Below are 72,089 nucleotides of genomic sequence, written 5' to 3' on the forward strand. Positions count from 1 at the left end.
AGGATACAAAGAAACAGGTCCCAAATGAAAGAACAGAACAAAACCCCAATAAAAGAACTAAGCGAAAGGGAGATAAGCAACCTAACAGATACTGAGTTCAAAATACTGCTTATAAGGATGCTCAATGAACTTAGTGAGAACCTCAGTGAACTTAGGGAGGGCATCAAGAGCATAAAAAAGTACCAGTTAGAAATCATGGATACACAGTTAGAATTAAAGGAGGCATTAACTGAAATAAAGAATAATTTACACAGCTTCAATAATAGAGTTTGTAGATCCAAGGAGCAAACCATCGATTTGGAATATAAGGAAGCAAAAAATCCCCAATCAGAAGAGCAAAAAGAAAAAAGAATCCAAACAAATGAGGATAGAGTAAGGTGCCTCTGGGATAACTTCAAGCGTGCCAACATTCGCATCTTGGGGGTGCCTGAAGGAGAAGAGAGAGAACAAGAAATCGAAAACCTGTTTGAAACAATAATGGCAGAAAACTTTCCTAACTTGGTGAAGGAAACAGACATACAAGTCCAGGAAGCACAGAGAGTCCCAAACAAGATGAACCCCAAAAGGCCCACACCAAGACACATCATCATCAAAATGCAAAAGGTTCAAGACAAAGAGAGAATATTAAAAGCAGCAAGAGAAAGGCAGCTAGTTACCTACAAGGGAGTACCCATTAGGCTGTCAGCTGATTTCTCAAAAGAAACTTTGCAGGCCAGAAGGGAGTGGCAAGAAATATTCAGAGTGATGAAAACCAAGAACCTACAACCAAAATTACTCTATCCTGCAAAGCTGTCATTTAGAATCGATGGACATACAAAAACTTTCCCAGACAAGAAAAAGTTAAAGGAGTTCATCACCACCAAACCGTTATTATATGAAATGATGAAGGGTCTTTTTGAAGAAAAAGATAAAATGTATGAACAAACAAAATGGCAATGAATACATATCTATCAACAATGGAATCTACAAACAAAATGAACAGGAAGAACAGAAACATTCTCATAGATACAGAGAACATTTTGTTGGTTGCCAGTTGGGAAGGGGGTTGGGGGAATGGGTGAAAAAGGTGAAGGGATTAAGAAGCACAAATTCATTGCTAGACTGACAAACCTCAAAGGGAAAGGGGTTGGGGGGGGGTGGGAAGAAATAAACCAAAGAACTTATATGCATAACCAATGGACACAGACAATAGTGTGGGAAAAGGTGGGAGGGGGGCGGGAGTGGGGAGGAGGGGGTCAATGGGGGAAAAATGTGGAACATCTGTAATACATTTTACATCCAACAGTAAAGATTTGGGAAAAATAAAAAATAAATAAATAAATAAATAAAAAAAATAAAAAATGACCAATCTGAAGTCAAGAATAACATAGCAGAAATAAAGAACATATTGGAAGGAATAACTAGCAGATTAGAGGAAGCTAAGAATCAGATGACCAAATAGAAGACATGGTAGAAAAAAAATCACCCGATCAGAGAACCAAAAAGAAAAAAACAAACAAAAAACAAGAGAACAGTTTCAGAGAGCTGTGAGACAATGTGAAACATGACAATACCTGCATCATAGGAGTACCATAAGAAGAAAGTGAGCAAGGGTTAGAGAATTTATTTGAGGAAATAGGGGCAGAAACTTCCATAACTTGTTGAAGGAAAAAGGCACAGAAGTTCAAAAAGCACAGAGAGTTCCAAGCAAGAAGAACCCAAAGAGGCCCACACCAAGACACATCATAATTAAAATGCCAAGAATTAAGACAAAGAGAGAATATTAAAGGCAGCAAGAGAAAAGCAATAGGTTACCTACAAAGGAGCTTCCATAAGGCTGTCAGCTGATTTCTCAACAGAAACACTATAGGCCAAAAGGGAATGGCATGAAGTACTCAAGGTAATGAAAAATGAGGATCTGAATCCAAGACTACTCTATACAGCAAGGATACTATTAAAAATAAAAGGAGAAATAAAAAGCTTCCCAGAGAAAAGGAATATATTACCACCAAACTAGCATAACAAGAAATGTTGAAGGGACTGCTGTAATAAGCAAAAAAATATATATATATCGAGAGAAACATAGGTGTAATAAATAAAATGGCAATAAATAAGTACATATTTATGGCTGTCCACAAGAGACCCACCTCAGAACAAAATGAAAGTGAAGGGATGGAAAAAAGATTTCCAATCAAATGGAATCAACAACAAAAAAAACTGGGATAGCAATAGTCATATCTGATAAAATAGACTTCAAAATCAAGGTCATAAAAAGAGAAAATGAAGGCCACTGCATAATATTAAAAGAATCAATTCAAGAAGAAGAAATAATCTTGGTAAACATATATGCAACCAATATAGGAGCACCAAAATATATTTTAAAACATCTGGAGCACTTCAAGGGAGAAATCAACAACAATATAATCACAGTAGGTGATTTCAATACCCCACTAACATCACTAGATAGATCCTTTAGAGAAAAAATTAACAAGGAAACAGAGACACTAAATGGCACACTAGATCATATGAATATAATGCATATTTGCAGAAAATTACAGCCTAAAACTATAAAATAAACATTCTTCTCAACTGCACATGGAACATTCTCAAAAGTAGACCACATGTTAGAACATGAACTAAGTCTCTACAAGTTTACAAAGACTGAAATCATATCAAGCATCTTCTCAGATCACAATGGCATGAAACTACAATTTAGTTATAATAAAAACACTCGAAAACACTCAAAGACATGGAGGCTAAATAGCATGTTATTAAACAATGAATGGGTTACCAAAGAGATCAAGGAAGAAATAAAAAAATTCCTGGAAATCAATGAAAATAAACACACAACAACACAAAATCTATGGGACACAGCTAAAGCAGTCCTGAGTGGGAAGCTCATAGCATTACAGGTTTACCTCAATAAACAAGAAAAATGTATAATAGACTATTTAACCCTACAACTTAAATAACTAGACACTGAACAAAAAGGAAAGCTGAGAGTAAGTAGAGGAAAGAAATAATAAAGATCAGAGTGGATATAAATGACATAAAGGCTAAAAAAAAAAAAAAAAAAATCAGAAGATCAATGAAACCAAGAGCTGGACTTTGAAAAGATAAACAAGATTGATCAGACCTTAGTCAGACTCACCAAGAAACAAAGAGAGAGAACCCTAATTAATAAAATCAAAAGTGAAAAAGGTGAAGTAAAAACTGACCCCACAGAAATACAAAGAATTGTAAGAAAATACTATGAACAACCATATGCCAACAAATTGGACAACCTAGGTGAATGGTCAGATTCCTAGAATTTGCCTAGAGTCTTCCTAAACTCAAAGAGAAAGAGTCAGAAAACCTGAATAGACCCATAACGACAAAGGAAATTGAAGCAGTAATCAATAAAATGCCAGCAAACAAAGGCCTGCATCCAGCCTGCTGGTGGGGAGTTTACCAAGTATTCAAAGAAGAACTAATATCCATTCTCCTCAAACTATTCAAAAAAAAATTCAAGAGAATGGAAGACCTCCAAGCTCTTTTTATGAGGCCAGCATAATCCTAATTCCAAAACCAGATACAGACACTACAAAGAAAGAAAATTATAGGCCAGTATGCCTGACGAACATAGATGCCAAAATTCTCCACAAATTATTAGCAAATTGAATCTAGCAGTATATTAAAAAACATTATTTACTGTGACCAAGTGTTATTTATCCAAGGATGCGAGGCTGGTACAATATTTGGAAATCAATAAATGTGATACACCACATAAACAAAATAAAAGATAAAAATGATCATATGATCATATCAATAAATGCTGAAAAAGCATTTGACAAAATCCAGGACCATTTATGATAAAAAGCACATAACAAACTGGGAATAGATGGATTATATCTCAACATAATAAAGGCCATATAAAAAAAACCTACAGCTAACATCATACACAATGGGCAAAAACTGAAAACATTTTTTTTAAGAACAGAAACAAATAGAGATGTCAACTTTCATCATTCTTATTCAACATAGTACTGGAAGTCTTAGCTCCAGTTATCAGACAAGAAGAAAAAATACAGGCATTAAAATTGGAAAGAAGGAAGGGAAAGTATCATTATTCACAGATTACATGATATCGTACACAGAAAACCCTATGATTCCACCAAAAAACTATGAGATTTAATAAATGAATTTGGCAAAGTAGCAGGATACAAAATTAACATCCAGAAATCGATGGCACACTTGTACACCAGTAATGAACACTCAGAAAGGGAAACTAAAAATATAATCCCATTTACCTTTGCAGCAAAAAAAAAAAAAAAAAAAAAAAAATTAAGATACCTAGCAATAAACGTAACAAAAAGGTAAAAGACCTGTTCTAAGAAAACTACAGGACATTGAAAAAAGAACTAGAGGATGATATTAAAAAAGTGGAAGCGCATACCATGTTCATGGATTGAAAGAATTAACATCATTAAAATGTCCATACTACCCAAAGCAATCTAAGAGTAAATGCAATCCCTATTAAACTACCAATGGCATATTTCACAGATTGAGAAAAAATACTCTAAAAGTTTGTATGGGACCAAAAAAGACCCTGAGTGGCCACAGCAATCTTGAAAAAGAAGAACAAAGTTGGAAGGATCATAATACCGGATATCAGGTTATACTACAAAGCCAACATAATTGAAACAGCCTGGTACTACTAGCACAAGAGCAGGCATATAGATCAATGAAATAGAACAGAGAACCCAGAAATTGACTCAAGCCATTATGCTCAATTAATATTCAACAAAGGAGACAAGACCAAACAATGGAGAAAAGACAGTATCTTTAATAAATGGTGTTGGGAAAATTGGACATCTATATGCAACAAATAAAGCTAGACCACAACTTACAGCATAAACAAGAATAAACTCAAAATGGATAAAAGACTGAAGTGTAAGTCATGAAACCATATTAATCCTAGAAGAAAATATAGGCAGCAAATCTTAGACATCACGCGTAGCAGAATTTTTACCGATACATTGCTTAGGGCAAGATAAATAAAGGAAAAATTTTATAAATGGAACTACCTCAAACCAAAAAGCTTCTGCATGGCAAAAGAAACCAGCATCAAAATGTATGGCAGAACATATTGGCCAATGGCATATTGCATAAGTGGTTAATATTCAAAATATATAAAGTGATATAAGAAAAAGATGGTGACACAGAAATTGCCGGCGGAGTTAATGGAAGCTCCCAGGACCAAACGGCATTTACAACTAAAACACAGACAAATTGACGGGAAAAAGCAAAAGGAAAGCAGCTTGTGAGGACCATATAACCAGGGACACTGAATTGATCCTGGTAGGATTGCAAAGGCGCGAGGTGGGGGCTGGGAGCCCACGGTCAGCAGCTCGGCAGTGGCCTTAGCTGTGAGCAGCATGCCCACAGGTTAAATACCAAGAGGCTCCACAGCGCAGAGCCTGGACAGAGGTTAAAATAGCCACAGCCACTCACCTTGGGCTCCAGCCGAAGGAGGGCAGACTGGACTGGAACTGTGTGGGGACACTCGGGATTTGGAGGATACTCAGAGCTTTTGCTGAGTTGCAGCCACACAGGATGGTGGCCATATTGCTCCTTCCCAGGGCTCTGGGGAGAGGCAGAAGCCCCTCCGTCAGAGATTCAACCCCACCCTGTGGGCCATTGAAATGCAAATTGAGGCTCACTAACAACCAGCATCTGCCCCACCCTCGAGAAATCTTAAGCTGAGCACCTGAGGGAGTTTTTCAATCAACTAACAACCCAAAACTCTTCAAGTAATCTGGACTGCTAGCCTCCAGGCAAAAAGCTAGAGGATAACAGTACCATTCCTGGGCTAGCAACCCTAACCAGGAATGTAAGTCTTGACAGTGGTGTTTAATGTGGGTCCTCCGTTGCTTACCTAAACCCAGGAGAGGGAGCCACAAACAGCAGAACACCAATACCCACAGGCAAAACATGGCAGGCTCCAAAGCTGACTGTGATAGCCAAAATGGTGAAACACAAACAAAAGCCAAATAAAAGAACAAGAGACTTTCCCTGAAGATGATATCGATGCGGAGCAGTTAGGCAAGTTAACAGAGCTAGAATTCAGAGCCATGATCTTGAGGAAGCTCAACAGCATGAGTGAGGACATAGAGATGCTGAAAATAAACCAATTGGAGATTAAAAACCACCAAGAAGAGATCAAGAGTGACATATCAGAAATAAAGAACACATTGGAAGGTCTAAACAACAGAGTACAGGAAGCTGGGGACCGGATCAGTGAATTAGAAGAAAGGGTAGAAAAAAATCAACCAATCAGAAAACCAAAAGGAAAAAAACAATTAAAAAACAGAAAGACAGCTTAAGAGAACCGTGGGACAACTGGAAATGTAATGATATTCACATCATAGGAGTCCCCATAGAAGAAGAAAATGAGCAAGGGTTAGAGAACATATTCAAAGAATGAAGGAAGAAGGCATTCAAGTCCAAGAAGCACAGAGAGCCCCAAGTAAGAAAAACCCAAACAGGCCCACACTAAGACACATAGTAATTAAAATGCCAAAAATTAAAGACAAAGAGAGAATCCTAAAAGCAGCAAGAGATAAGCAACAGGTTACCTACAAAGGAAACCCCATAAGGCTCTCAGCTGACTTCTCACAAGAAACTCTACAGGCCAGAAGGGAGTGGCATGAAGTAACCAAGGTCATGAAAAACAAGAATCTGAATCCAAGACTACTCTACCCAGCAAGGCTGTCATTCAAAATAGAAGGTCAAATAAAGAGCTTCCTAGACAAAAAAAAAAAAGGTGGTGGTGGGGGGGGCTAAGGAAATACATTAGCACCAAACCATCACAGCAAGAAATGTTAAAAGGTCTGCTGTAATTAGTAGAAAAAATAGGAAGAAAAACAGAACCAAACTAAACTAAAATGGCAATACGTAAGTACATATCAATAATCACCTTAAATGTAAATGGACTGAATGCTCTGATAAAAAGACACAGAGTAGCTGATTGGATAAGAAAGCATGACTCATCTATATGTTGTTTACAAGAGGCCCACCTCACAACAAAAGACTCACATAGGTTGAAAATCGAGGGATGGAAAAAAATTTTGCCAAGCAAATGGAAAGCAAAAAAAAAAAAAAAGCTGGGGTAGCAATATTCATATCTGATAAAATAGATTTCAAAATGAAGACCATACTAGAGAAAAAAAAGGCCACTACATAATACTAAAAGGATCTATCGAAGAGGAAGATATAACCTTGGTAAACATATATGCACCCAATATAGGAGCACCAAACTATATTAAAAATCTGGAGGACTTCAAAGGAAAAATTGACAGCAATACAATAATAGCAGGGGACTTCAATACCCCATTGACACCACTGAATAGATCCTCTAGACAAAAAAATTGGCAAGGAAACAGAGACTCTAAATGAAGCACTAGGCCAAATGGATTTAATAGATATCTACAGAGAATTACACCACAAAATTACAGAATTCACATTCTTCTCAAGTGAATATGGGACATTCTCAAAGATAGACCACATGATAGGACACAAACTAAATCTCTACAAGTTCAAGAACATTGAAATCATCTCAAGCATCTTCTCAGATCACAATGGCATGAAACTAGAAATCAACTGCAACAAAAACATGCAAAGACATTTGAACACATGGAGGCTAAATAGCATGCTATTAAACAATGAATGGGTTACCGAGGAGATCAAGGAAGAAATTAAAAACTTCCTAGAAACCGAGGACAATGAACACACAACAATACAAAATCTATGGGATGCAGCAAAAGCAGTTCTGAGAGGGAAGTTCATAGCACTACAGGCCTACCTCAAGAAACAAGAAAAATTTCTAGTTGACTGTCTAACCTCACAACTTAAAGAATTAGAAAACAAACAAAAAGAAAACCCCAGAGCAAGTACAAGGAAGGAAATAGTAAAGATCAGAGCAGAAATAAATGATATAGAGACCAAACAGACAATTCAAAGGATCAATGAAACAAAGAGCTGGTTTTTCGAAAAGATAAACAAGATTGACGGACTGTTAGCTAGACTCAAAAAGAAAGAAAGAGAGAGAACCCATATGCACAAAATCAGAAATGAAAGAGGAGAAGTAACAACTGACACCACAGAAATACAAAAGATCATTAAAAGCTACCATGAAAAATTATATGGCAACAAATTAGACAATCTAAGCAAAATGGACAAATTTCTAGAAACACACAGTCTCCCAAAACTGGACCAGGAAGAAATAGAAAACGTGAACAGACCAATAGCAACTAAGGAAATTGAAGAGGTAATCAAGACTCTCCCAGCAAACAAAAGCACAGGCCCAGATGGCTTCACGAGGGAGTTTTACTGAACATTCAAAAAAGAATTAATACTCATTCTCCTCAAACTATTTCAAAAAATTCAGGAACAAGGAAGACTTCCAAACTCATCTTATGAAGTCAGCATAATTCTAATTCCAAAACGAGAAAAAGACACTACAAAGAAAAAAAAACTACAGGCCAATATCCCTGATGAACATAGACGCCGAAATCCTGAACAAAATACTAGCAAATCGGATCCAGCAATACATCAAAAAAATTATTCACCATGACCAAGTGGGATCATCCCAGGGATGCAAGGCTGGTACAATATTCGTAAATCAATAAATGTGATACACCACATAAACAAAATGAAGAATAAAAACCACATGATCATATCAATAGATGCTGAAAAAGCATTCGACAAAATTTAGCATCCATTTCTGATAAAAATGCTTAGCAATGTGGGAATACAGGGATCATATCTCGACATAATAAAGGCCATATACGAAAGACCTACAGCCAACATCATACTCAATGGGCAGAAACTAAAAGCATTTTCCTTAAGAACAGGAACAAGACAGGGATGTTCACTTTTGCCACTCTTATTTAACATTGTACTGGAAGTCTTAGCCACAGCAATCAGACATGAAAAAAAAATAAAAGGGTTCCAAATTGGAAAGGCGGAAGTAAAACTGTCATTATTTGCAGATGACATGATATTATACATAAAAAATCCTAACGACTCCATCAAAAATCTACTAAACTTAATAAGTGAATTTGGCATAGTAGCAGGATACAAACTTTATGTCAAGAAATCGACTGCATTCTTATACACAAATGATGAACTCACAGAAAGAGAAACTGAAAAAAACAAACCCATTTACCATCATGGCAAAAAAATGAAGATACCTAGGAATAATCTTAACCAAAGAAGTAAAGGATCCATTTGCAGAAAACTACAGGACATTGAAAAAAGAAATAGAGGAATATATAAGAAAGTGGAAGCACATATCTTGTTCATGGATTGGAAGAGTTAACATCATTAAAATGTCCATATTACCCAAACCAATGTATAGATTCAATGCTATCCCCATCAAAATACCAACGACATATTTCACAGAACTAGAACAAATACTTCAAAAGTTCATATGGAACCAAAAAAGACCCCAAATAGCCACAGTAATCTTGAAAAGGAAGGACAAAGTAGGAGGGATCACAATACCAAATATCAGGTTATACTACAAAGCGACTGAAATCAAAACAGCCTGGTACTGGCACAAGAACAGCCATATAGACCAGTGGAACTGAAGAGAAAACCCAAAAATGGACCGAAGGCCATATGCTCAATTAATATTTGACAAAGGAGACAAGAGCATACAGTGGAGTCAAGACAGCCTCTTTAATAAATGGTGTTGGGAAAATTGGACAGCTACATGCGAAAAAATGAAACTAGACCATCAACTTACACCATACACAAAAATAAACTCAAAATGCATAAAAGACTTAAATGTGACCCGTGAACCCATAAAAATTCTAGAAGAAAATATAGGCAACAAAATTTTGGACATCATATGCAGCAGAATTTTCACTGATACAACACCTAAAGCAACAGAAAGAAAGGAAAAAATGAACACATGGGACTACATCAAACTCAAAAGCTTCTGCACAGCAAAAGAAACAACCATCAAAATGAAGAGGCAACCCACTGTATGGGAGAACATCATTGCCAATGATACATCAGATAAGGGGTTAATTTCCAAAATATATAGAGTACTCATACAACTTAACACAAAGAAGACAAAGAACCCAATTGAAAAATGGGCAGAGGAGCTGAATAGACACCTCTCCAAACAAAACATACAAATGGCCAAGAGACATATGAAGAAATACTCAACATCACTAATCATCAGAGAGATGCACATTAAAACAATAATGAGTATCACCTCACACCTGTCAGAATGGCTGCCATCAACAAATCATCAAACTACAAGTGTTGGCGAGGTGTGGAGAAAAGGGGACTCTAGTATATTGCTGGTGGGAATGCAGACTGATGCAGCCACTATGAAAAACAATATGGTGTTACCTCAAAAAATTAAAAACTGAACTTCCATTTGACCCAGTGATCCCACTTCTAGGAATATACCCTTCGAAGCCTGAAACATCAATAAGAAAGAATATATGGACCCCCATGCTCATAGCAGCACTATTTACAATAGCTAAGATCTGGAAACAGCCCCAGTGTCCATCAGTAGACGAATGGATAAAAAAGCAGTGGTACAGCCCTGGCCAGTTTGGCTCAGCGGTTAGAGCGTTGGCCTGCGGTCCGGAGAGACCCGGGTTCGGTTCCCGCTAAGGGCACGTACTTCGGTTGCAGTTTGTCCCCGGCCCTGGTTGGTCGTGCGGGTGGCAGCCACTCGATGTGTCCCTTCACATCGATGTTTCTCTCTCTCTCTCCCTTCCTCTCTCTCCCTCCCACTCTATCTGAACAAAAAATGGAAAAATATCCTCAAGTGAGGATAAAAAACAAATGCTGTGGTACATATACACAATGGAGTACTATGCAGCTGTAAGAAAGAAAGATCTCTTATCTTTTGAGACAACATGGAGGACCCGGAAAGTATTATCCTAAGTGAAACAAGCCAAGCAGAAAAAGACCCTGGAAGACACACAACTAGACACATCATAATAAAAATGGAAAATGTTAAAGACAAAGAATCTTAAAAGAAGCAAGAGACAGAGCCTTACCTACAAGGGTGCTCCCATTAGATGGTCAGCTGATTTCTCAGTAGACACACTGCAGGCCAGAAGGAAGTGGCATGAAGTGTACAAAGTAATGCAAGGCAAGGGTCTGAATCCAAGAGTACTCTATCCAGCAAGGCTATCATTCATAATTGAAGGAGAAATAAAGAGCTTCACAGATAAGAAAAAAGCTAAAGGAATTTACCACCACCAAACCAGCACTGAAAGGACTGTTGTACAAAAAAGAAAAAAACAGAAAGAGAGAGAGAGAGAGAGAGAGAGAGAGAGAGAGAGAGAGAGAGACAGGCATAAAATTAAAATGGCAACTAATAACTATCTATCAATAATTACCTTAAATGTAAATAGTTTGAATGCTCCAATCAAAAAACATAGGGTAATTGATTGGATAAAAAAAACAGGACCCATATATATGCTGTATACAAGAGACCCACCTCACAACAAAAGACTCACACAGGATGAAAGTGAAGGGATGGAAAAAAATTTTTCAAGCAAATGGAAAAAAAGCTGGTATAGCAATACTTATATCTGACAAAGTAGACTTTGAAACAAGGGCCATAATAAGAGACAGAGAAGATCACTACATAATATTAAAAGGATCAATTCAACAAGAGAATATAACCCTGGTAAACATATACACACAAAACATGAGAGCACCAAAATATATTTAAAAACATCTGGAGGACTTCAATAAAATAAAATTAACCAAAGAAGTAATAGACTTCTTCATAGAAAACTACAAGTCATTGAAAAAAGAAATAGAGGAAGATATTAAAAAGTGGAAGCACATACCTTGTTCATGGATTGGAAGAATTAACATCATTAAAATGTCCATATTACCCAAAGCAATCTATAGATTTAAGGCAATCCCCATCAAAATACCAACGATGTATTTCACAGAACTAGAACAAACACTCCAAACATTTATATGGAACCAAAAAAGACCTCAAATAGCCACAGCAATCCTGAAAAAGAAGAACAAAGTTGGAGAGGTCACATTACCAGATTTCAGGTTATACTACAAAGCCACTGTAATGAAAACAGCCTGGTACTGGCACAAGAACAGGCAGATAGATCAATGGAACAGAACAGAGAACCCAGAAATTGACCCAAGACAATATGCTCAATTAATATTTGACAAAGGTGGCAAGAGCATACAGTGGAGTCAAGACAGCCTCTTTAATAAATGGTGTTGGGAAAATTGGACAGCTACATGCAAAAAAATCAAGCTAGACCGCCAACTTACACTGTACATGTGAATAAACTCAAAATGGGTAAAAGACTTAAATGTAACTTGTGAATCTATAAAAATTCTAGAAGAAAATGCAGGCAACGAAATTTCAGACATCATACACAGCAGAATTTTCACTGATACAACACCTAAAGCAACAGAAACAAAGGAAAAAATGAACAAATGGGACTGCATCAAACTAAAAAGCTTCTGCACAGCAAAAGAAACAACCATCAAAATGGAAAGGGAACCCACTATATGGAAGACCATAGTTGCCAATGATGCATCAGGTAAGGGGTCAATTTCCAAAATATATAGAGTGCTCATACAACTCAATGAAAGGAAGACAAAGAACCGAATTAAAAAATGAGCAGTGGACCTAAATAGACCTCTCCAAAGAGGACATGCAAATGGCCAAGAGACATATGAAAAAATGTTTAATGTCACTAATCATCAGAGAGATGCAAATTAAAACAACTATGAGGTATCACCTCACACCTGTCAGAATGGCCGCCATCAAGGAGTCATCAAACAACAAGTGTCAGCGAGGGTGTGGAGAAAAGGGGACTCCAGTACACTGCTGATGGGAATGCAGAATGATGCAGCCACTATGGAAAACACTATGGTGTTACCTCAAAAAGTTAAAAATTGGACTGCCATTTGACCCAGTGGTCCCACTACTAGGAATATACCCTAAGAAACCTGAAACACCAATTAGAAAGAATATATATACCCCTATGTTCATAGCAGCACTATTTACAATAGCTAATATCTGGAAACAACCCAAGTGTCCATCAGTAGAAGAGTGGATTAAAAAGCTGTGGTACATGTACATAATGGAATACTATGCAGCTGTAAGAAAGAAAGATCTCTTATCCTTTGAGATGACATGAAGGGACTTGGAGAATATTATCCTAAGCAAAACAAGCCAAGCAGAGAAAGACAAATATCACATGATCTCATTCATTTGTGGAATATGATGAACAAAATATGCTGACAATCAAAATAGATCCAGAGGCTTGGAAGTAGGGAACAGACTGACAAACCTTAGAGGAAAGGGGTGAGGGGAGGGGAGTGGGAAGAAATAAACCAAAGACCTTATATGCATATATGCATAACCAATGGACACAGTCAACAGTGTGGGGAAGGCAGTAGAAAGTTGTGAGCAGTGAGGAGGGAGTTAATGGGGGAAAAAAGAGGGAACATCTGTAATACTTTCAACAATAAAGATAAAAAAAAAGATAACCAATATCCTTATTTGGAAAATAAAGCAGAAAACTTATTAGTAATCAATGTGTGAACCAAAACACAAGTGAATTTTTTAAATTAAATGATAGTGTAAATTTTTACACATCAAGCCTATGAGAAAGTTAAAAGAAAAAAGAAGGTATTTAGTTGGCAAATAAACACGTGAAAAGGTCTTCAGCATCAGGAAAGATCTTCAGTGTTAGAGAAATGCAAACTAAAAGCACAGTAAGTCCTCACCACACACCTCTATTCTGGCTAAAATTAAGTGTTGGTTAAGGTTGGTCAGAGCTGGAACTCACTGCTAGAGGGAATATCAGTGCTATGAACCATTTGAAAATAGTTGGCCAGTTTCTTTAAAAGTTAAATACACAATTCCCACTTCATCCAACCACTCTATTCCTAGGTATTTACCCAAGAGAATTGGAAACATATGTCCATACACATGTCCATAAACTCATACACACACGTTCATAGCAGCTTTGTGTGTAGTTATCAAAACAGGACTCAGCCTGAATGTCTATCAATAAGTGAAACGATAAGCGAAATGGATACCGTGGAATACTGCACAGCAATAAACTAGAACGAGCTATTGATACATGCTACAACATGAATCATTTCCAAAATAATTATATCAAATTCAGGAAGCAAGACAAAAAAAAGTACTTTTTGTATGATTCCATTAATACTAAATTTCAAGAAATGTAAACTAACATGGAATGACAGAAAGTAAGTAGATCAGTGATTGCCAGGAGCTAAAGTAGATAGGTGCAGAGGGGTAGGAAGAAAGGATTACCAAAAGGCACAAGGAAACTTTGGGGTAATGGATATGTTCATGATCTTGACTGAGGTGTTGGTTTTATAGATGTATACATATGTCAAAATGTATCATCTTGTATCCTTTCATTATATGTGGCTTGTTGTAAGTCAATTATACCTCAATAAAGCTCTTTAAAATTGACTATAGATCTATTTCTGGAGTCTCTATGCTGTTCCACTTATTTATATGTTTGTTTTTTAGTTCATATCATCCTGTTTCAATCACTGCAATTTTAGTTTTATTTGTTTATGTATTTAGTTAGTTTTTATTTATGGATTCTAGAGATGGGGGGTGGGGAGAGAGAGAGATTTGTTGTTCCAGTAATTTATGTGTTCATTGGTTGATTGACTGGAGATGGAACCCCAAGCTTGGCGTATCAGGATGGTACTCTAACCAACTAACTACTGGCCGGGGTTTGTAGTTTTATTTCATAGTATATATTAAAATCAGGTAGTGTGAGTCTTACAACTTCAAAATTGTTTTGACTATTCTAGTTCCTTGACTTTTTCATGTAAATTTGATAACCAGACTCAGAGAGGGATTTGCTTGGAATTGCCTTCAATGTACAGATCAATTGGGTAAGTTTGACATTTTAACTATAATGATAATCTTCTACTACATGAACAGAATATCTCTCCTCTTTTAAGTCTTCTTGGATTTCTTTTATCAGTGTTTTGTGGTTTTCACCATTTACTTCCTGCACATATTTTGTTAAAGTTATAGCTAAGTATATCGTATTCTCTTTAAGCTATTATAAATAGTAATGTTTTTTGAGTTTTAGTTTCCAATTAATTGATCATTTGTAGGTATAGAAAAATTATTGAATTTTGTATGTTGACCTATTCCATGACCTTGCTATACACTTGGTTCTAGAAGCTTTTCAAAATAGCTTTCTTGGGATTTTCTACATGTCATCCATATTAGGGACATTTTATTTCTTCCTTTCCACTTTGAAGCCGTTTATATCTTGTCTAATTACACTTGCCAGGATTTCTAGTACAATATGGGACAGATGTGGTCAGGGCTGACATCCTCCACTTACTCCTCTTAACATAAGAAAAAAGAGAGACAGCCAAGCCAGGCCCTGTCAGTGTGCTGCAGGAGGAACACGCAGTCAGCCATGAAGTAGTCTTCTTGACAAAAATTAAACTAGAGGCTGACCAAGCCTCTAAAGATGAGACCAGGGCATGCCAAAAAACAAAACAAAACAAAACAAAAGACCCCAAAAACTCAATGATCAAGAAAAATAATATTTTAATGCAAATTTTAAAAAATCAAAATGAATGCAAATAAATGCATGATAAACAAAATGCCAACATTTTAAATAATGGCAGGATCAGTATTGCTGTTTTATCCTTTGCCTCAGATTCCATATGGCACTATTATTGATCTTGACCCTGGTATAGAGTCTAGATCAAATGACCATTTTACCAAAAACATAGGGACAGAAGAAATGTCGAATGAATCTAGTATATGGGAAACTATAGCATGACGATGAGTTTCTTTAGTAAATAAATCTCAAGAAAAAAACCCTGGAGTGCCAGAGTGGTAGCCAGTTGCACAGATGTGCTTACTGTGCGATGCACTGGCAAGCCATACTTCATAATATGGGCACTTTTCAACTGTTCTATTGTAGTGAAAGTGTTTTCAAAAAGATGGAAGAAAAAGCACCTAAATTAAAACAGTTGCTAAGTTCAGGTGGTTAGATTGTGGCTGTTTATATAATTTTATTTTTAACGTTGTTTTATAATGTTTAGTAATTCTTTTATAATTTGTAATTGTATAACTGTATATAATTTATATAAGTATGATTACTATGAAATATTATGTCATACTGTTGTATAATTTATAATTTTATAACTTGTACAATATAATTTTATGAATTATAAATGTAAGCCAAAGTTTTAGAAATACTTCTCAGGCCCGTAATTCTTAGAGACGCGCATTAAGTGTAGGTAGGGTGAACTGAATGAAGTATAGGATCTGTTCTTAAATATTTAGTCATTAAATCCAGAAACTTTGCCTTAAGAAATTTTTTTAGCAAAAAATAAGAAGGAAGAGGCACATGAGAGGGAGGAAGAGGAGGGGGAGGAGAGAATGACACGGGGGAGGAGGATGAGAAGGGGGAGAAAGAAAGGAAGGAAGAAAGGAAGGAAGGAAGGAGGGAGGGAAGGAGGCAGGGAAGGAAAAATTCTAAATAAAGTAAGTATGAGAAAAATTGATAATTGTTGAATCAGGAGAACATATTAGAGCTTCTACTTTTGTGTTTGAAAAATTTTTATCATAAAATTAAAAATATAACAACCTGTCACCCCACCTGTTGTCTGGTATCACCTTGTTCATGAGTGCGTTGCAGGCCTCCTCCAACACGAGCGTCAGCACCAGAACAGGGTGCATCTGTCTTGTTCACTCCTTTATTCCCAGCAACAAAAAGAGTTAAAACAATAAACTTGGTCAGTATCTTACATCTACTATGATTTCTCAAGCAGGTGATGTGTTGTAGTTGATGGATAGTTTATATTTTATATTATTTACAGAGTAAGATCTCAGTACAGCCTGACTTTTTGTCTCAAATGGATCCCAGGTCTTCAGCTCCTTTTTCCTTGGACTTTGATGAATGCAGAGATAAATCCCTCTCCAGGAGTTCTTCACAATCATGTCATAGCCTTGGAATCTGGTTGTTTGCCAATCTGTCAAAATTACAAACTCATCACTTTCATTGGACTTACTCTTAAGTTCCTCTGTGAAACTATTAATTTCAAGTAATCTGGGCTTTATAGACCCATCTTCCTTAAACTGTTGTGAGGCGATGCTCAACAAAGAGCAGATGTTGCCTCTGTAAAGCTGCAGTCACAGCTTCTCATCAATTTTCAGTGTCAAGTCAGCTTCTCCATCTTTGAAGAGGCCGTGCAACTCGGCACAAACACGTTCCTGTTCGAAAATGTAGCTCCTTTAAAGTAAAAACACATTTGAAATTTCTTACATTATTTCTTGTGTTTCAAAACATAACAGATCTACTTGTCCTTTTCATTTATTTTCTGTACTATGATGTGGGTTTATGGACTTGCGAAATTAGAAGAATCATTTTTGGATAAAGAAATATTTATTCATGTTCATATTTTTTCTTTCTGTGACATCTGCCTTATGTCCACTTGAGACAACATATTAGCGCCACAGGTACATTGCATGATTGAATTTGTCTGGACACTTCTTAACTGGGCTGGCCCTTCGGAGTGTAGTCCAGGTGCTTCAGAATCACCCTTATTTTACACAGATGAGAGGCAGCCTCAGTGGTTTCTTGGTCCTGACTTGGCCTCCATCCCTAAGCTCCTCCCATCTCTCCTAGGTACTCATGCTCCTTTTCAGACTCCTCCAGGGTTCAGAGTTCAGGAGTCCCCACCCCAGGCTTAGTCATTCAGAATATGCTCTTCTATAGGTTATGATGGGACATTACAGGCATGCCAAGGTCCCTTCCAGGGCCAGAGTGTTTCAGGACAAGAAGTTGTCAGTGAGCCCTGGGCATCTATGTGGCCTATTAGAGGGTCTGCTTGGATGTTTGGAAACTTTAAATTTACAGTACATTGTACCATATTTTTAAGGCTTAGGAAAACATGTTTTTATTCAGGATCCATTCGACAAATACTTCCTGAACTCCAGTCATGGACCAGACTTAATTAGATGTGTTGAAATTAGATGTGTCTTTACCTCATGGTTCATAGTCCAGCAAAGAAATTGTTCATTAACAATTGACTAATGCCAAGTGATCAGTGCCCTAGATAAGTCTTCCCCATACTTCTTAGGGTGAGTTTATGGCTGAGAGTTTAAGTGATGACCTGTTTTTTGGAGCAATTTCTTTAAGCTAGTATTGTGTGAAGTACTTTCCATATATTATCCCCTTTGATCCTTACAAAAATACTGAAATAGGTATTACCATCATTCTACAGATGAGGAAACTGAACCTGAGAGAGGTCTGGCAAGTAGGAAGGCTGGAATTTAAACTAGGGTCTTTCTTATTCCCCAACAGTGAAAGTATAAACTGGACTCAATGCAGGTCCTGGATTATAATCCATTTGGATAGGGCTATGTCACAGGTCGGACACCAGAGGGCGCTGAGAGAGAGCAAACCAATGCGTGGAATTTGCCTCCAGGGGCCCTCATTTTGAAAAGCCATTAACAAATCGACCTCAAATTCATCTTTGAAGGTGGGTCAATAATAAGCTCAGTGTTGAGAAAGCAGGTCTGAACCTACTGCATATCCCAGTTACAGACAAGGGCAAGGATCACTCAGACTTCATCTTTCATTCAAGCCACGTCAGCCACGGTTTCTTTCACCCACAGTATAGAGTGCTGTGGGATTTAATCAGATGTCTGGGTACAGTCACAAGGCATATCTTGCTTGCTTCTGCTCATCCCATAGCCATCCACATCTGGAGTGTGTGTAAACAGCTGCTCAACTAGAATCTGGTTCAAGTGCAAGTAGCTCAGTTTACCCGCTGGACGGCACACACACTCCAAACATGACCCCCACCACAGTTACTCCAGCTCCCAGAGCAGTGAGTGACCAGCGTGCCTCTCGCTCCACTGGCAGCGTCACAGAGGACTGGCCCATCAACATGCCCATCATCGTGAGAGGTGTTTCATGTGATGAAGTGCTCAGGCTGTCGCCTGCAGGATTACATTCCCATTAGGGAATGGCACTCACCAGGATCGAAAGTGGTGTTGGGAACCAGAAGTCAACATTCTCTATCATCTTAAGCCTTTCCTCCTAGGGCATTACTGTTAGCTTCTAGGTGCTTTTCCGTCGGGTTAACCACTCACAAGAAAAGAATATGTAGCTGAATACTATTGGAAAAAGCGAGTGCACATTTTAGGGAAAATAGTTACAAATAATCAGTGACCAATGTGTCTTCAAAGAGTCCTTTCTCGTGTGTTTCAGTCCCGTGTGGCAGAAAACAAACAGCCCTTTTCAACCCAACCACACCCGGGAGTGACGCAATGGTCGATGAGACGCAGGCATGGACTTGCTTCTGGATCAACACAGCTCAAGTTCACGGGGCCTTCCCCCAAGACACATGGCTTGGCAGGGCATTGGGGCGGTTTGCCCCTTAGTCTGTGTTTAGGGAAGGGACAGCCAGCAACATGTTTTTTGTTTAATGTGTTGAAGTAAAGAAGCCATGTGAACTAGTAAGGTGAGTTTGAAGGCACCAGGAGGGAGGTTGAAGAGGAGGACCAGAAACTGAAGGCCTTGGGGGAAGGTAGAAAGAAGGACTTGAGGAGGAGGGAGCCAGTAAGAAATATTTCAGGGCTAGACCCAACAGCTCTGAGTTGCTGACCTCACATTCTCTGAGTGTTTACCATGTGTAAGTCACTAGCATTTTATAGGTATTAACTCATTTAATTCTCACAAAGCATATGAGGTGGGAATATAATCATCCACCTTTTATGGGAGAGGAAACTCAGGCACAGAGTCTAAGTTATTGTCAAAGGCCACTAGGATTTGAACCCAGGTGTCAAAGGCCAGAACCTGCCACAGTCTCTCTCCCAGTTGGGGGACATGGAGGATGTGACGTCCCTGGCTGGGACGGGGAGCCAAGAGGGGCAGGTGTGCGTGCGCATGTGGAAGGTGCGTCGGCGGAGGGCATTTTGGGCGTGTGTAGAATTTGAATGTTCTGCCAGCACCTCAGATAGAGATGTCCAGCAAGCTTTGGATCTCAATATGGAGAGAGAACTGGTTTTCATTAAAAATAATGAAACATCTGTAAAAATACTGTTGGCTGCGTTTCCCAACCAAGCTATTCAAGAATAGCCTGCTATGCTAACAAACAGGCTCCTGCTGAAGGACTGACCAGAGCTTTAGAAAGAGCAGATTCATCAGCAAGGTGCTCAGGACTCTGGGCACATAAAGGTCTGCAAGAGAGACATAGCCCAAGCCTTAGAAAAGGAGGAGGGGATGGATGTGTCTAAGGCCCCCTCAGTTATTTCGAGTGCCCTCCTCATTCTAACGGGTCAGTGCTTCTGCCCACTGGAATCTCCTAGGGAGTTATAAAACCACCGATTCCACCTGGCTGGTGTGGCTCAGTGCATTGAGTGTCATGCCGTGGCCTGAGAGGTCCTGGTTCAATTCCGGGTCAGGGCACATGCGCGGGTTGTGGGCTTGATCCCTGGTGGATGGTGTGCAGGAGGCAGCCAATAGATGTATCTTTCTTATATAGATGTTTCTATCTCTCTCTCCCTTCTTCTGTCTCTAAAAACTAAATGTTAAAAAAAAAAAAAAAAAATTAAACCACCGATTCCCAGGCCTGGTCCACAACCTATTAAATCGGACTATCACGGGGTAGACACAGGCAGTTTTGAAAAGCTCTCTAGGTGATTCTAATGTGAGGCTGGGGTAAGCCAGAACATGAGAAGGAGGGTTCATCTTTATTTTATTTTATTTTTTATTTATTAATTTGTTTTTGTTACAGATGTTTCTCATTTTTCCCCCATTAACACCCTCCCCCCACCCCACCCCATCCCCGGCTTTGTTATCTATGTTCATTGGTCATGCATACCTTGTTGCTCAAGGTCAAATAGTTACTTATTGGAAAATTAGAACCCAGATCTGCTAACCCCATATTGGGGTTTCTTCCTAAGGCGACACAGGGCGATACTACAAACAGAAGGCCAAGTTCACTTGTATTCACATAGTAAGGGGAGTGTAAAGGAATTTTTTCAAAGAAATTATGATCCCTACGATTGAATCTAAAAATAGAGCTGCAGCTTGTATGCCAGAGCATAAAGGAGTGGAAGAGTCTGAACATAGCCAAGCCAAGAGTTGGTGAAGCCCAGAGGGCCCCACAGCCAGGGGCAGGCATGGTGGCTGTGGGCAAGGATTGGGTGGGGCCAGGGGAGGCAGAGCCAGGGAGTGACGTGCAGAGAGTGGCCACCTGGAGCGGCCAGGGCATTGCTCAGGGTGAGGAGGCCTTTGGGCCACCTACAGCTGCTGAGGGTGGAAATGGCAGATCTGAGTAATTCCTGGAGGCACTTACCAGTTAATAGAGGGACACATTATCTTACTAACCAGATAATAATCACTTGCTAATTTGTATAGAGCTGTGTAATTTAAAACACATTGTCTCCTTCCTTTTTTACAGTGGCTTTCGGTATTACCCTACCTCAACAGCTTCATGAGTAGAACGGGCATAATAAACCTTACAGGGGCATTGAGAAAATAACTGAAAGAATGTTTCCAGCAAAATACCCAGCACATAGGAGGTGCTGAAGCAAATTCGCACCTTTTGTGGTCCTTTGATTTTTAATGTGGATGGTGAAGTTCAGAGCCGCCGAGTACCACCCGGTGGTTAAGAGTGTAGGCTCCAGCACCAGCTCCACCAATCTGACCATTAAACCTTGGATGGGTTAGTCATTTACCCACAAAATGTCTGTTTCTTGCAGTGTAAAGTAGAGATAATCTCTGAACTTTCTCATGTGGTTCTTGGGAAAATTAAATGCATGGAAAACTCTTAGCATAGTCTCTGGCAACTAATCACTATTCAATAATTATTAACAAATTCCTTTAAATGTGGCTTGCCCCAAATCCCCCCAACTAGCAAGCGGATGAGCCAACACTGAAACCTTGGCCAGTGCTCATTCTGCGACACCCAGGCAGCTCCCACATGGTAGTGGACATTAATCCAAGGAACAGGAGCTGCTGTTGATGGAGGGCCCCTGCATTTCAGGCACTCACATCCAGACAAAGCACTCTCAGGGGTATAATACGGCTGAGGGGGGCTAGTAAGTGCCCTGAGGTCACAGAACTGGGAAGTGGGAGGTGGCATGTGGGAGTCACACTGTGTGACCTCCAGTCCCACACCTTTGTTCTCAGAATCACCAGACAGGCTTAAAATCCATATTCCGGGCCCCTCTCCCAGACTTTCTGAGTCAGCAGGCCTGAGAATCTGCATTTCTAACAAGTTCCCAGGTGATGTCAATGCTGCCAGTCCAGGGACCACGTCTGGAGACTTTGGTCTACACTGAGTTGTCTTCTGCTCTGAGTCGCTGTGATGAGAGGTGTGGTGCTCTAACATCTGCACAGACGCTCTGGCCTCCCAGGCTACCGGGAGCCCCAGGGGGAGCCCAAGGCTGCCCTGGGGCACATTCAAATAATGTGTCTCTGTTAAACACTCAGGGCCTCGTGACACACTAAGCAGCCTTGTCAGATGGCAGGCTTGTGTCAGCCATGATCTATGACTTCAGAGCCAGCACTCACAATTGAGGGTTTTATTTTTTATTCACTTGACAGGAAACATACATTAGGTCCTAGAAGACATCATGCTACAGGCTTAACCAGTTGCCACTGCACAACAGAACTCTGGGCTCTCAGGAAGCCCCTGCACGCCGCTGAGGACACCCGAGTCACCAGAGAGAAGAACCCTGCCCTGAAGAGGATCCTGGCTGCCACACCTCGCCTGCCCCACGGCCATACAGAGCCGCGACATCCACACAAGGCTGCAGCGCCGAGACGCGGTCACGCCAGCAGGAAGGGATGTTCTGAACTAGAAGATGGTCTTAAAACCAGAGCGTACCAGACAAGTTATATCATTACAAATATATAAATTAAGAGGTTTACACATATCCAAAATCTTTGCAAGAGGGCTTAATTTCATTCTATGTCATGCCAGGTGTTTGTCAGAACCTTGAAAACAGGTGGTTTCCAACGGAGCCGGTATAAAAATAGGAGGCATTTATTTATACTTGGGCCCTGCCCCTCTCGTGCCCACCATGGAATCCTCTGGTGTTGTCGGGGCCTCTGGGCAACCTCAGCACCCCCACAGGTAACCCGTCCGCAGTCTGCATCTTCCGGGAGAGCAGCGGGCTGGCTCGGGGGCTCTTCTCCTGTGTCCCCATCTCGGCCTGGCGGCGCCTCCGAACCCAGGGGCTGCCGGAGGGAGTGACGCTGCTGTCGGAGGAGTAATCGGTGCACTTGCGCGCGGCCTCGGGGCTGGTGCTGGGGTTCGGCCTGCCTTCCTCGGCCAGAGGGGATTTTCTGGAAACGCCTTTGCGTTGAGCCAAGGGACTGCTCCAGGGACTTGAGCACGGGGAGGCGTTGGGGCTCAGAAAGAGATTCTGGTGGCCCGAAGGGCTGAGTTTGCTGGTGCCCGCATGCCGCCGGCCAGCCATGGGGGACGCGGGATTGCTCTCGGGGTCCGAGGAGCTGTTGGCGGAAGACTCGTCACCCATGTACTGAAGCTCCTCGACTCGCTTGTTCAGAGACTTGTTCAGGTGGATGCTGGCGGTGGGCTCCTCGTCCTGGGTCTTGTCTTTGGGAGGTTTCTTTTTGGGTGGCTTCATACCAATCAGGACAGCTTTCATGTTCTCCTTCCCCTGAGATTCCGCGGCCATGAACTCATGGGCTTTGATGGCAGCGTCCACCTCCTCAAACTCCACGATGGCGCACTCCTGGGTCCCCACCTGGCTGTACCGGCTGCTGATCCTCCGAATGTCAGGGGGCAGCTCTCTCCCAGGTTTGAGGATCCGCACTGATGAGATGACTCCAAAGGTCCCAAAGAGCTTGAGCAGGTGTTCCATCACCTTCTCCTGCACCCTCCCGTTCTTTTGGGGGGTGCCCAAGGCCCACAGCTTGGGGGACAGGTGGAGATCATAGACCAGGAGCATCTTGCTGGGGAGATTCTCATTGGGGAAGAGCGGGACAGGGGTGGTCCTCCTCACCTTCCGGTGGTCCTCATTCAACTCCAGGGTCACTGAGTACTTGAGGGCATGCGCTGTGGTTCTCCAGTCCCGTGTAAGGTGTTTCACCTGCAGAACACAAAGCAAATCTGACATGGTACCCAATGTCCTTGTGCACCTTGTGTCCTCTGTAGCCTCTCTCCACCTGTCCTGACTCTGAAACGCTCATATCTACAGTCATACCTGGTGTGAGCAGGCACTCAAAAATCTAGTGAATGAATGAGTGAGCACCGTGCAGAATGCCCAGTGAGGCAGCCAGTTAGAGCGGTGCCGTCCAACAGAACTTTTCTTGGTGATGGACATGTTCTCTCTATTCTGCACAAGTTTAAAGCTTAAACCTGCAGGCTCTGGACCAAGGCTGCTGGAGGCACGAATGCAAGGCCCACCCCCCAGTGGCAGTGAGACCTAGTGCCTCGACTTCCTCATTTGTGAAATGGAGATGTTAATATGCCTACCTCATAGAGTTGGTCTGAGGATTAAATAAATAAAGATATACATATCTACATCCAGACATACCACATTAGTTAAAATATATAAAACTTAGAATAGGGTCTAGCTCACAGTGAGTACTCAATAAATATTGGTGGTGTCATTATTTCAAATATTCCATGCTATCGTCTTGATAGGCCTCAGATTTTAACATCAAATTCCTCTCTGAAGTTGTATTTCTGTATTTATGCATTTGCCACAGAGGAGGTTCCAAAAGATGTTTCATATTGCGCTGCACTATTTCCTGGAAATAATGTGGGCTGTTTCAACTTGGAATTAAATCCAGTGTGGGCCTCATGGAGAATGAAGACCGAGATCCCCTCCTCACTTAGTGGCAAGTGCGGGGATCAATGTTGCAATATGTGAAAACTATCTTCATATTGTAAAACAGTAATTTCAGGAGGCCCACTTCCAGCAAAGGGAATGCCAGGGAGAATGAGTCATCCCAAAGAAATGGTGGAGGTGGGTGGGGTGGGTAGCCAGATCCAGGAACAGCGAGATCACCCTGAGTCCTCTGAGACCAAAGCAGGAACTTCCCAGAACTCCAGAAGGGAGGACTCTCACAGAGCAGCATCGGGACGACCTTGGCAGAGTTCTCAGTCACACGGGCAGGCTCCCGGAAAGAGGACATTGTCCACTCTGGCCTGTGGTCTCCAGATGAAAAGGCCCAGATTTGTGCTTAGGTGTGGGAACCACGAGTCACCTACCCACAGACTCACTGGGCTGATCACACAACACAGGCTAAGGGCAGAGAGAAGTGGGTCCAGGGAAAGAGCTGGACTTCAGGTGAATGGGCGCAGTGAGGGCTCCAGAAAGGGTGAAGGTGAAGACTGCAGGTCAGTGCTAGGTTGTGGGAGAGCCAAGCAGTGGTTCTCTTGGGGGTACGACCTGGGGAACATTCTCCAAAGTCAGTCAGGGAGGAAGCACTCAGGACAGAAGGAGAATCTACTGCCTAAGCCTGGAGCCTGGGCAGATGGCGCCTGGGGGAGGCCAGTGCGGCCTTGCTTGGAGGGCTGGGGACACGGAGGCTCTGGGAAGGACCCGGCCCCCCTCCAGAGCCAGGAGCAAGGCCAACTGGAAGATCTCCGCCTGAGCGCCCTCGGCCTGTGTCTGTGAGCCTTGGAAGGAGTGACCAGGCGCCAGCTGAGAGGAACCAGGGAGCCGTGCGCTTGGTGCAATCACTAAAGAACTCTGAGATGTTCAGAAACCGTCATTGCCCTGTTTGTTACCGTTGTCGTCCAGGTTTTCTAATACGATTAGCAGGAAACCCTCTCAAAAGAAAAGGGTCTTTGCTCTCATTTTGGAGGTACTGGGGAGTCTGTGTCCACTCCACAGCTGGTTTTCAACAGAGAAGAGGCTCCCAAAATACATGCACAAATGGCAACTTAAAAAGAAAAGAAAGTCAGGATGACTCTTAGGGTGTCTGGGGAGGAAAAAATATATGTACAAGATAATTCCACTGGCTGCTGCATTTTGGGGTCCCCCACAAGCATTTTGCATGTGAGGGCTTGCTCAGTTATCTATACATGTGTGATATTGCACTTTATAATAAGAAATACACACACACACACATTTTTGGTCTTTGTCTTTGTTCCTGGCACTAAGCTCCTGAAACTTTTGTAAATTCTTAAGGGATCAGAGCACTAGTAGCATCTTTTGTTTTAATGAGATGACTCTGAGTGGGCTCCCAATGGCTCCTGGATGGGGGCTGGTCACCAGAAAGACCAAACTATGATTAGAAGCTTGGAACTCTCAGCTCCCTGTCCCCATCCTCCAGAGAAGGGAGAGAGTGTGGAAATGAAGTTAATAATTGATCATGTCTATGTGAGGAAGCCTCTAAAATATCCAAACAGTAAAGGGTTAGGAGAACTTCCAGGTGGGTGAATACATCCACCTACCTGGAGGGTGGCGCACCCCAACTGCACCAGGACAGAAACTCCTGTGCTTAGGACCCTCCCAGATCTCACCCTATGTGTCTCTTCATCTGGCTGTTCATCTGTTACTTTGTTATGTCCTTTAATAAATTGGTAAATGTAACTGTTTCCTGAGTTCTGCCAGCTATTCTAGCAAATAATCGAACCCAAGGGAAGGAGGTCATGGGAACCTCTGATTTGTAACCAAGTTGGACAGAAGCTGTGAGTAACCTGGGGACCTACTAGATGTGACTGGCATCTTAAGTGGGGAGCAGTCTGTGGGACTGAGCCCTTAACCTCTGGGATCTAATGCCATCTCCATGTAGACAGTGTCAGAATTGAGGTCCACTGTAGGGCACTCAGCTGGTGTCACAGAAAAGCCTGGTGTGGGAACCTCTTTTCACACCTGGTGTCAGAGGTGTGAGTGGGAACAGTGAGACAGTAGGGAGAGGCACAGGAGGAAGAGTAGGTTTTCCTTTACAACATGAAAGGCCCCTTCCTTCTCCTGTACCTTGAAAACTCCTCCTCACTCTCCAAACCCAGCCTCAACGCCACCACTCCTGGGAAGGCTTCGCGATGCTGTGGGCAGGGTTTGTGGCTCCAGTCAGCTCATCACCAACAGTGCTGTTCTTTCTTCCACGGCCCCGACTCAGGTCACGTTGTAATGCTTCTCGGCTCTCTCTCTCCTTCACTGGACTGTGCAGTGGCGGGGGGAATGCCCGATTCACTTTGAACGTCCTGTGTCTCACGCAGTACTCAGCACACAGGATGAGTATGTTTGAGGAATGAAAAGGAAAGAGCAACAGAAGAGGGCAGAGCACACCAGGAGGTGAGGCAGAGGAGCTCTGGGAGAAAAGCCGTCCTCTGCCCCCGACACCTTGGCCAGGATGCGCTCGTTCCACACCTCATCAGACAGCAGGCAGGTAGTGCTTCTCCATGCTAGTACACACCCCCAAGGGAGACCGAGTTCTGAGGCAAACTGGTCTGTCAGCCCTTCGAGAAGCAGAGACACAGCGCCTGCTGGACGTGCACACGACAAGGCCGCGCGTCTGCTGCCCAGACGGGAGCAGCAGGCGGTCTCGTCTCCATCTGCAGACGAGGATGTCGGCGACATCCTGGGGAGGTCCGAGCGCTCCTTCCTCCTTCTGTTTGTTCAACTTGACAAAGGAAAAGCTTGAATTTCACCTAATTCTAAGCCTGGTAGGTATTTCCAAGGGCCATTACTGTCTGTCCCGAAACCCAGGCCCCTTTTAATAGTGTGAAACTGTATTCCCAATAACAATCCTAAATCCCTTCTCTTGATCATTTTTCTCTTTTTCAGGCCTCAAAGGAAGTAAAAAAACACTAGTCGTTAGGTTTCAAAAGAGTAAAAAATATTTCGACCCATAGCCCACACCCTGCGGCAGCCCGGCAGCGGAGCCTCACCTTTTTGAAGGACGTGAGCAGCTTAACGCTCACATAGCCCAGCTTGTTCCTCCTCACGTGCTTCAGCAGGAAGGCATCCTTCTCCAGGTTTTCGTCGGAGAAGTAGAATTCAATCTGATCCACCAGTTTCCTGATTAACTCCTTGTCTGGGGGCTTCCACTCCTGCTCCAGGTCCTCATGCTCATTCTCGCCCCCACTTGTCCGGGCGCCGCTGAGACCAGAGGAGACACTGGGTGTTACAAGCCGGATGGTTTCCCCCCTCCCAGAATTCATGTTGAAGTCCCAAGCTCAGAATGTGACCTTATTTGGAAAGAGTCTTACAGATGTCATTAGTTGAAGATGAGGCCATACCAGAGCAGGAAGGTCCCTAATCCATTATGACTAGTGTCTCCAAAAGGGGGATGTGGACACACAGGGAGAACGCCACGTGAAGAGGAAGGCAGAGATGGGGGGTGCAGAGGTCAAGGAACATCAAAGACTGCCACCCAACAGCCAGGAGCTAGGAGAGAGGCCCAGAGCAGACCCTTCCGTAGCACCTTGAGAGGGACTCCCCTGCTGATGCCTTCATGCTGACACCTTGATTCGGATGCCTGGCCTCTGGAACTGTGAGGCAACACATTTCTGTTGTTCTAGGCCCTCGGCCTGAGTGTCTGTTACAGCAGCCCTTGGAAACTGCACTGGGTTCCACCTGAACTGGACTCCCCAGAGGGGGAGATTGCATGGCCACAAGCAGATAGGTCTTGCTTCCAATGAGCTAGACAATCATGCTTTTGTTTTTAACAAGGAGGAAGGATCCTGAACATAACAGCACCTTCTAGTAACACTACGTGCTGCTCTGCCACCCGATCTCACACACACTTATTCTTCCCTCCCCACCTCCAACCCATAAGCCCTGATTTCTAGAAGACAGTTTAGCAAAGTCCCAGTTTTAGAGTTAGATGGCCTGGGTTTGAATCCTGACACCACTTATTAACTGAGTCAACTTAGGCAAGGAACTCCACTGCCTCACCTCGGCTCCATCGTGTGTAAACTGGGAGTCATGATAGGGTTGTTGTGCAGATTAAATGAATTAAGACAGGCAATATCCAGAACTCCTGGCATACCCTAGAGCTCAGTAAGCGACAGACACATCCGTTTGCTCCTTCATAAGAGGCAGACCTAGGAGCCACACTCAAACTCTGTGTCTCCAAGGTTTTGTTGGGACCCTACCGCGGAATCCGAAACAATGCATTCACCAGGGCCTTCGGAATGAAGCCCACAGCACCATCAGCTCCACCGGGATGGACTTCCCCTTCCGGAGAATACTGGACGTGAGAACAAGCCAAAGCTATCCTGGGCAAAGCTTCTTTAGGGTGGCCAATCTTTCACAAAGAGGTTATAAAAACTTCAAAGCCAGAAATGTTTAGGGAATTCGTGATTAATCAAATCATAGCGGACACCATTATTTTAAAAGTTATCAAAGGTGAGCTCTCTTTTGTATATTTATTATCAAATTAAATTAGGTATTATACTAATACTATATATACTATACAATAAAAAGGATTAGTTAAAAATTACATCTAGAAAAAGAACAACTGCTTTCCTGTGAGGCAGCTTGATGTCTAAGAGTGTGAACAGCCGGCCCAGAGCTCCCATCAGCGTGTACGCGCAGAGGCAGCGTCTCCTGGTGCAGATACACACCTCGTCCACCCAAAGCATCAGGCGCTTCCGTGCCGTTGGGAGAACCTGTTCACAGCAGCACTATTCACAACAGCCAAAAGGTGGAAGGGACTCGAGTTCACTGACGGATAAATGGATAAACAAATGTGGTGTGTACATACAGTAAAATGTATTTCAGCCTCAAAAAGAAAATTCTGACACTTGCTACAACATGGATGAACCCCGAGGACATTATGCTAAGTGAAATAAGCCATTCACAAAAAGACAAATACTGTATGATTCCATTTACATGAGGTGCATAGAATAATCAAATTCATAGAGGCAGAAAGTAGAGTGGAGGTTAGGGGGTGGGGGCGGGATGAGTGGGGAGTTAGTGTTGAATGGATAGAATTTCAGGCATGAAAGAAAAACGCTCTGGAGCTGGAAGGTGGTGATGGTTGCACAACAATGTGAACATAACGCCACATAACGAGTTAAAATGATACATTTTATGTGTATTTTACCACAATTAAAAAAATATTTTTAGCCCAGTCGGTGTGGCTCAGCTGTTGAGCATTGACCAATTCAAGAGGTCACAAGTTCGATTCCCCATCAGGGCACTTGCCCAGGTTGTGGACCCGATCCCCAGTGGGGGGCATGCAGGATCAATGTTCTCTCTCATTGATGTTTCTATCTCTCTCTCCCTCTCTCTCTAAAAATCAGTAAAGTACAAAAAAAAAAAAAATTTTTTTTTAAAAGGAGGCCTTCAACCAAAACGTATACATGTTTACATGCATATTATGTTTTCTTTACAAAGAAGCAAACAGTTAACATTTCCCTTGGATCAGGATTAAGATGAATGAAGTCAACCGATGAAAAAAGGAGGCAGGCTGAAAAACAAAAGTACTATAACCTGCTACTGTGATCGCTTAAAGCTGGAAAAGGCTCACCTACATACGTCCTTTGACTCTAGCAAAATTTTCACTGGCTCTCAACCACCCAAGAAAAGCAAATGTGGAAGAGTCAAACTGAGAATAAAAACAATATTCTTATCAGGAGAGAAACAAAACTAAATCCATCTCACAATTTTTCAAATTCAGAAATTAAAATTAGCATAAAATATAGGCATTGGTTGATTTTTAAAATGATGAGTTTTAGTTATTTGCCTGTAGATAGTCTGAAAATGATTTTTTAATAAACCTTTCTAATGTCCCAAGACAAATGTCTATGAAGGAAAAATACTGAGAGACTAACTTTAAAAATATCCTTTAAAAAAAAAAAGTTGTTTTAAAATGGAATGATAAATAAGGAAATATATTAAGGCAACCCATGGGTATAACAGGTCAAATGCAACTTCAACATTAGATAGCTGGGTGCTGTAGAAGGTCAGTAAAGGTAGCTGTGGCAGACCTACCCAACATCTAACAGCAAACTCGCCCCTACTTGCTTTTCTTCACTAGAGAGGTTATGAAAAAAACAAAAACAAAAATAAAAAACAACTAAATATACACTTTCCCAGCTACTCTTACAGGTAAGCCATTTGTTATGTTATAGCCAATAACACACAGAAGAACATTTTTTGGCCTGCCCCTTCCCCCTTTATCTGTTTTAAGAGTGAATGCGATGGTTGGAGCTTTAGCAGCTGTTTTACTGCCATGAGGAAAAGGCCGAAAGAATCAGTTTGGCCTGATTTACTGACTTATTAAATTGCTGAACCAATTCCTGTAACTACCTACCTGAAGATTCTAATTACTTGAGGAAGATAATATCCTATTTGTTTAATTCATTTGTTAGTTGGGTTGTCTATGACTTACAGCCAAATACTAGGGTAGTAACAATGCATTGAGAAAAGAGGTCTTCCAAACATGCCAGTGGAAAATGCAGTGGGACAATCAATGGAATGAAAAAGGAGAAACAAGATGGACAGAACAAACTTTCACTTTATTAGAGAAAACAAATACCCTAAATAGTGAAAACAAACAGGTGGAATATAGCAGGTAAAATAACTTCAGATGCATAGGAAATTCTAGGCCCAGCTGACAAGGATGACAGTCAAAGCAGGGGATGAGGTAAGGTGTGTGACAATGACCAGTGAAGAACTTTGGGTGGACTCAGGGATATTAGCAAAATGGTCTAACTTATTACACGTGGCTAATAATTCAGGGGTGACCCGATCACTGAAGGTACCTACAGACCAGTAAGTAAGTCCTATTCTCAAACCAGAGCCGTTGATGCTACTATAAAAACCATACTTGTAAACAAATAAAACATAATGGAAGGAAGGCCATTTCGTTTTTCAATTTCTCCAGTGCCCATTCTAGAGCTTCCTGTTCTTCCCAAGGTCTGCCATGGGAAGACTTTCCTTCCTTTAGATGATTCTTTTTGGGGTTTGAGAAAATGAAGTTTGTCCAATCAGACTTGCCCAGGCCTCCCTGTTCCCTGCCTTCCTACCCCCCCACCCCCCAAGCTTGTTCTGTGTCTGGACATTCACCAGAGACCCCATCTGCCATATCCAGGTGCCTATTCTCCACCCTGGTCCTCCTGCTCCACTGCAGGATGGTGAACACTGCTGACCACCTTCTTCTTGATACTCCTCCCCCTGCGCTTATATGACTTGTTCCTTTCTGATTCTTCTGGTCCATTGGATTGCCCTTTCAGCCTCCTCTTCCTTCTCCATTTCTAAATGTAGGCATTCCCCAGGGATCTCTCCTTGACTTTTTATCTCCTCGAAGCCTCCACACTTCTGCCCCTGGTTAGCTCATCCAATTCAAGTCTGCCTCTCGTCCCACGCCTTTGTCCTTCTCTCGCTCCTGAGTGTCAATCCTCAATTCCTCACTGTCTGCCTGACATTTCCACTTAGACAGGCTGATACTGCTTCAAACTCGGTATGTCCAGAATCAAGCTATCACCTGCTGCAGAACTCGGCCTCGGGTAGGATTAACACCCAGGCCTACCAAGAGACATTCTATCTAGGAAGCTCGGCTTCCTTTCAGGCATAACACTGCATCAGTTATTTGCACTCAGTGAGAGGGCAGGCGGGTAGCCAGAGATCCAAACAGGTGGGCAGTACTGGGGAAGTGTATACAACCCCATGTGAGCACAGAGGTGAGTTTCTTGCAAACAGGGAACCCCTTCCTCTCCATGGGTGCTGTTAGCGGCAACTGTGTATCTCCAAAGGGGAATCTTGGAAGAATAAGACGGCCTGTTTTATATCTGGGAGCATGCTGCACTGTTTCCTGGTTCATGCAACAACCTTTGAACAAAACAGACCCTGTATTCTTTACAAACATTAAAAAAGTTTATATCCTTTAAATATGAATACTGGCAACTTTTATCAATTACAACAGCCCTGTAGAAACCATGTATGGCCCCTCACAAACTGCCCCACCAAACACTGCTTATTCACACTTCTCTGCACTTAGGCTCAAAACCTAAGATGTCTCTTTTGGCCTCTCTTATGCCTCCATATCAAGTCAGTGGCCAAGTGTTTATTTTATTCTGCAGCATCTCCCATCTGTTCTCTTTTCCATTCCAACTGTCCTCATTACGTCCTCCTTAAATAGTAATAGTTCATCAAAAATGAATCTTAAAAATTAAGGTAATATATATGCATAGTAAAACTAAAATAAAATAGTAGAGCATTTATAAAGAAAGCAACAATTTCCTGCTCCACTTCTTCCTAGAGGCAACCTCTCTCTATTCAATTATTTAGTTCTTATGACAGTTCTCTTATAGTTTTACAAAATAAGCTCATAGCTCTACTTTTCACTTGTCAAGTACAGACATTCTCTATTCATGTCCTATTATATAAGAGGAGGATTTGGGGTTGCTCATCTCCCAAAGCCTCTTCTTCCAAGTTTTAAAATTTTATGTTATTTTTTTTTCTGTGTTTTTAAATTATGCTCTTAAAATACTGTTTCTTACTCCATCCATATTAAATAGTATTTCTCAATTCCTCACTACATATGACGTGCATATTACCCTACCTTTTCCTTCACCTCTCCTTCCATTTCCAACCATCCAAATTCTATCAAATGTACCTTTATTTTATTTTATCATGGTTCATAATATTTACATTCTATTCTGTAACTAATTTCCCATGTTTTGTCTATAGATGGACAGTAAAAGTTGAAAGTCAGTCAGTTGTATCTATTTTTATGACTATGTACACATTGTTCACTGCAGAGTGAAGGCATTTGCTAAGGTTACATTTGATTTTTAAAGTCCTATTAGTTAACTGACCACCTGGGTTGATCCTCTATGTCTCTTTTCTTTCATATGGTCTGTCTTTGCCTTTGTCTTTGATTTACATGGTAAGAGGTTTCTTTGACATTATCTTCCAACCTTTCCTACTGAATTTTTTAATCTTAGTAATTATTTATTTATTCTCTAAGAATTCTTCTATGTCTTCAGATTGTTCCTGTTTTTTTGTGTTTTTTTTTTTATCCTCACCTGAGGACATTTTTCCACTTTTTGTTCAGGTAGGGGGGGCGGGGGGTAGAGAGAGGAACAGAGAGAGAGAGAGAGAGAAACATCGATGTGAAAGGGACACATCGAGTGGCTGCCACCCGCACGACCGACCAGGGCCGGGGACAAACTGCAACCGAGGTACATGCCCTTAGCGGGAACCGAACCCGGGTCTCCCAGGACCGCAGGCCGACGCTCCAACCGCTGAGCCAAACCGGCCAGGGCCAGATTGTTCCTTTTTAAGAGCATCTTGTTCTTGTTTTGTGGCTGCAATACTCTACATGCTCTCTCAGGGTACTGATTGGAGTACACATTTTTTAGTTTTTCTGTTTCCAGCAGTTTTCTCTCTGTGTCCTCTGGGGTTAGTTTTTCTATTTAACTTTCATGTCATTGATTTTCTTCATGTGACTGGTAAACAATTCATCTTTTTCTTTATAAACATTTTAAAATAAGCTTATTGTAGAATACTTTTGGATTTATAGAAAAAAATATGAAAATAGTATAGAGAGTTCCCGTATACGCCATACCAGGCTTCTTCTATTATTAATAGCTTACATTAGTATGATACATTTAGTGAATATTGATATATTAATATTAGCTAAAGTCCATACTTTGTTCAGATTTCCTTAGTTTTTACCTAATGTCCTTTTTCTGTTGCAGGACCCCCCCCAGGATGCCATGTTCCACTTAGTCATCATGTCTCCCCAGGCTCCTCATGGTGTGACAGTTTCTCAAGACTTTCTTTGTTTTGGATGACTTTGACAGTATTGACGAGTACTGTTCAGGTATATTGTAGAATGCCCCTCTTTATGCTTTGTCTGATATTTTCCCCATAATTAAGACTGGGGCTATGGGGTTTGGAGAGGAACACAGAAGTAAATTTCCATTCTCATCACATTGTATCAAGGCTACATACTATCAACATGACAGATCGCTGTGGATGTTGACCTTGATCACTTGGTTGAGGCAATCGGTCTCCATGTAGAGTGACTCCTTTCCCTTCCCATACTGTACACTTTGGAAGGCAGTCACTGCACACAGCCCACACTCAGGGGGTGGGGAGTTAGGCCCCACAGCTATTCACCTTGAAGAATAAAGGTCTGGATTGCTTTTCCTTGGTGGGGCACGTGGGTTCCCTCTACAGACGTATACTCCTATTAGTTTTCTTCTTCGGTGGCTCTATATACATGCGTGGTACATGCCAACTGGCAGGCTTCGCTCTCGGGAAATAGGTAGGGAATCATTATGTAGGGGCTTTATATGGAGAAGGCTTTACACTGCAGCACTGGCTCTACCTCAGCAGCCCTAGATTACCAGTTAGTTCACTCAATTCCTTAAAAAATGATCGTGTTTCGCCCTGGCCGGTTTGGCTCAGTGGTTAGAGCGTCGGCCTGCGGTCCGGAGAGACCCGGGTTCAGTTCCCGCTAAGGGCACGTACTTCGGTTGCAGTTTGTCCCCGGCCCTGGTTGGTCGTGCGGGTGGCAGCCACTCGATGTGTCCCTTCACGTCGATGTTTCTCTCTCTCCCTCCCTCCCACTCTATCTGTACAAAAAATGGAAAAGTATCCTCGGGTGAGGATAAAAAAAAAAAAAAAAAAAAAAAAAAAAAAAAAAAAATGATCGTGTTTCTTCTTTTCCCCCTTAGAGGTAAACAGTATGCTGTCTGCTACCTTTCATTGCCAGGGAGACTGGGCAGTTGTTCTAAAGGAAGAATTTAAATTACTTCTCAGATGTCAACATCACTTTTCACTCTTGCATCCTTCGCATTTCCCAACCAGAGCCTTTCCAGGGCTCTGTGGTCCCACCTCCTGCCATCTCTTCTGGCCCCTGCCCCACTCCAGTTGTATTTTGGGTTAAGCCTCTTCCACTCTGTGCCTTATTACTTGCTTTGAAGAACAGCTATGTCACTGCTCTAATGATTATGTTAACAAGAACAACAATGTTTTTTGTTTCATAGGAAATAAAACCAAAAGTCCTTAGCTCTTTATTCAGATTCATTTAGAATTTGGCTATAACGAGCTTCCAAACTTATTTCTACCTATTTCTGTTCTGATCCTTTGGCTCAAGCAAACAAAAGACTTATAGTTCCTGCCCTGGCTGGGTGGCTCAATTGGCAGCAGCATTGTCCCATACACCAATGGCTGAGGGTTCAATTTCCACCCAGGGCACATACCTAGGTTTGGGGTTTGATTCCCAGTAAGGGCGAGTACAGAAGGCAACTGATTAATGTTTCTCTCTTATATCAATGCTCCTTTCTCTCTCACAAATCAATAAAACATTTTTTAAAAGACACGTAGTTCCTTGTAAGGGTCACAAAGTTTCTGGACTCTAGGCCTTTGAGTATGCTGTTCCCATCTCCTTGAATGCTTTGCCACATGCCTCAAGTTTAAATCCTAGCTACATATCAAGATTCATCTCAAATGCAATTGTCCCAGGAAGGAAATCATTTCAGCTTTCAACTAACACTTGTCTATACTTGTATTGAAACTACTGATGTGCACATCTTTTCCATGCCCGAAACCCCAAGTGCCTGGAAAGTAGGGTTCATAATGGTTTCTTTCACTCTAGCATCAACCCGGAGCCTGGCACACAGTAGGAATTTTAAAAGTACCACCAATATAAAGTGAATCATTTTTTTTTTTTTAATCATCACCCGAGGACACTTTTTGAATTTATCCTCAGATCTCTATCTGGGAGGCAGAGGGGGAGAAAGAGAGAGAGAGAGAGAAACATCACATGAGAGAGACACATCGACTGGTTGCCACTCACACGACCCCAACCAGGCTGGGGACAAACTGCAATGAAGGTACGTGCCCTTAGTGGGAACCGAACCCAGGACTCCCTGGACTGCAGGCCGATGCTCTAACTGCTGAGCCAAACCAGCCAGGGCTAAAGTGAACCATTTTTATAAGGGCAGATCAAGCCTGTGAGGATTCTTTGAAATAGAAAGTATGGTTTCTGGTGAATATCTTGTTAGTGGCCTTTAAAAAGAACTTTGAAAAAGATTTTTGCATTCAAGTTTTACATTTACATTATGGTTTCATTTTAAATAAAGCACTGGACATTGGGAGTGGTGATGTGTTCCTTTGTTACAGCTATAACCATGCTGGAAATGGAAACAGGGTAGAAGTAAGGGAGCGTAGTTCAGAACAGATGACTGGGCTCCATAGGCCAGTGTTGAAATATTTATCATATTTGTAAATAATTTGGAGAAAAAGTGTAACATAAAATCTCCAAGGCTTTTCTCATAAAATCTCAAGCTAACTTGGATATGTTAATTGAGTGGTTAATCAAATGGTAGCTTACAGAAGAAAATGGTGGGGTAATGAGCTCCTCACTGTGACTTTCAACACAGGAAGGATGTCCTGGACTCATCTATCCTTGCAGATGGTCTGATGGTACTCTGGTCACCAAGACCAGGAAATTCTGGACAGCAACAAGATGGACATTGAGAAAACATCGCTTATAAAAAACACTAGGGTCCAGTTCCATGTGTGTGAAATTTCTTTTGCCTTTCCTCTAGACGAAAATAATGAATCTGAAAAGGTTCAAAAAGGCAACCAAATTGATGATGCAATATAAACACATGAGGGATGAATCAAAAGATAAAGGTTCTTCACAGAGACAGACTGAAAATACACAAATACGTCCAGCTTTGGCAAAGGTACTTTGAGAACTGCATCTTGGATGTCACCAGCAGAGGCCATATCCTGCATTTGTGTGGCCACGAGTTCTTATATATTCATTAGAGATCATGACCTGTCCGCTGACACAATGTTCAGAGGCGTTTCTTAGTGCCTGGGAAGAAAGAGTACAACAAGTGGATGTTCTGCAGATCTAAATAATGGTCGGTGATGTGGAGCAGAGATAAGGTATACAAAGTCCTTAGCTTCATGTCTGGTACAAACTGGCATTGATAAATAGAGGCTTTCATTATCACCATCCAAAGCAGGGAAATGAGAGCTTGAGCCCTAAACATCATGGATAGAAAGAAACCTAGATGTTTCTGTTTGCTATATGAAAAGCAGGTGTGCTCAGCGGTTTATTATTTGTACTAATATTTTGTAGTATAATTTTAAATAATTTTATACTTTGTAAGACGAAGCAAATAAGTAAATAGGTTAATATTATTAGAAATCAAGATTTCCAGTGTAAAAATGAAAAGAAGTAAAGCAAGACCCTGTAATATTACATTTGAATTATAATAAGCAACATAATTAAAAAAAAAATTCCTAGTGCTGTCCACTGAAGGTCCTAACAGCAATGATGCCCCATTATAAACTAGTAATCTTAATTCCAAGTCTTGGTTTTTAAATACCTTCCTACTAATATTTTAAAAACTAGGGATTCCTATGGAAATGGTTAGATCCTGTGACTGGAATAGGAACCCTACAAATTAAGCCTAGAATGCCTAGTATCAGAGAGAAAGGAAGTACTCAAAGAAAGGGGAAATAATCAACAACTTCTGCTTGCCTCTTTAGGAGGAACACTTGTTCAATCCAGGTGATGAATGTACAAAGAATGTACTACAAAGAATAAACTTAGAAAATCACCAATGTGTAATCCCCAATAAACTGACTCAAGCAAGGATCATCAATAAATGCTAAAACCATGAGGAGAAAGTCATTGGTGAAAGAATATTCACAAGAATCCCACTTATTACTTGCTCATTGTAATAGAGGGACCACCTTAACCAAGAGGTCAAATTTAACATCATTAATGGTGGATGCTGCCTAAGGTGATGCAATGAAAAATCCATGGCATTGCCTATGAAGTGTTCTTGCCAAAATGTTTAATTTGAATCTAATCAGGCCTTTAGCCCTAACTTCCAGTTTACAGGAAATACATGGCACAAAGGAGCAAGTTAAACCAGACCAATTCAAAATGTGAAAATTCAACAAGACATCTGGCCTCTTAGTTCCAAAATAGTAAAGTATAAAAAAAAAAAAAAAAAGTAGTAATGTTCTAGATGAAAAGATTATAAAGAGACATAATAAGCAAATACCTCAACCTGGATTGGATTCTGGCTGAAGGGGAAAAGTAACAGCTGTACAACACAATATGGGGCAATTTAGGGAATCTTGAATATGGAACTTGACTATTAGATTATTTTAGAAATTACATTAGGGAATTGTTAATTTTCTTCATTGCAATAATAGTAGTATGGCTTTATAGGGGGATGCCATTATTAAGAGCTACAAAATGAAGTACACAGGGTATAAGTCTTACGTACCAGATATTTTCAAATGCTTCAGGGAAAACCATCCACATTTTATGTTCATCAAATAAATATGGCAAAATATTTACAACTGTATTATTATTTCACATTTTATGTTTGAAATTTTTGTTAAAAGGTAATGATAAAAGGAAAGAAACCTTTTTAGTGAATAAGATGTGAGGAGAACACTAATGAACATTTGGAGGTTACAAAGATTTTTTCTTTTTTCCATTTATCCCTTGTCCCCAGGTATAAGCCAGGTATCGGGCTAGGTACTGGAGACAGGGAGAGGGCTCAGTCAAGATCCCTGCCTTCAAAGATCTCACCATCTAGTGAAGGAGAAACACAAAAAACGTCAACCCCAGGGAGTGAGTGTGATGATAGAGACATGCATTCATTCAACAAATATTTAGAAAACACTCACTACATGCCAATTGCTGAGGACACAATGAGAGCAGGGCAAGCATGGTCCCTGAATTCACCGAGCTCATGTCCTGTTGAGAGAGACAGAACTCTAGAATTATAATTGTGGCTAAGTGCTAGGAATAAAATGGACAGAGGGCTACAGCAACACAAAGGAGAGGAAACACATTAGTTTTGGGGTGGGGTAGGGGTAGTGGGTAAAAGGCAGTGAAGTTTTCAGACTGACTGGAAATCAACCAGAGGGACCTAGAGGTGTGACTACAAAGGCATGTAGACAAACTGCACCCTGTGCTCAGGGACCTAGAGGAGATCAGGTGGGCAGGAGCATGAATTGTTAGGACAGGCAGGAAAGGAAGCAATGGATGGAGATGATGGGGGTGGCTGCCACATCTCACCGAGCAGATTCAGGAACCTGGGCTGCCTCCCGCAGGCTCTGGGAGCCCAGAAGTGTTTTCTCAGGGTGGAGGCTGCTCCTGAGCCTGGCTGGGCCCAAATGAGGGAAAGTGTGGATCCTGTTCTTGGTTGCAACTCCTTGTGCTCTGGATGTCTGCCTGTTGGGTTCTGTTGGCTACACTACCTTGAAGAGCCCCAGAGATTTTCTGGGGTCAACTCTGTGCCAGTGGGCAGAAGGAAATGCTTCTGACTGAATGCTCCATGAGACTCAAGCCACTGGAGCAGGGAGAGAAGGGTGGCGGGAGGGAGGGTGTGCGGGGTGAGGGCAAGAAGCCTACCAGAACTAAGGATCACGTCTCCATCTCACAGGGGATCTTTCAGGGCCCAAGACATATGTAGGGCTTTAATCCCTGCTAATGGTCTCAAAACTTAGCCCTGGGATAGGGGACAGCTTTTTGCCAACCACAAGCAAAAAATGTCAGAAGGATAAACCACTTGGGGGTTTTATACATGACCTCTGAAATTACTTGACTAGGTGGCTGCCTTCTCCTCAACACTGTGAGATCTAGTGACTATGGATGCATTGCTTTTACACTCTAGATATTCAGCAGAGCTGAATGAATGAATCAGATTTTACAGTATGTAAAGTGCTGATACATCTGTGTCATCTGCTGTGGCCCAGCTTTCCTGCTCTGAATTGTTGGGCTGCACTCTTCTCGAATATCTCTGTCTCCACTGAACTACCCAGAGTCTCTGGGTCCCTAAATCTAGACTTTTTTTCAACTAGTAAAGAGTCAGCCAGTCAGTGATGGGGAATGGCTTTGGCTTTGCCCTTGAGTTGACTATCCTCCCAATGAAGAAAATATATGTCCACCACAGAACAATCCTGCAGAGCCCCTACAGCTAACAGCATATGCAGGATCCCAGAAGGAGGCTCTTAAGTGCCTATTGGCATTTCCCAGAATTTGCAGGTTCTACCTTTACCCTGTTCTCATTTCTATGGATATTCCATATATATCTCTTTTCAACAACAGAAACAAAACCAGTCATGAAAGTCCTGGGCATTAGTTGGACACAACTAAGATCTCCAGCTGATGACGAAGCTCAGGGCCCAGAGGCAAGGTTAGACAGGTGGTCTATACCATACCAGCTCCAGGCTACCCATCGCCCAGGAACCTAATGCCAAAGCAGCAAGATGATGATGCAAGCATAGAAGTCAGGTGGGGGAGGCTGTGTGAAGAAGGGAATCCCCCAGCAAGGGAGGACGCAAGCCCTGAACTGATCCCAAATCAGGGCAAGAGAGTTCGCTACACCACGAAATCATCCCTCCTGGGATCCCACAGCAGCAAGTGTCAGCTATGCTGCCACACCCAGTGTCAGGGAGGCCATTTGGACCGATAAGCAGACAGGGCAGACTGGGCATTGAAGCCTTGCTGGAACCACTGGGGAAGGGGGGCGGGGGCAGCCTCTGGGGTGAAGACCGAGCTGGGCTGAGCTTTTCAGAGGGTCTTTGGGTGAGCTCAGGAAAGGAGAGGCTCCTCCTGGGGAGGACTGGGAGAGGAGGGCCCAGGAAGGACTTCCTCCTGGGTCCCAGAGCATGCCCACGGACAGGCCCTTCTGGTTCCTGCCGCCAGCCCTGGGAGGGAGCCGTGGTCGGCTTACAGAGCCGCGGACCGTGGCACCAAGGACTGTCACAAGCCAGTTCTGACACCGTGCAATGGTCCAGTGCAGCATCCCCGCGGGCAGGGCTGACTCAACCCCGTCCGCCGCCCGCTGAGTTGCCGCCCGAACGGCCGTGCGCCGGGAGCCGGGCCGGCGGCCGTGTCTCGGCCGGGGCGCACCGCGCCTACCTGTGCCCGCGGCTCGGCTCCTCCTCGCTGGCGCTGCCCCAGCCGGGGCTCAGATACCGCGCGGGATCCCCCGCGCCCCGCGCCTCCGCGCCCTCCTCCTCGTCCTCCAGCTCCTCCGCGTCCTCGGCCTCCTGGATGGCGACGCGGATTTGCACCGCGGTCTGGGGCCCGGGCAGAGCCTCCTCGCCGCCGGGCTGGGCCATGGCTCGCGGGCTGGCGGGGACTGCGGAGCCGCCGGGTCCCCGCGCCGCAAGGCCGAGCCAGACAGGCGGCAGCGTCTGCGACCAAGGGGGCAGAGGCGGCCCTGGAGGGACGGGGGTCGCGGCGCCCCGCCCCGCGCCGCAGCCGCCACCGCCCCGGACGCAAGCGGAGAGCCAGCGCAGGCGGGGCCGGAGGGGGAGGGCGACTTCCTCTGCTCTCCTCCGCAGAGGCCTGGCCGGGAACTACCCCCTGGACCCCGAGTCGTGCAGGGCGCGCCCTCTGCTCACCGGCCCCAAACCTGACAGGAGGAGCCTGGGTGGGCTCCGGGGAGGGGCGCGACACATCTGACTTTTCAGTTTGTAAATGACTCTGGGGATGGCAGGCACAGACAGCAGTTTATGGGGCTTGGATGCCTCCTGCCTGTCTCCCCCACCTAAGTGCCAAGATGACTGAAATCGCCACCTTTAGTCTCTTTGGCATAACCACCTTAGACTGTGCGTCCTGCGAGGTTAGGGACTTGGTACCTGCCCTGACCTATACCAGCGTTTCTCAGAGTGTGACCCCCAGGCCAGCAGCACCCGCCTTACCCGGGAACTGCTGAGAAATGCAAATTCTCAGGGCCAACCCAGACCTGAATCAGAATCTATGGTTTAGAACTTTGTCGTCTAACAAGCCCTCCAAGTGATCTGAAGTTCACTAAAGTTTGAAAGCCCTATATTACTTCTTAGAATATGTCCCGCACATCATAAGCATTCAAATATTTGTTGAATGAATAAAGGGAGCTATTGAAATGCCTGTATGTTTGAAAACCCTGCCACCTTCCCACATTTAGCTTTAAATGAGTTCCATCTCAACACTTCAAATATGTATAATTTATCATATTAATTTGCCACACTAGGGATCCAAAAGAACAGAACCCTGGACCAATGCACTTTGATATGGGGGATCAAGTCAGGAGAGGTTCAAGAAATGGGATCTCTAGGAAAGCAGTGTCCTTGCAAAAGAACACTGTGCATGGGTCCTGGGTGTCTGGGCTGGGGCCAGGAGAGATCCAGGGGTTCAGGAAGAACAGCCCTTCTTTTTAAGGTTTGACTGGAATCTGCATCCTTTTCTTTATCAGATCTCTCTCTCTCTTGATAGAAGAGGCCTTAGATTAAGTGAAGGAAGAGAGAGAGCCCCTTGGTGTTCTGCACCTTCACAGCTCACCGCCCAAGTTCTGAGCTATTAAAAGAGGCAAAAAGTGAAAAGAATCTTTTCCAAGCCAGCTGTGCCTTCCTCCAGGGCTGTAGAGCTTATAGAACCTCTATCCACCCAGTCCACTTCTGCGATGATGAATATCAAGAAGAGATTTACAGCCGCTTCCATAACTCCAGATCTGATTTCACAAAACAATACTTTTAAAAAATCATTTATTTAATTTCTTTTTGTTACAGATGTTTCTCCTTTTTCCCCCATTGACACCTTCCTCTGGATCCTCCCACCCCACCCACAGGATTGTTGTCTATGTCCATTGGTTACACATACATGCATATAAGTTCTTCATTCCTAACACCCCCCCACCCTCTCCTCTGAGGTTTGTCAGTCTGAACTATACTCCTTCCTATGTCTCTGGGTCTATTTTTTCATCAGCTTATTTTGTTCATCATATTCCACAAATGAGTGAGATCATGTGGTATTTGCCTTTCTCTGATTGGCTTATTTCCCTTAGCATAATACTCTCCAGGTCCCTCCACTTCATCTCAAAGGATACTAGACCTTTCTTTCTTACAGGTGCATAGTGTTCCATTGTGTATATGTACCACAGCTTTTTTATCCATTCATCTATTGATGGACACTGGGCTGTTTCCAGATCTTAGCAATTGTAAATAGTGCTGCTATGAACACAGGGGTACATATATTTTTTCTGATTGGTGTTTCAGGCTTCTTAGGATATATTCCTAAAAGTGGAATCACTGGGTAAAATGACAGTTCAATTTTTTGAGGAAACACCATACTGTTTTTTATAGTGGCTGCACCAGTCTGCATTCCCACCAGCAGTGTACTAGAGTCCCCTTTTCTCCACACCCTCGCCAGCAGTTGTTGTTTGATGATTTGTTGATGGCAGCCTTTCTGGCAGGTGTGAAGTGATGCCTCATAGTCGTTTTAGTGATGTTGAATTTTTTTTCATATGTCTCTTGGCCATTTGTATGTCCTATTTGGAGAGGTGTCTATTTAGATCTTCTACCCTTTTTTTTAATTGGGTTCTTTGTCTTCCTTTTATTGAGTTGTATGAGTACTCTACATATTTTGGAAATTAACCCCTTATCTGATGTATCATTGCCATTATGCTCTCCCATATAGTAGGTTCCCTTTCCATTTTGATGCTTGTTTCTTTTGCTGTGCAGAAACATTTTAGTTTGATGTAGTCTCATGTATTTTTTTGTTTGTTTTGTTTCTCTTGCCTTAGGCATTGTACAGGGAAAATTCTGCTGTGTGTGATGTCTGAAATTTTGTTGCCTACACTTTCTTCTAGGATTTTTATGGATTCACAAGTCACATTTAAGTTTTTTATCTATTTTGAGTTTATTCTTGTGTATGGTTGGTGGTCTAGTTTCATTTTTTTTTGCATGTAGCTGTCCAATTTTCCCAACATTATTTATTAAAGAGGGTGTCTTTACTCCATTGTATGCTCTTGCCACCTTTGTCAAATATTAAATGAGCATAATGTCTTGGGTCAATTTCCGGATTTTCTGTTCTGTTTCATTGATCTATATGCCTGTTTTTGTGCCAGTACCTGTCTGTTTTGATTACAATGGGTTGGTAGTTTAAACTGATATCCGGTATTGTGATCCCTCCTACTTTGTTCTTCTTTTTCAAGATTGTTGTGGCTATTTGGGATCCTTTTTGGTTCCTATAAACTTTTGGAGTATTTGTTCTAGTTCTGTGAAATATGTTGTTGCTATTTTAATGGGGATTGCATTGAATCTATAGATTACTTTGGGTAGTATGGACATTTTAATGATGTTAATTCTTCCAATCCATGAATAAGGCATATGCTTCTACTTTTTTATATCTTCCTCTATTTCTTTTTTCAGTGTCCTGTAGTTTTATGCAAATAGGTCCTTTACTTCTTTGGTTAAGTTTATTCCTAGGTATCTTAATTTTCTTGATGCATCAATAAATGGGATTTTTTTAGTTACTCTTTCTGTGAATTTATTATTGCTGTGTAAGAAAGCCGTCCGTTTCTGGATGTTAATTTTGTATCCTGCTACTTTGCCAAATTCATTTATTAAGTAAATTTTTAATGGAGTCTTTAGGGTTTTCTATGTACAATATCATGTCATCTGCAAATGATGACAGTTTCATTTCCTCCTTTCCAATTTGGATCCCTTTTATTTTGTCTTCATGTCTAATTGTTGTGGCTAAGACTTCCAGTACAATGTTAAATAAGAGTGGTGAAGGTGGGCATTCCTGTCTTCCTGTTCTTAAGGGAAATACTTTTAGTTTTTGTCCATTGAGTATGATGTTAGCTGTAGGTTTTTCATATATGGCCTTTATTATGTTGAGATATGATCCCTCTATTCCCACATTGATGAGCATTTTTATCCAAAATGGATGCTGTATTTTGTCGAATGCTTTTTCAGCATCTATTGATATGAGCAAATGGTTTTTATCTTTCATTTTGTTTATGTGGTATATCACATTTATTAATATTGTACCAACCTTGCATCCCTGGGATGAATCCCACTTGGTTGTGGTGAATAATTTTTTCAATGTATTGCTGGATCTGATTTGCTAGTATTTTGTTAAGGATTTTGGCATCTGTGTTCATTGGGGATATTGGCCTGTAGTTTTCTTTCTTTGTAGCGTCTTTATCTGGTCTTAGAATTAGAATTATGCTGGCCTCATAAAACAAGTTTGGAAATCTTCCTTCTTCTTGAATTTTTTTGAATAGTTTGAGGAGAATGATTGTCATTTCTTCTTTGAATATTTGGTAAAACTCCCCCATGAAGTTGTCTAGGCCTGGGCTTTTGTTTGCTGGGAGTTTCTTGATTACATCTTCAATTTCCATTGTTGTTATTGGTCTGTTCAAGTTTTCTGTCTCCTCCAGGTTCAGTTTTGGGAGACTATGTGATTCTACAAATTTGTCCATTTTGCCTAGATTGTCCAATTTATTGGCATATAATTGTTCAAACTATTTTTTAACAGTCCTTTGTATTTTTGTGGTGTCAGTCGTTACTTCTTCTCTTTCATTTCTAATTTTGTTTGTTTGGGTCCTATCTCTTTGTTTCTTAGTGAGTCTGGCTAAGGGTCCATCAATCTTGTTTATCTTTTCAAAGAACCAGCTCTTTGTTTCATTTATTTTTTGAATTTTTTTTTTAAGTCTCTATATCATTTATTTCTGCTCTGACCTTTTTTATTTCTTTTCTTGTACTTGCTCTGTGTTTTTCTTTTTGTTTGCTTTCTTGTTCTTTAAGTTTTGAGGTTAGGTAGTCTATTAGAGATTTTTCTTGTTTCTTGAGGTAGGCCTGTATGGCTATGAACTACCCTTTCAGGACTGCTTTTGCTGCATCCCAAAGATTTTGTCTTGTTGTGTGTTAATACCTTTTTTTTTTTATTTAAACCATCTTGTGTGGCAAAGACAGCAGGAATTATTATTGATTTACATATGTACCAGGTTCTATAGTTTATGAAGAGTTTATTCATATCTTTTTTTTATCCTCACCCGAGGATATTTTTCCATTTTTTGTACAGATAGAGTGGAAGGGAGAGAGAGGAAGGGAGAGAGAGAGAGAAACATCGATGTGAAGGGACACATCGAGTGGCTGCCACCCGCACGACCAACCAGGGCCGGGGACAAACTGCAACCGAAGTACGTGCCCTTAGCGGGAACCGAACCCGGGTCTCTCCGGACCGCAGGCCGACGCTCTAACCACTGAGCCAAACTGGCCAGGGCAGTTCATTCATATCTTATCTCAGGGTTTCCAATCACCTGATAATGAGTCCTTTGAGGACTTTTTGAAAATATAGATTCATAGGCCCCCATAGTTTGAGAACTTGCAGTTGGTGAATGAATCTGGTCTGCAGAAGCATTTTTTAAATTAATTTATTTTTGTTACATATGTTTCTCATTTTTTCCTCATTGACACCCTCCTTCCCACCCCCACCCCCCACTCTGTCCCCAGCTTTGTTGTCCATCAGTTATGCGTTCATGCATATAAGTCCTGTGGTTTATCTTTTCCCTCCCCCCAACTCCCTCTTCTGAGGATTGACAATCTGTGCCCTACTTCCACATCTCTGGGTCTACCCTGTTCCTCAGACTGTTATGTTCATTGTATTTCACAAATAAGTGAGGTCATGTGATATTTGTCTTTCTCTGCTTGGCTTGTTTCACTTAGGATAATACTTTCCAGGTCCCTCCATGTCGTCTCAAAGGATAAGAGATCTTTCTTTCTTACAGCTGCATAGTATGCCATTTTGTATATGTATATCATCTTTTTTACACATTCATCTACTGATGGACACTTGGGCTGTTTCCAGATCTTAGCTATTGTAAATAGTGCTGCTATGAACATGGGGGTACAATATTCTTTCTGATTTGTGTTTCAGGTTTCTTAGGGTATATTTCTAGAAGTGGACTCACTGGGTCAAATGGCAATTCAATTTTTAACTTTTTTGAGGAAACACCATAATGTTTTTCATAGTGGCTACACCAGTCTGCATTCCCACCAGCAGTGTACTAGAGTCCCCTTTTCTCCACACCTTCAACAACAATTGTTGTTTGATGATTTGCAGAAGCACTTTATTTGGTTGGAGTTTTAAAAAATAAATTGAACTTACATACTTTTAGCTTCAAATATTTTTACCTATTCCAATTCTGATATTATTTACTTCTAATTCCCCATAAAAGAATTTTGGATAAGAGATGATATCAGACATCACCTAGCGTTAAGCCCCTCCTATTAGGGAGTACGTATCCCCAAGAGCACAAACCCCTTTCTACCAGGGCTCCACTGAGAGAAAAGCATATATGTATGTATTAACAATTTAAAATCAAATGCAAAACTTGCATGGAATTTTTAAGAAAAATTCATATTTGATTTTATTAGTCCTACCCTTATACCCCCTCATTTGTGTCACTGGTAAAGGAACCAGGCCTTTAAAGGACCAGTTCTGGTTTCCAGGTCCTTTCTTCTCAGAGCCGCGGCTGGAGAATGAGGCCAGTCCTGCCCAGGCCTGCACTGGGCATCATTGCAGGGAGTTTGCACCAGCATTGAGATGACTAGCAACGTCTCCTTCAACAAAACCAAGACCCCATTCTGGAGCTGACATCAGTCCTTTTCCCTGGAATCTTGAGGGCTCATTTTTATACTAAATTTAATATGGGAAACAGCCTTTTTTCATCACTTCTGAGGATGAAACAAAAGGAAATACATTGACAAGGCATCAGGATAGACTGAAGTTAGGTTGAAGCAAAAACTCAACCTGCAAGACCTTTCCAGTATCTAATATGTTCTTGATTTAGACTCAGTTGGAAGTATGTTTGAGTGTCCCTGGCACTAAGTCCCTGGAAACCAAGGACTTAGAATAAGATATTAATGTGGTGAAATTGGGGTCGGGCTGAGTGTTGAAGGTACAAATTGGTAATATGGGGTAGGAGTCCAGTAAAGGGCCTGGTTTTAACTATAGGTAAAGAGAGCTTTTTATTTACTCAATCATTTGTTTAATCATGTAACAAATACCAGGCCCTGTGCTGGTAAAATGACTAAGACATGATCCATACATTCCAGGAGATGGAGGGAGGCTGGAAAGGGTAGCTTTCCGTAATAAGAACTGCAACAAATGCTGTAGCAGAAATCTGTACAGAGAGGCACAGCCAGTGAGAGCATCACCCAGGATGTCTGGAAACTTACTGGCAAAGCTCCCACATAAGCGGTAGAGTGTAGTGGAAAAAGCACTCATTCTGCTATGAAATAGACTTGGATTCAGACACCAGCCTCGCCACATTTTAGCTCCATAATCTCTCTACGTGAACTGTTAAGTTTTCTTACCTGTAAAATGGTCCTTACCTCATCACGTTGGGCATGCAGATCAAATTAGACCATTTGTGGAAAATATCTAGCACAGCCCCTGGCCCAGATCAGGTGCTCAGTATATGCTAGTATATACTGTGAAGTGGCCTTCTAAGAGCTACGTACCAGGACACTCTTAGCTTGAATGGGGAACACAAACATTCTAGTTGCTCATATGTATTTTCCTCCATTGGAAATTAAGAAGTCAGTATTTTTTTTGTCTATATGCCAAACTTTTATAAGCTGAGGTAGCCTTTCTCAGACAACTTAATTCTGAATACACTGACAAAACAGAGGACGTCTCCAGCCAGGAAATCCACATCTTCCTATATTCATTTCAGTAAGAACTAAGATACTCATCCACAGTCATGAGGTGTTTTAAGAGACTTGTCTTTCTATATGCATTCTCCCTTGTTTAATAATATCAGTCCCCAGTTTTAGATGGATACATGGCCATCAAATTAGAGATTACATTTCCAAGCACACTTTGAATATTGTTATAACCATATGACTAAATTCTGGCCAATAAGATGTGAGCAGAACATTTTTCTCCCACATCTGGATTGTGCTTCTGGAAACTCGGCTTCTGGAAATTGTGCTTCTGGAAACTGTGCGTCCCTGGCCTGTTTCCTCTACCCACTGGCCCAGCACCGTGTTGGGCCCGAGGGTGGAAGCCACGTGTTAAAGGTGGCAGAGCCGGCAAGCTAGCTTTGGACTTGTTTAGGGGACCATCATCTGGAACATTATTTGAGAAAAAAAGCAACTCAAACCTTGTTTAATCCTGTATTTTGAGATATCTTTCTTATAGCAGCTTAGCCTATAGCCTAATGAAAACCTGAGAATTTAGTAAAATTGAATGAGATAACACATCTAGTTCACCTAGTTCAGGGTCCAGGACAAAGTAGCCACTCAGTAAATTAGTGTTAAATTTTAATTTTTAAAATTTGACCACCCAATAACATTTACTATATGACAAAAGTATACAAATTATGTGGTAAGAATGGTGTAGGATTCAAAAAGGAATAGAATACGGTCTCTCTTTCTAGGAACTCATGTCCTAATAGGAGGATTGGACTCTGCATTCCTTCTTCTAATCCCTTTGCAAGAATAACATTAGCAGCATTATTGGTGGAAGTCCAACCATTGTTGTGGCAAAATAGTGGGGACTTCCAAAAAGGCTCTCAGCTGCAATCTCTCACTCCCCTAATTTTGAGGTTTCCTCCTACCAAAAACAACAACATCCCAAGTTGGGCTCCTACCATTTAAAAATAACATCTCATGATCATAACATAAATTTCTTTGTGGCATATTAACAAATTGTGTTGGCATGTGCTTCAGAGAGAGTATTTAAGCTTTGCCTGCCACTTACGCCTTGTGGAAAGCCAATTTATCAAACTGATGGCGAATATGACACATTAAAAATAGGTGGATTTTATTTGGGAGGAGGGAAGTGAGAGCAGGGCTAGGTCTAGGACAGTGTTCAGAAATTGCAGGGGTAAAGTAAAAGGTCTGAGCTGGCGGGAGATCACATCCACAACACAAGGCCAATGTCGAGCAAAACGATTTTGTTGCATGCACCTGGGTGCAGGTGGGCTGAGCTGAAAAGGGATCAGCCTCGAATAACACTTGGGGTATAGATTATATACTCTACTTCTAGCTTCTGGCAGTTCCTACTGACGTACTCTGCATGGCCCATTGTCCACTGTGCAGTTGGACTGGTCTGGTATCTTGTCCTGCATCTGCTGGGTGATTCACTGTCTTGCGGATAATCTGACAGTCCTTACTCAACAGAAGGCTGAGCAAAGGTCATGTAAGCAACACATGTTTCACAGTTTCCACCTTTTGCAAGCTTTTACCTTTACCCTTTAAAATGTTACAAACCCTTTCATAAAGATGACTAGCATTAATGTCAAGAAGCACAAGCAATTGTTCTTGTTCATTTATTGAGGAAAAGCCTGTAAAACTTGCACTAAGCTGGGCCACACAAAGCAAGAGAGCCTGCTGCATTCTCTGGCTAGAAAGGGGAGCCCATCCCTGGTCCTCCGTCCCTAGCAAGACACACAGCAGCCGATGCTTCTGATCAGGGTGAGAGCTCTATTAGGTCAGAGATTTTGCATTGTAGAATCACCTGGGGAGCTTTTATGAATTATGATGCCCAGGCTGCACCCCTACTCAATTAAGTTCTGAGGATAAGACTCAGGCATCAGAATCTTTCAAAGTTCTCAAAAGTGATCCCAACGTGTGGCAAAGATTAAGAACTTCTGTGTTAGATCTTTCAAGCTCATATTCTCCAGATCCCAATGGGTCCAGAGACTGGTTACCTGCTCACCTGGTATCCAGGAGCAAGTAACCAGAACAATTCAACCCTGGAATTTACCGAGAGATTGGGTGACTTAAAGATGAATTTCTCAGTTGCACCATCTCTTATCAGGGACAAGCTTCAGACTAGGCTGCTGCAAACTGTGTGCAGGTCTACTATGCAGAGCACAGGGATGCTTGGTAGAGGGGAAGTGGGGCTGAAATTACAACCTAAACTCTGCTCACCAAGTTGTCACCCTGGTCTTGAACTTGATACAACTAAAAGGGGAAGAGATATTTCTAAATATCAGAAAGGAGCTGAAGGGCTAATAGTGTCCCTCATTCAGGCCTGCCTGAGACAAACCAAGGGAGATTCAAGAACCATCTGCACCAGAATTACCTGGGATCTTATTAAAATACAGGTTCCTGGGCCCTAATTCCAGACCGAATGAATCTGATTTCTGGGGATGGGGCCTAGAAATCTGTGTTTTAACAATATCCCAAATGGTTTCCATCAAACTGAAGTTTGGTGACCATTGGCCTAGGGTATGGGATAGCCTTTCAATAAAAATAAATTGAACACCTCCTACATGCCAGGCCCATGCTACCTTTCAGGGATACAAGAGCAAATCAGACCCCATCCCTTCCTCAAGCATCCTGAGCTAGTGGGAGAAACACAAAAGTTTGGGCTCCCCGGAGCACAGGCCACGGCCTCGCTGGGGTTCAGATGGGTCTGGCACATTCAGAGAACCAGCGAGAGACCCCAAGATCTCTACAGGGAGGGACTGAAGCTCTTCCCAGGAGAAAAGTCATCTCAGGGAAGTAGGAGCCAGGCACCACAAGCCTGACCCACTAACAAAGCTTCTACTGTCAGAAAGGAGGAATGATTTGGGGGACGGCTCAGTGTCTGACACATGTTTGTTTGTGGCCAAAGCCCCAAGGCCCAACCCCTGTTTATGTCCTGTGGTAATATGAGTCCCAGGGAAAGCTGGGGGAGTGTGCGCTGAAACTGAAAGCTGTTTCCCTGTAACCCATATAAGTTATCTGGGCCGAAGGAATGTGACTTTGGGACCCCACTGACCAAGCACACACCCAAAGGGAGAGGCATTCGTTGCCACTGCACAGAACAACAGCTCACATCTCTGGCACCTCCTGCACTGTTCCTCAACTGCACGGGGCCCTGTGGTGCCTGATGGACGCAGCTGTGCCCAGGGGAGAGGACACTGTCTAGCAGACAAGTGCTGGGGCAGCAAGGGAAGCAGAACCTGTAGGCACCCGGCGGAGACTAGCTAGGCTTGTCCATGAACACATGTGAGACACCCAGGAAATGCCCACGGATACTTGGGGAGTATTTGGGGGTAGCTATGATCAGATATTAATGGCATTAGTGCATGAGAGAGGGCCAGTGGCAGGAGCCCTAATACCATGTGTAACAGACCCAGAAGATTTGGCTTCTGTTCATTTGTCATCTTTGTTGCAGAAGGAACTTGGTGCCCAATCAGAGTAACTTCTCATTTGTAGCCCAGTCCAAGCACTTGGAGAGGCCCTGAGGCATGGGCACTGAGATGGGGCAGGGTGTTGGAAAGAAAGGACCCAGAGTTCCTGAGGGGGAGGAGGTGAGGGTCAATTCCTTTGCTCAGTTTGGAGGGTCTAGCACATTCTGGCCCCTGCCCTCCTTTCCCCCCTCATCTCATCTCACCCTGGCCCTCAACCTCTGCTCCAGCTATGTGGAACTTCTCTCCACTTACTCCAAGGCATCACTCTGTTTAGCTTCCTATTCTTTAAACATGCTATTTCGGATGCTTGAAATGCTTCTTCTCCTCTTTTCCTTACTTTTTTTTTTTTTTTTTTTAATTTATTGATTTTAGAGAGATAGGAAGGGAGAGTGAGAGAGAGATAGAAACATTGATGAGAGAGAACATCAACTGGCCGCCTCCCGCATGCCCCCCATTGGGGATCAAGCCCACAACCTGGGCATGTGCCCTTACTGGGAATCAAACCGGTGACCTCTTGGTGCATGGGTGAATGCTCAACCACTGAGCCACACTGGCTGGGCTCTTCTCCTCTTTTTACCTGGCCAACACCTACTAACCTTTCAGGTTGCAGCCAAAATGTCACTCACTCAGATGGACCTTTCTGGTGGATCAGTTTAGTGTAAAGGACATTAAATGCAGTCCATAAACTCAGATGTGGAGACAATGTAACTCTTTGGGGTGATGGCAACTGAATTTCAGTTTTAATCTGGGCTCAACCCTTGACTTGGACTTGGATCAAAATTCCAGGCATCTGGTCACCAGTCATCTGTTTACCGGAGACTCTATCTACTGAGATGTCTGTATCATTAGTCAGGGGCTCTCCTGGCTGCTCCAGTGGCACGTTTGGGGCACGGGGATCTTTGTGAGGCTCTCTGTGATCCTATGTGGAATCAACACCACTAGATGAATCATTTACCTCCCTTTTCTCTTGCTTCCATTCTGGAGGAATCATTTTCTGGTTCAGGGAGAAGTTGCTCTCATCTTAAATGCTATTCTGCTCAATGGTTGTTGGTTTCTTTCCTAAGTTATTATTGTCATGGATACAGAAATAATAAAGTGAACAACCTTATAAACTCTACTGGATTAAAAATTGTTAAAATTTTGCCATCACTGTTTCTTCACCTCTAAGTCTTTTAAAAATAAGGGCATTAATCTACATAATCACAACACCACGGCCATATCTAACAAAATTATGTATAAATTCACATTCAAATCCACCAAATGTTCTATTCCAATTTTTTTTTTTTTTGCTTAAAAATAAAAACCAGGATCCAATTAAGCATCACACATTGTATTGTCTCTTTATATCCTTCTAGCCTATTTTAATCTAGAATATCTCTTTCTATGTCATTGCTGTTATTGCTTCTTGATGTTGACATTTTTGAAGGATCCATGTCAGTTTCCCTAAAGGACTCAGAGTTTGGAAACAAAAGCCAAAGAACTCTGCTCCAAACTTTCCGTGAGACAAAAAGTTCGATCAACTGATCCTGGTTTCCTCAGGATTAAGGATTTTCTCTGACCAGGAGAAGTTTAGTGTCAAAATCAAAAAAGTCCTGGACAAACCAGGATGAGTTGATTACCCTCAGGAAAGGAGGCACAGAATTGAGTATTTTCTTGAGTGGTTGCAAGGTACTGGATAAAACCCTAAAAATAATAGTTACCCAATATTATAGAGCTGCACTTGATTGGTAGATGCATTCATAGCATCGTGTGGTTACCCTTTTGCAATGATCATCAAATTATTTACTCTGATTATTGTCTACTTTTCCCAATAGATAGTAAGCTCCCTGAAGGCAAGGGCATGTGTATCTTTCTCATTACTCTAATCCCACCATATCTCCATAGTCCTCCTTTATATAAACTGTTTATTAAATATTTATTGAATGAAGAAATAATTGGATGATGTCAAGGTATTTTGGAATTTAATGTACAAAGTAAAATTCAGCATCTATTTTCTGAATGTCCAGCTAAAAAAATTTTAAACAGTAAGACTGCAGCCCTGGTTGACTACTTCCCATACCTCTAATCAATGAATATTAATAGGTTATGTGACCTGCATGAAAATCTTAACCATGCATCCTGTACAATTGTCCTGGCCATGCAGGTGAGACCCTGGAAGTTTAAGTAATCTTCACGATCCAATGTAGACCTTAGCTTCTAAGTCCTCCGAGACTTCATGCAATAAGGGGATAGATAAGGTAAGGGATCCCTTGGAATCTAGAGACACTTAAGCCATTGGCTAAGCAGCACTGGTCCAAGTACCATGTCCTAAAGAAATTAATCACTGTAACAAAATTCAGTTAAATCAGGTACAAATAAAAATAATAATTCCATGTCATTATCATTATTTGTTGTTGTTAATTCTTAACCAAGGGTATTTTGCCATTGATTTTTAGATAGAGTAGAAGGGAGGGAAGGAGAGAGAAAGAGAGAGAGAAACATTGATGCGAGAGAGACATCGATTGGTTGCCTCCCACATGACCCCCAGTGCACTGAGGGATCAAACCTGCAAGCCAGATATGTGCCCTTGACCTGAATCGAACCAGGACCCTGCTAACTGCTGAGCCAAACTGATCAGGGCTAATTCTATATTATTTTAAATTTATATTAAAATAATAATTCTACCTTCTTCCATTATCTAGATTTGAACCTCAGGGCCATTAAATAATTAGTCTCTGAGAGGTCAAGAAGGAGGGGCTGGGGTTGGGTAAGCAATTGAAATATGGTGTAATTCTGGAACTGGCATACGTTTCAGGTTGGCTCAGGGTCAAGTTGTGCCTTTGGGAATTCTTCTGGACTCGGGATTTGATGACGGAATTAAAGTAGCTGTGGGTACCTGATTGTAGATCATTTGGTTGGAGGCTGAACTGGGATAGAGTCTTCAAGGGCCTAGTGCCCTTGAAGATCCAAGTGAAAGACACTACTTTTTTGTTGTTGTTAATCCTCACAAAATATCCTCAGATACTTTTCCATTTATTTTTTTCAATAAAGTAGAAGGGAGAGATGGACACAGAGAGAGAAACATTGATGTGAGAGAGACATATCAAGTAGTTGCCTCCTGCATGACCCAGACTGGGGCCAGGGATCAAACCTGCAACCCAGGTATGTACCCTTGATTGGGAATCAAACCCAAGACCCTTCGGTCCTCAGGCTAACACTCTAACCACTGAGCTGAGCTGGCCAGGGTGGAAGACACCACTTCTTAATGTATGCTCTCTCATTCTTTTCTCCTTCCCCAGAGGAAGACCTGGTTAGGACCCAGGCTAAGTCAAAAAGGGCTGACCTTGTGGCAGGAACACTTGCTTCAGCTGCTCACCAAACAAAGAGGTGTTGGAGCACTACACAGTATCAAAGAAAGACTTGATATACAAGAGCATTTAGAAAAGAAATGAACTTCTTAACTGTAAAGACATTTTAAAGTACATTATGAGATTTTTTTCAATCCTGACCATCAACAGAGTACTTTTTATGTGTTCCTCAACTAGGGAAGGGGATTGAGGTGCTGAGAAGACACCAAAGTATTGTAAAGGAAATGAAGGGAATGACCATTCGTGAAGCAATTACTGTTTGCTATGCACGTGACTTCATTTCATCCATACAGCAGTCCCAGTGAAGTGTTGTTTGGGAAACTGAGGTTTAGCAAAATTAAGTGACTTGTTAAAATTTGTATGGCTGGGATGTGGCAGAGCATGAACATCTATACCTTTGCTTTCTGACTCCAAATATACACCTTTCCCGCTATACCACACTGCATTCTTCTAGGGATGCAATGGGATCAAGGCCTAAACAGACTCAGAAGTGGAGGAATTACTGCATCTAGGTGAAGAGCAGTCATTGCTGCCATGCTATTTGGAGGGCTCTGGAAAGATTTTTTGCTTTCCAATTTTCTCTCCCACACCTACCACACTGCCGGAAACCCTGTCATGCATTGCTTTGAGATGAATATTGGAGTCATGCCTCTCAGAGCCATTCCAAATGGGGCGAGTTTCTCTGGGGTCTTCCTCTTTGTCACCTCCATTCTGATATATTCCAGATGCTGCAGCAGCTTCATTTCTCAGTGTAAGCTGTGAACTTGACAGTGTTTTCCTGTTCTTTGGCTTGACTGTCTTTCATTCTTGGGGGAGGGGGAGGGGTGCAGATAGCCTGGAGGGTAGCCAGATTTTTCATTTTGCAATCTCCATCCACAGCTGCTAAAGAAAACTTATACTGTGTTTTATTCAGTGGGGAAAACATGTTTTGCTTTGCACTCTTGTGTAACCATGAAACACATTGTGTAACTTAGCTTAAAACTTCCCTCCAGTGTCACATTTGGGCTAAGTGACATAGAAAAATGTTCACATGGACTGTCATGTGTTTGGATGCATATCCTGTAGGGAGTCATCTAGCAGTTACAACTGGGGCCCACTGCCCCTATTCTACATCACACTGGTCCTTGTAAACGATCAGGGCCCAGAAAATGGTATTCTGGCGATCAGAACGGGAAACCTTGGGCTGGCTTCAGAAGGATGCCTCAGTGCTTGCATCTGGGGGTTCTCAAACTTGAGCAGATGTAAGAAGCACCTGGGAGACTTGTTAAAACTCAGCCTGGCTCTCATCCCCAGAATTTCTGATTCAGTAGGTCTAGCAGGGGTAGGGAACCAAGGGTCATCTGGATATTTATAAAATCATGCATGGGCCATACAAAATTATCAACTTGAAAATTAGCCTGCTGTATTTGGTCAGGTTAATTTGGTGAGGCGTGTGATGTTGTCTGGTATTGATTTTGAGGGCCTTATACAGCCTGTGGGCCGGACATCCTCACCCTTGAAAGTCCAAGAATTTGCATTTCTAGTAAGTTCCCAGGTAATGCTGATGCTACTGATCAGGGGTGGGGGATTGTGGGGCATATTTTGAGAATCTCAGCTTTAAACTTTGGTCAACCAAAGTGAGGAATTGAACACGATACATGGGATTGGCAAAAACTATATACAGTAGTTGTATACAGCAGCAATGTTTGGTTTTATGCTTTGTTTTATTTTACTAAATAGGCAATAATTGGTGGTAAAATGAGATGGCCACATTTACTCATTGCTGGTGGAAGGATATTTTGGTACAAACTTTCTAGAAAACTAATTGGCAGTAAATAAATATTTATAGACATTGATCTAGTAATCCCCAAATCTAGGTATCTCTAAGGAAATAATCAGAAATATGCACAATGATTAAGGTACAGGAATATTTAATGCAATTTTATTTAAAATGGTAGACACTTGGAAATCACATAAATATCCCAATAGTTCATAAATTATAATAATATCTATACAATGGAATAGTTTGTCACCATCAAAGTACTTGTTACCCTAGACAGTCTGAGCACCAGTGAGTCTCCCCCATTGGCCAAGATGGTGGCACGGGGAGGTTTTTACACTGAGCACAGCCAAAAGCTAGAAAGATGGATGGATAGGGCCCCACTGCTCCAAAAGCTAGCAAGATACTTGGATAGAAAAATGCCCTCCCCTCCCTATCCCTGTAAGAACCACAGGCTTGAGCAGAAAGGATAAATGGTCATTGTGATGGAACTCCATTATTCTCCCAGGTCACACAGCATCTGAATAAAACCTTTTTCCTTTTGCACCAGTACCTGTCTCATGAGTTTGGCTTATGTTGTGGCAGGCAGCTGAATCTGCACTTTTCAGTTATAGATTTTCATGACTCAGGTAGGACAGCATAGACTTTGGTAAGTCCCCGAGGGCCCAGGCTGGGGTCCTAGCTGTCTACGGCAGACTGACTGTGGAGCAAGACTGTGGAAATTTCCCAGCAGCTGCCAAGAGCCTTTCTAGGGAAATTTCCCTGCACTCCTCCTCAAGGCATCAGCCACCTGAAATGCTTAGCTGGTGCAAGAAAACGGTTTTCTGAGGAGCAGACAGACTCCAAGACTGGGTAAGTCAAATCAGCATGCACACTGTGGGTCCTCTATTCCTGCCTCTTGGGCTTCGTGCACTTGGGCTTCATGCCATTTGAATCTGGTCAGGACCACTTATGGAACTGGTTGGCAGGAGATTAGATGCTGGGAGTTACTTGTGAGCACTCGTTTGGACTAATGGAATTATGGAGTCTAGTTTGTTTATATGTTCCTACTTTGGGGTCTTACTATGGTTATGGTTTTGATTTGTACTTTCATGCCATCAGGGGTTGCTCTGTTTCAACACATGAAGGGAGCCCAGTGGGCCTAATTTTAGAAGATTGGTCCATGTACAGCTATGCTCCAATGACTAAGAAGAAATTGGTTTTCTACGGTAGCACTTCTTGACCTATGTATACTCTAGACTCTGGGAGGAAATGGCCCCTAAATGATTTCCTAAATTACTATACCATCATACAGTTGGAATTGTTTTGCCAATGGGCAGGGAAATGGAACAAAATTCCTCATGTCAAGGCATTTATATCTTTACACAATTAAGGATTCGACGGGGAACAACCTAATGAAGCAGAGGAGAGAAGTGTCTTCAAAACCCCTCCCTGATAGTAAGATACAGGAGGAAAAGGAAAATGAGGAGATAAGTCTCTTTAATGCCCTTTACCTAGGGACCCAGGATTATCTGCAGAAAGATTTTCCCTGCCACCACCCCTGTTGATACATATACCTTAAATAGTGCCCAGAGGGGCAACAACCCTACCTCTGTATGGTGAATAAATGGTCTCCTCTTGAAGACCCAGCAGGGAACTCAATTTGGCCAGGGAGCATCCCTATTTAGAGTAGGACAATTCCCTTTGAGGCAGAATAAACAGGGAAGACCAGCCCATTGGCTACTATTGGGCCCATACTTCATTTTCTACTTTAGATTTACTGAATTGGAAGAATTCCAACCCCTTATATTAGGGCAGATCCTCAGAAAACAGCTCATCTTATCACCTCCATTTTTGCCACTCACCATCCAAAGTGGGCAGACATAAAGGTTCTCTTTCATATCCTGCTAATGGCAGACGAAAGGTGGCTAGTTATAGATAAGGCTGATGAAGTGGTTCATTGCCTCCATCAAAAATCCCAACAGGACCCCCAACCCAGCAGAATGATTCCCTTGACAGAGCCCAACTAGAACTCAAATAGCAAGAACCTAGCCTTCCTAGAACATTATAAAACATGCAATATTGGAAGGGCTTCAGAAAGGGCTGACTTCCCTGGCTGGTATTGCTAAGTGGTTAGAGCATTGGCCCACACACTGAAGAGTCACAGGTTTGATTCTTGGTCAAGGGCCTGTACCTGGGTTGCAGGTTAAATTCCCTGCATTGGTTGGGGTGTGTGCAGGAGGCAACCAATTGACATGTCCCTCTCATCGCCCTCTCATCTCTCTCTCTCTCTCTCTCTCTCTCTCTCCCTTTTTCTCCTCCCTCCCTCCCTTCACTCTCTCTAAAAATGGAAAAAAATATCCTCAAGTGAGGATTAACAACGACAACAACAAAAGAGGTGCCTAAACAAAAGAGCCTGAATATGATATGCACTGTTCAACAGAAACCAAACAAAGACCCTTCTGAAAGGATCTATCAGGCTTATTGAAAGCACACTGATGCTGACTCACAGGCACCAGAAAATGCCCAGATGGTAAACATGACTTTTTTTGGGCAAAGTGCCATGGATATCAGGTGGAAGTTCCAACGTTCAGACAGAGTGTTGAGAATGAATCCCTCCCAGCTGGTGGACATAGCCTTTAAAGTTTACCATGCCTGGGAAACAAGGAAGTTAAATCAGGCCATCATTTACTTAGAAACAGTGTGGAAAAACCACAAGGGAGGAGGGACCCAAAAGGAAAAAGGAAAGGCCCACTAAATGCCAGTCTATGTGCCTATTGCAAAGAGGAAGGCCATTAAAGAAAGGACTGCCTGGAACTCAAAAAGAAAATTGAAAAGTATAGAAAGCCTCACTGAGAAATGTTAGAAAAGAATGATGAATCTGATGAATGAGGAGGCCCAGGGGCTGCCCTAGACACCTCTCGATTTATTAGTATTTCCCCTCAGGAGTCCTGGGTACAATTGACAGTGGGGAACAAGCTAATTGACTTTTCCATAGACATGGTAGCTACAAACTCAGCACTAAATACAAAACTAACCAAGAAGAATTTAGCTGTGGTGTCAGTTACTGGAGTGATTGGACAACTACAACCTTCAACTTTTAGAATGCCAGCTTAGGGCTTAAAAACTAATCCATAGTTTTCCCTACATGCCAGACTACTCCATTCCATTGTTGGGCCAAGATTCACTTTGTAAAGTGCATGCACAAATAACTTGTTTCCCTGAGAAGCAGTAATTATGTTTAGGAGTCTTACAGGAACATGCTCTCCAGCTCCAGGTGCTCCTGAATTGCCCAGAAGGACCTAGAGGTTAACTCTTCCCACCTGAGATTATACAAACAGGTCAATTGAACCACTTGGGCTGCCAGAACCCCAGGTAGCAATGTTAACATCCAAATCATAAAAATTAACCTAAAAGATGGAGCACAGAGCTCAAAGAAGAGAAAATACCCCCCTTAAGAAGGAAGCTTGGGGAAAATGTCATCGAGCAAGACTGGAGTGAGAGTGAGTGGGTGAACATGTGCAAGAGAGAGTGTGAGTAGGTGAGAGTGTGGGTAGGCATCTGCCTATCAGAGCAGAAACTCAGGGCAGACCATTCTGGTGCTTCAAGTTGGGGAGCTGCCAGCTGCCCCTGCATGCTGCTTGGCAGAGCACTTCTCCCCCCTTGGGGTTGGAAAGCACCACCATTTTGGAAGATCTGCTGGGTCCTCCTTGGAAGGAGTCAGTGGGGAGTGGCCAAGACCCCATGCCCCAAGGCTGCAGTTGGGCCAAACCAGCAGCCTCCACTGTGACCCACCAAGCCCAAGCATGGGAGCTGCACCCCCACAGGACACACACATACCAAACCAGTCCACTTGAGACCCACGCATGACAGCAATGCCTCCATCGGACACATTGACATGAGCCAACAGCCATCAGCCCTGCCGGCCTCACAGCAGATGAGAGCAGTTGGCCCCACACCACCCAGAGTTGCTGACCTGACAGACACCACTGCAGCTGAGAGCCACTAGTCCTTGCTGCCTCTGATGCCAGGAGCTACCTTCCCTGGTGCCAAGAGCTTCCTGCTGCCTCTGATGCCAGGAGCTACCTTCCCTGATGCCACTACTGCTGAGAGCTGCCAGCACCCTGGACAACCAGACTGGATCCAAAATATGGTCCCACCACGACTTAATGCACCTGTATGCACCAACCTGCCTTCATGACCTGGTGTACCTCATCTGGCCCAAACTACCAGATTGCTAAAGTGAGACAAAGGAATAGCCCACAATGAAAGAAAAGGCAGAATCACCAGAAAAGGAACTACATGAAACATAGGCAAAAAATTTGTCAAAGAATTCAAAGTAATGGTATTAAAGATGCTCAAACAACTTAGTGAGAACTACATGAAACTTAATAAAAACTATAAGGAACTCAATAGGTCCTACATCAATAAGAAAAAAGAGGTAGAAGTCATAAATAAGAAGCAATCAAAAATGAAGAATGACACAGCTCAAATACACAATACCCTGGAAGAAATCAATAGTAGATTAGAAAAAGCAGAGGACTGAATCAGCAAGTTAGAAGACATGGTAGAAAAAAACACCCAATCAGAACACCAACAGGAAAAAAATTAAAAAGCATGAGGAGAGTTTAGGGGAGTTTGGGGACAATAAAAATGTAACAACATCTGCACCATAGGGGTACCAGAAGGAGAAGAATCTAAGCAAGGAATAGAAAATTTGTTTGAAGAAATAATGACAGAAAACTTCCTGAACCAGATGAAAGAAAAAGTCACACAAGTCCAGGAAACACAGAGAGTCCCAATCAAGATAAACTACAAAAGACTCATTAGACACATCATAATTAATGTGGAAAATGTTAAGACAAAGAAAAATCCTTAAAGGCAGCAAGAGAGAGACAGAAAGTTACCTACAAGGGGCCCCCAGTAGACTGTTAGCTGATTTCTCAATAGAGACACTTCAGGCCAGAAGGGAGTGGAATGAAGTATATAAAGTAATGACAAGCAGGGGACTGAAACAAAGACTACTCTATCCAGCAAGGCTCACTCAAAATTAAAGATGAAATAAAAAGCTTCTCAGGGGGAAAAAAAAGGCTGAAGGAGTTTACTACCACCAAACCAGTACTGCAAGAAATGATAAAGGGTCTGTTGTGAGAAGAAATAGAGAGAGAGAAAGAGAGGCATAAAGAATAAAAATGGCAATCAATAAGTACCTACCAATAATAACCTTAAATTTAAATGGCTTAAATGCTCCAATAAAAAGATAGGTAGCTTATTGGATAAGAAAACATGACCCATATATATGCTGTCTACAAGATACACACCTCAGAACAAAAGACTTCAAAAGGATGAAAGTGAAGGGATAGAGAAAAAAAATTTCCATGCAAATGGAAATGAATAAAAAGCTGAGGTACCAATACTCATATCTCACACAATAGACTTCAAAATAAAGTTCATAACAAAAGACAATGAAGTCCACTTCATAACACTAAATATATCAATACAACAAGAGGATATAACCCTGGTCAACATATACGCACCCAATATATAATCACCGTTGAGTGCTTAAAAACTTCTAGGAGGACTTTAAAGAAAAAAGTGACAGCAATACAATCATAGTAGGGGAATTTAACACCCCACTGACATCACTGGATATATCTTCTAGACAAAAAAAGCAATAAAGAAACAGTGACCCTAAATGGCACACTAGATCAAATAGATTTATTTGACATTTACAAAACATTTTACCCCAAAGTTGCAGAATATACATGTAATCTCAAAGACAGACCACATGATAGGATACAAACTAAGTCTCCACAAGTTCAAGAAGATTGACATCATATTAAGCATCTTCTCAGATCACAATGGCATGAATCTAGAAATGAATTACAATAAAACACCCCAAATCATTCAAACACATGGTGGCTAAATGGCATGTTAGTAAACAATGAATGGGTTACCAATGAGATCAAGGAAGAAATAAAATAATTACTGGAAACTAATGAAAATGAACACATATCAACCCCAAATCTATGGGATGCAGTGAAAGCAGTCCTGAGAGGAAAGCCCATAGCACTTCAGGCCTATCTCAAGAAACAAGAAAAATTTATAATACACTATCTAACTCTACAACTTAAAGAACTAGGAAAAGACAAGAGTAAGTAGAAGGGGGAAATAATAAAGATCAGAGTAGAAATAAATTACATAGAGACTAAAAACAATAAAAAAGATCAATGAAACAAAGAGTTGGTTCTTTGAAAAGATACACAAGACCAATGAACCTTTAGCCAGTATCACCAAGAAACAAAGAGAGAAGATCTAAATAAATAAAATCAGAAATAAAAGAGGTGAAGTAACAACTGACCCCACAGAAATACAAAGGATTGTAAGAAAATACTATGAACAACTATATGCCAACAAATTGGACAACCTAGGTGATATGGACAAATTCCTAGAAACAGATAATCTTCCAAAAGGGAATTAGGAATAATCAGAACACCTGAATAAGCCAATAACAACTGATGAAATTGAAGTAGTAATAGAAAAACTCCCAGCAAACAAGAGTCCTGGTCCAGACAGCTTCACAGGTGTTTTACCAAACACTCAAAGAAGAACTAACACCTATCCCCCTCAAACTATTTTTAAAAATCCAAGAGGAAGGAAGACTTCCAAGCTCTTTCTATAAGGCTAGCATTATGCTAATACCAAAACCAGATAAAGACACTACAAAGAAAGAATTACAGACCAATATGCCTGATGAACATAGAGGCTAAAATCCTCAAGAAAATATTAGCAAACCAGATCCATCAATATATTAAAGAGGTTATGCAGCATGGTTACATGGGATTTATTACAGGGATGCAAAACTGGTACAACATTTGCAAATCAATAAATGTAATACATCACATAAACAAATTGAAAGATAAAAATTACATGATCATATCAGTTGATGTATAAAAAGCATTTGACAAAATCCAGAACCTATTTTTGATTTTAAAAAATCCCAGCAAAGTGGGAATACAGGGATCAGAACTCAACATAATAAAAGCCATATGTGACATAGGTACTGCCAACATCTAGTCAATGGGAAAAAACTAAAAGCATTTCTACTAAGAACAGCAACAAGACAGGGATGTTATTAAACAATGAATGGGTTACCAATGAGATCAGAGAAGAAATAAACTTCCTGGAATAACCACTTTTATTCAACATAATACTGGAGGTCCTAGCCACAGTGATCAGACAAGAAGAAAAAATAGAAGGCATCCAGATTGGAAAGAAGGAAGTAAAACTGTCATTATTTGCAGATGACATGATATTATATAGAAAACCCTAAAGACTCCACTGAAAAACTACTAGATTAAATAAATGAATTTGGCAATGTAGCAGGATACAAAATTAACATCCAGAAATTGATGGCATTCTTATACACCAATAATGAACACTCAGAAATGGAAACTAAAAAAGCAATCCCATTTACCATTGCATCAAAACAAAAAACAACAACTTAGAAATAAACTTAATCAGGGAGGTAAAAGACCTGTACTTAGAAAACTACAGGACGTTGAAAAAAGATAGAGAAAGATATAAACAAATGGATGAATATATCATTTCATGAATTGAAAGAATTAACATCATTAAAAAATATCTATACCACCCAAAACAATCTACAGATTCAATGCAATCCCATTAAAATATCAACAGCATGTTTTACAGATCTAGAACAAATACTCCAAAATTTTATATGGAACCAAAAAAGACCCCAAATAGCTGCATCAATCTTTAGAAAGAAGAACAAAGCAGTGGGATCACAATACAAAATATCAAGTTATACTATAGAGCCACTGTAATCAAAACAGCCTGCTGTTGGCAAAAGAACAGGCATATGGATCAATGGAATAGAATAGAGAACCCCAAAATGGACTCAGGCCGTTATACTCAATTAATATTTGACAAGCGATGAAACAGCATACAATAGAGTAACAACAGTCTCTTCAATAAATAGTGTTGGAAAAATTGGACATGTATAAGCAAAAAAAAAAAAGTAAACTAGAGCCTTACTTACATCATACAGAAGAATAAACTCAAAATGGATAAGAGACTTAAATGTAAGTCATGAAACCATAAAAATTCTAGAAGAAAACATAGGCAGTAAAATTTCAGATATCTCACGTAGCAGATTTTCCATGGATACATCACCTAGGGTGAGAGAAAAAAAATGAAAAATTAAACAAATGGGACTACATCAAACTAAAAACTTCTGCACAGCAAAAGAAACCAGCATCAAAATGAATAGGGAATCCACTATTTTGGAGAACATATTTGCCGATGATACACCTGATAAGGGTTGATTTCCAAAATATATAAAGTACTCATACTACTCAACAAATGGAAGACAAACAATCCAATTAAAAATGGACAGAGGACCTGAACAGACACGTCACCAAACAGGACATACAAATGGCCATGAGACATATGAAAAAATGCTCAACGTCATTAATCATCAGAGAGAGGCAAATTAAAATGACAATGAGGCACCACTTCACACCAACTAGAATGGCTACCATCAATAATTCAACAAACAACAAGTACAGGCAGGGATGTGGAGAAAAGGGAACCTTAGTGCACTGCTGGTGGGATTGCAGACTGGTGCAGCCACTATGGAAAACAGTATGGAATTTCAACAAAAAATTAAAAGTTGATCTGCCATTTGACCCAGTGACTTCTCTCCTAGGAATATATCCTAAGAACCCTTGAAACACCAGTCAAAAGCCTACCAGCCATTTCTGCACAGGGGCCCCTCACACAAATTGCACTTGTGGAAAGTCCTCTGCACTAAACTGTCTTCTGCACTGTGTTTCTGCCATCTGCGCCAGTCCTTATAAAAGTTTCCTGGAATCCTATATCAACTAATAGGATTGAGGCTTTCCCCATTCTGTCAGAGCTAGCTCTGACCATTCAGAGCAACTCTGTTTTGACCAATCAGGACAGTGCTCTTGGACCTTACAAACTGTGAGGATTCAGGGTCCTCATTTGCATGAAGACAAATCAATCAGGGACAGGGGCAGGAATTCTGTCCATATAAGCCAGCTCCTTTCTGGCTCAGAGAGTGCGCCTTCCTTTTCTACTGAAGAATGAAGTCTGTGTTTGCACTGAATAAAGTTTCCTTCTTCACTGCATCCCAAATTAGGGATTCTTTTTGGCATTGAATTGGTGCCAACAACCATTGGTTGACACTAATTATATAGTATATCAAACAAGTTATAAATATATACTGCTATAAATAGCATAATATCCAAGGAAACACTGAAATATTAACAGTGATAAATTCTGGATGACATTACATTTGTATTATAGATGCCACTCATTTCCCCCCTCCTTGATCTAAAATATCCCACCCTTTCAAATTCAAAGGGGAGTTTTAGGCTGCCACATTTATACCAAGTTATCCACCCTCCCAATGATGGATGATTGGACCCCGTATAGACACTTGATCCAAGGTGAACCTACAAGATATTCCATCACAAAATTGGACTACTAAACTCAGAAAGTGTGGTTAGATAGCGGTGGGATATGTGTAGACTTAGGGCAGGTGACTGTCTTGGGTTGTATGCACACAGAGGAGTCTAGTGCAGATCGCGGCTTTGCTGGTTATCACAGCTCAGGATAAGCAGCGCACTCAGGGGTGTATGCACACACACCCTCCTGAGCAAGCACGGGTGAGGAAAGGCTGTAAGTATTCAACTGCAATCCTTTTGTTTCTGCTATATTTCCAACAATCTCCCCTTTTTGCCTTGAGCTCATTAGAGGGTTTCTCTTCCTTGCAAATTATGTCTTTAATCAGTGGTAACTTTTATTTGTTTCTTCATACAAGTTTGGTTTCTCTTAATCTCCAACACTGAATGTATTGTTGCTTTTATTAACAGAAAAATAATACTAAAATTAAAACGCTGAGCTGCAGCTGAAAAGACGTTACTTACCGGAGATTTCCTGGCTGATTACTGGCTCCCCCCCCCCCCCCCCAAACCTTCCTAGTTTTCACACTCTGAACTTCAGAAACTGAAGCAGTTTGGTTCACAATCCAGGAGAGAGTTTAAGTTTGGAAAGTGTCTGTGCAAAAGTCTTGTCGTACACTGAGCCAAACCCTACCATTTCCCCCAGCAACTCTCTGAGGACTGCAGCAGCAAAGACTGATGTCGAATAAAGGGTGAAAAGCGTGATTTTCATGGTTGATTTATAGACGGAAGTCATCAGCAATGTGAACTGGGAGGGATTTCTGCAGAGCAGCCTACATCGCATAAAAACCCTGTTGCAATATCACACCAGCTCAAATGTGGCTTTTTATTTATAGAAATATGAGTGAATGCCATGTAGTTACTACTTTTTATGACATGTCAGATTTGTGTGAAGTTGCATCAACCCCAAAGGGTAATACAACTTAAGACAGGACTACTCAGAATAAGCCTATTAGGTAATTCTTATCCCTCTCAACATTATCATCTCATCCACTTCCCCATATGTCTCACTTTGTCAGTCAAATTCTAACTAAAGAATGACTGGAATTGGTTTGGGGAATTTTTACGTATGCTGTAAGATTTTTATTGGGAGGGCTAATTCTGTCATGTTTGATTTTCTCCTCAGTTTGTTGAATGATTAAAAAACAAAACAAAAACCGTTTATATTGCACTAAGAGATGAACCTGGCAGATGAGTGTTGGAAGTAACTTTCTGAGGAGTTCAATTTGTGGTTTAGAAGCCTGGGGTGATGTTGGGGATCAGGTGATGATACAATTGGGTGTACAGTCGTCCCTCGCCACTTCGTGCTTTGGCTTTCCAGGCTTCAATCTATCGAGGGTTTTTCAAATATATTCATTAAAAAGTTGATCGAGACAGTGAAAATGATACAGCGCGCGCTCGGTTGTCTGAGTCAGTTATACAACCCTGTATTACAATTACAATTACTGCATGTATGGACTGTAGGCCTATGTATTTGAGCACCCCCGGGATCCTTCAACGCCAGGTGCAACTGCTAGAGTCTGGAACAGATTAACCGCGATAAACGAAGGACGACTGTATATAGTTTCTCCAAAAGTCTGTGTTCTAAAAGGATAAGAAAACTGTCAAGAGGAGAAAATTATTGCCACTTTAATAAAAGAGGAAATTTAGACCAGAAAAGTTCCATAAACAGAATCTAAGAGAGCTGTCATATCTGTGAGAACGAGCCGGGTCTGAAACCATGCAATGGATTTGAGCCTAGAGAACAAGAAGCTCTCATTTCCCAAGAGAGTCCAAGACCTGCGAGAGAAAGGAGTCAGCGATAAAGTCAAGCAGAGGTAACCCAAGTCTAAACTTGCAGTTAACCCAGTTTTAATAACAGCTGTGCTCTGCTATTCCATGACTGAGGTAAAATATCACGTACAGTTAAAATGGCTGATTAAATCTCTTATGATAGAATCGGAGGATGAGGGGGAAACAGGAAAATACTGATTGCCTTTTCTCTAGGGAGCCTTTACAACTACATACACAGCAGGTAGGGTCTGCTGTATAACACGCTGCCTTACAGCATACTGACTTAAAAAACAACCATTAATTTATCTCACACTTCTGTTGGTTGGTTGAAAAATCCTGTCAGGACAGACCTGGCTGATGCACTGGGCTTACTCATACTTCTCCAGTCAGCTGGCAAGGAGGTGGTGGGATGACCTAGGATGGCCTCCCTCGTGTTGTGCATTTAGAACGCTCTTGGCAAGGATCTGGGTGCTTCTTCACACGGCCTCCCATCCTTGAGCAGGCTGGCTTGGGCTTGCTCACATGACAGTGCCTGGGTTCCAAGCACAACAAGAGGACAAATCCAGTGCTCCAGCACTTTCAAAGCCTCAGCTTGCATCACCTTTGCCAATGTCCCATTGCCAAAGAGACATATGGCCAAGCCATATCCAAAGAGTGAACAAGTAGACTGCTCCTTTTGATGGGAGTATGGAATTTATGGCTGTTTTAAAAATCTACTACTAAATTGTAGGGTTGTTAAATAAATAAACCAGTAAGTCCTGAGAGCTATAAGAAAGGGATGGAATATCAAGGACACTGTCCTTAGCAATAAAAATTATTCTTTTCTTGGATGGTGTTAGCAAAATAGTGCTTAAATGTCATTTAGTCCAGCTAGCGAATGCTCTGTTTAGGGATTGCCGTGGGTTATGTTATCTCAATGCCACATTTGAGGATCTGAGTAGGACTGCAAACACCATCTCGGGACAATCTTGAACTGCTTAGATGTCTGGGACCCATCTGTTCTGAAACTGACCAGGCAGGGACAACCACCTTTGATTGAAAACCTATCCCTGCTGGTTCAAGTGGGAAAGAGGACCCACCTTTTCTTTTTAAGGGCAGGGATTAAGAGGCAGCAGGGTGGGTGGATGAGTAGCAAGGATAGGGTAGGTTAGTTGTTTGAGCTGGAATCAGGAAAAGAAAGAACATGGATGATAAGCGTTCTCCCAGAAGTAAGCAATCAAAATTAATAATACGCAGAAGAAGATGACCAGGAGAAAAGGTTAGAGAACATTTAAAGGACAGGTGGAAGAAATGTGATCATCTCCTGAAGCAGTTGGAAAAGTTTTTGTAAAGATGATGAGCCAGTAAAGATTGTAGTCTCAGCTCTGCCACTACCCAGCAAGTTATGTGACTGTGGACGAATCACTTCTTATAGTTTTCTCATTGACAAAATGAGAGATTTTAACTGGTTGATTTTTCCAAAGTTCTTTCCAGCTCTAACATCTTCACAGAAGCTAGAAAAAGAAGCAAAGGATTGGCACATATGAGGAAGATGTGAAATCTCTAGAGTTTTTTTTTTTTTTTTTTTTTTCCCAAATCTTTATTGTTGGATGTAAAATGTATTACAGATGTTCCACATTTTTCCCCCATTGACCCCCTCCTCCCCACTCCCGCCCCCCTCCCACCTTTTCCCACATTATTGTCTGTGTCCATTGGTTATGCATTTAAGTTCTTTGGTTTATTTCTTCCCACCCTCCCAACCCCTTTCCCTTTGAGGTTTGTCAGTCTAGCAATGAATTTGTGCTTCTTAATCCCTTCACCTTTTTCACCCATTCCCCCAATCCCCTTCCCAACTGGCAACCAACAAAATGTTCTCTGTATCTATGAGAATGTTTCTGTTCTTCCTGTTCATTTTGTTTGTAGATTCCATTGTTGATAGATATGCATTCATTGCCATTTTGTTTGTTCATACATTTTATCTTTTTCTTCAAAAAGACCCTTCATCATTTCATATAATAACGGTTTGGTGGTGATGAACTCCTTTAACTTTTTCTTGTCTGGGAAAGTTTTTGTATGTCCATCGATTCTAAATGACAGCTTTGCAGGATAGAGCAATTTTGGTTGTAGGTTCTTGGTTTTCATCACTCTGAATATTTCTTGCCACTCCCTTCTGGCCTGCAAAGTTTCTTTTGAGAAATCAGCTGACAGCCTAATGGGTACTCCCTTGTAGGTAACTAGCTGCCTTTCTCTTGCTGCTTTTAATATTCTCTCTTTGTCTTGAACCTTTTGCATTTTGATGATGATGTGTCTTGGTGTGTGCCTCTTGGGGTTCATCTTGTTTGGGACTCTCTGTGCTTCCTGAACTTGTATGTCTGTTTCCTTCACCAAGTTAGGAAAGTTTTCTGCCATTATTGTTTCAAACAGGTTTTCGATTTCTTGTTCTCTCTCTTCTCCTTCGGGCACCCCCAAGATGCGAATGTTGGCACGCTTGAAGTTATCCCAGAGGCTCCTTACTCTATCCTCATTTTTTTGGATTCTTTTTTCTTTTTGCTCTTCTGATTGGGGATTTTTTGCTTCCTTATATTCCAAATCGATGGTTTGCTCCTTGGATCTACATACTCTATTATTGAAGCTGTGTAAATTATTCTTTATTTCAGTTAATGCCTCCTTTAATTCTAACTGTGTATCCATGATTTCTAACTGGTACTTTTTTATGCTCTTGATGCCCTCCCTAAGTTCACTGAGGTTCTCACTAAGTTCATTGAGCATCCTTATAAGCAGTATTTTGAACTCAGT

General features: G+C 41.7%; 1 protein-coding gene across 1 annotated transcript; it reads right to left on the minus strand.

Moving 5' to 3' along the window:
- Positions 1-22,610: 22,610 nt before the first annotated feature.
- Positions 22,611-42,101, minus strand: LARP6 (La ribonucleoprotein 6, translational regulator). Its single transcript, XM_036275140.1, has 3 exons — positions 41,898-42,101; positions 27,910-28,120; positions 22,611-24,151 (listed from the first exon to the last, which is right to left on the minus strand). The coding sequence occupies exons 1-3, from the start codon at positions 42,098-42,100 to the stop codon at positions 23,084-23,086; spliced, it is 1,482 nt and encodes a 493-aa protein (XP_036131033.1). The 5' UTR covers position 42,101; the 3' UTR covers positions 22,611-23,083.
- Between the last annotated feature and the right edge of the window lie 29,988 nt (positions 42,102-72,089).

This window comes from Molossus molossus, unplaced genomic scaffold (assembly GCF_014108415.1).
Source record: "Molossus molossus isolate mMolMol1 unplaced genomic scaffold, mMolMol1.p scaffold_m16_p_1, whole genome shotgun sequence".
Taxonomy (NCBI): domain Eukaryota; kingdom Metazoa; phylum Chordata; class Mammalia; order Chiroptera; family Molossidae; genus Molossus; species Molossus molossus.

Excerpts from the sequence above, each read along its gene's own strand:
- LARP6 (XM_036275140.1), bottom strand. The coding sequence starts at position 42,100 with ATGGCCCAGCCCGGCGGCGAGGAGGCTCTGCCCGGGCCCCAGACCGCG. Across the intron at positions 28,121-41,897 it reads GAGCCGAGCCGCGGGCACAG|CGGCGCCCGGACAAGTGGGG; the intron begins GTAGGCGCGGTG and ends CTCTGGTCTCAG. Across the intron at positions 24,152-27,909 it reads TGCTCACGTCCTTCAAAAAG|GTGAAACACCTTACACGGGA; the intron begins GTGAGGCTCCGC and ends TGTGTTCTGCAG.